We start from the raw sequence: 72,089 nt of genomic DNA, 5'->3' as shown, positions 1-72,089 counted from the left end.
TGTTTTATAGGCTACCCCCAGGGTTGTAAAGACATCCTATGAAAGCTTGAATTTCAAAAGTGTGAGGGGTCTCTGCTTAGAAAGAGGTTTAGGGATTGGGAAGAACCACAACAAGGAATTTCTCTTAAATCTCCTCCTGCAGGATGACAAGAGACATACTACTGGTCAGGTACCATCAGAGGGGGAGGTAGAGGGAGATTCCACCCAGGTAGATTCAGGAGACCTTTCTGCAGATCCAGGGGAGGGTTCTTCCACAGATCTTTCTATGAACAAACCTCCCAGTGTAGCTGGTAGTGGGAAGGGGTCACACACAAGTGGGGCACCCTTCACACCTAGAGGCCAGGTAACTAGAGTTACTCAAGTTTGGGAAAGATCTTCCTCTGCCAATTCCTATGTCACTTCTAACTCAGAGGTGTCACACACATCCAACCCTGAGGACCATTCCCTATACAGGGAACTCAGAAATCTGAGGTTGGAAGAGGGTAGACTGAGGCTACAGATGCAACAGTGGCCTTAAACAGGGAATCCCTGGCTATGTAAAGGAAAAGGCAGGGGTTGGGGTTAGTTCCCAATGGTGGCAGCAGCAGTAGTTTCAGGAACCCCAGTGTTAGAGAACATAAATTTGATTCCAGAAACCTGCACAAGGTTGTCCCGCCATACAAGGATGGAGATGACATTTATAAGTGGTATGCTGCACTTGAGAGGGCCTGTAAAGTTCAGAGGGTCCCTCAAGCACACTGGGCTGCTATCCTGGGGTTATCTTTCACTGGCAAGGGAAAGACAGACTCCTTATTGTCAGGGATTATGACTCAGTCAACTACCATGTTCTGAAAAGTGCACTTTTGGATGGTTAGGCTTAACCACTGAACAATATAGAATCAAGTTCAGAGAGACCAGAAAAGAGTCTTCACAGGATTAGATAGACTTTGTAGGCTGTTCAGTGAAGGCCTTAGAAGGTTGGTTAAATGGCAGTAAGGTGACTGACTATGAAAGCCTGTATAATCTAATTTTGAGAGAGAATATATTTAACAACTGTGTGACTGTTTTGTTGCACCAATATCTTGTGGACTCAGATCTGACCTCTCCCCAAGAATTGGGAAAGAAGGCAGACAAATGGGTCAGGACAAAGGTGATCTGGAAAGCTCATACAGGGGGTGACAAAGACAGCAAGAAGAAGGATGGTAAGTCTCATGACAAAGGTGGGGACAGAGATAAAAAATCTTCAGAGTCTTCATCGGGCCCTCAGACATCCTCTGGGGGTGGTGGGTCCAAATCCTCTTCAAATCAGCAGAAAAAGCCTTGGTGTTATTTGTGTAAGCATAAAAGCAGTTGGGCAAGTGACCACACTTGTCCCATCAGAAACACCAAGCATCCCACCAGCACAACCCCCACTGCTTCCACTAGTGCCCCTAGTAATAGCAGTGGTGGTGGGAAAAACTCTACTAATAGCCAAACAAAGGGTATAGCTGGACTCACTTTTGTTAATGTAGTGGGGGTTGGTCTAGTTAGGGAGACCACAGAGGCTGTCTTAGTCTCTGATGGTGGTATTGACCTTCTGCTTGTCCCCTTAATATGGATAAGTACAAGCAACTACCCCGAAGAAATGGTGTTGAGGTGCAAGCCTACAGGGACACAGGTGCCAGTATCAATTTGGTGACTGAAAACTTGGTGTCACCTGCACAACACCTCCTTGGACAGAAGTACCTGGTTACTGATGTCAACAACAACACTCAGTCGCTCCCTTCAGCTGTAGTACAACTTAGTTGGGGTGGAGTTACTGGCCCAAAGCCGGTGGTAGTATCACCTAGCTTACCTGTAGACTGTCTCTAAGGTAATGACCTAGAGGCCTCAGGTTGGGCCACGGAAGAGTTTAGGACCCATGCATCCATGCTGGGTATCCCTGAGGAATTGCTTCCTCTCATTTCAGGTGAAATGAAAAAGCAAATGAGAGAAAAAGGCCTGAAATCTCAGGATCCCTCTCCACCAACAGGTAAGAAGGATATCAAAGTATCCATTCCCCACCCTACCACTAAGGATACAATTCGTGTGGTGGGAGAAACCTCTCCTGGGGTAGAACCTGTACCAAAGGAGCCCTCAGCTACCACAGATGGCCTCCCACACTGGCAGACTTATGTTAGACGCTTGACATATTTCTCTTGTGATGCTTCAAATACCATTATGTCATCACTGTAATTAACAGCATGCATGACAGACTGAATTATTCGACATATAACATCCTGAAATATTTCAGCATCTGAGGACACTCCAAAACTCAACATTTTGTATCTGAATAAACCAACATGAGTCAAAAAAGTTGTAATGTACCTGCAGTTCTGGTCCAACTCGATGGTATCCCTTATTTGGATGAAGACGGGAGTAGACTTTGGCTCTGTTATGTTACATCATCATGTCCGCTATGTGTGGACCAGGATTTCTTTCTCTCTCAATTGCCTTGTAGGCCTGGCACATATCAACACAAATGTGCACTGCACCTCCACTATCCTTTTTTGGCACCATGACTATGGGTGAAACCCATGGTGTAGGATTGGTGAAGCGCTCAAAAATGCCTTGCCACAACAACGTTTCTAGTTCTTTCTCAACAGCTTCTTGCAAGTGAAAAGTGAATTGGCGGTGCTGCTGGGCAACAAGGCGAATGTCTTCATTAATATGAAGTCACACTTTCTTGAGCTTTTCTTGATCCTTCCAAGACCATAAAACAATGACGGAGACTGACTCACAATGTCAGATTGAGTGTGATGGTTGTAATTGAGAGATATCAGTCCGATGTCAGCAGCAGTGGCAAAACTGAGCAGGAACAGCACTGGATGAAGTTCCTTGAAGAAAGTTAATTGGTGCTTGCACAGATACTGCTTTATGGCGCACTGTCTTTTGAATGATCCTTGGCTCTGCAGTGGTTTAGAGGCAGCCCACATGTATGCATTTGTGTTTGACGGGTTGAGGCTCGACACAGGAGACTGGCTATTAAACTTCTCGACTGGCATTATGGTTATGGATTTGGGTGCATGTGGTACACACAAGCAGTTTGCTGTATTGTTGCGACGTCTCAGGAAGAGCAGAATCTGTTCTTCTGGGCACGTATCACATCCTCATCACCATTTATAGCATCCTCCCCAGCCTTGGATCATGCAAATGACCATGCCACACAGGAGCTATATAACAGACATCTTTATTCCTCAGCATACAATCATACACTGCACTTTGATCGTGTCATAACCATTAATACCTATGCCTTGACACCTCTCAGTAAGTTAGTATTTCCTCTATTGAGTCTGACTAAAACTGTAAGGGTCCTAGCGCACATATAGAGAAGATTATTCCTCTAACAGAGGCCAATGTTATGTTTCTCATAAATGTGTCAGGACCTGCAAACCATATCTAGAATTATGTACTCTCCATATATCTCATCCTTATATAGTAGGCTCAGAATTCAGATTCTCCAGATTGGAAAATTCATCAAGAAAATTGAACGGTCTGTAAAAGTCAAATTAGTCACCAAAGTGTTATTTTGAGCTATTTCACAGGCAGCATGTTCTGCTTATTCTATGTGAATAAGTACATACATTTTGCATAGTGAACTTTTAGTGTATAGACAATTGACTACAGCACGTTTTGTTATAATGTTGAGTCTCTGTGATTCAAGGTGTTTACAGGAAAAGCACTTTATAATTGTACAAATTTTTCATTATTTTGACCATCAGAAAACTTTCAAAGTTCTATGCGCTAGCAAACTCAATATAAAAACGTAAACTACTCTCAGGCTATTTTATTATTATTGTTATAATGTAGGTTTACTGGGTATGTTTTATTGGATCATGCTACTCTGAAAAACTTCTTTTGAGGACTGCATTATCCTCCTGTGAGGCCATTTTTTTCAGTTTAACAGGGTTCATGGAAACACAAGTTTTCGGTTTTCATGAACACTTCTGGTGTGCAGGTCAGCCCTTTCTGCCTCACCTCCAGGCTCCTGATGACAAGAGAAGGATGAGGGGGATGAGGCATGATCCAGATACAGAGTTGCGTTAAAAACACAACACTCTGTAGATGGATGTTTGAATTATACATGTTTGAGGGGGATAGTTACACTTTTTTTAGCAGATATTCTGCACATGCCTCAGACAGCACAGTATATCTGCTAAAATGTACATCAGTGTATTGCTAGAGCCAGTGAAAAGCCACAGAGAGTAGCAGGGGCAGAACACACAGCGCTATCCCATCTTCTTATAGGGCTGTGCTTTTACTTCTCTCAAAAAGTTGGAGTAGAGATTGAGGTGGGTCTTCCCTTTTTAAGCCCAGCTCCATATTTACAAGAAGTTTAATGCCACTTTTTTTGCCGTTACGTCTCCTTGTAAATATGGGCCCCTCCGACAAAGTTTTCTGCATCAGAGGGGCGTGCTTTGGGTGTTGTTGTGGGCGTTCCACTGCAACACCCATTGCTTTTGATGCTGACTCAGATTTGCGAGTTTCATAAACCTGAGGCAGCTCCAAAAACTAACGCCAGCCCAGGGGTGGTGTTAGAGTGGCAAAACTAGGAGAAATGCTTTTATTCCTCCTTGTTTTTTGCTTTTTCTATGTGTTCTTCAGCACACATAGAAGAAGCAAAATGCCATGGATGATTGTTTATGTGCAGGAAGGCGTCCCTTCTTGCACATGAACAATCATGCAAAATGTTGCTTTGGTACTTCTATGTGTGTTGCATTTTGCAGCACACATAGAAGTGCCAAATCACCATTGTAGATTGTTTATTGGCAGGAAGGGACACCTTCCTAAACATAAACAATCTATCCCCTCAAGGCAGATACCCTTGCACTATGGTGCACGGATGCCTGCACTGGTGCTAGGCGATTTAATTCAGCACCAGTGCAGGGAGAAATGCAGGGGTGCACCGTATTCCTCTAAATATGACACACCTCGGCGTTTCTAAAGTGGTGGGCTGTTTAAAATAAATCTGGGCCAAATTATTTTATTTCTCTATGCTTATGTGTGTTTTTGAGTGTGTTTGTGAGTGACTGAGAGTTATTGGGACTAAGTGAGTGTTGGTGTGTTTGTGAGGGTCAATAAGAGTGAAAGCAAATGAGAATTCGGTTTTAGAGGTGTATGAATAACTAAAGTTAGTGAGAGGGAATGAGTGAAAGAGTGCGAGTGTGTTAGAATAAGTGATTGATTGGAGGTGGGTCAGAGGTGTAGCTATAAATGGTACAGCAGATACAGTTGTACGAGGCCTGAAGTCAGCAAGTGTGTGTAGGTGTGTTAGTAAGTGAGAATGAGAACTGCTGAATATGAGTATGCTTGTTTCTGAGTAACAGTGAGTGGTAGTAAACATGAGTAACAATGAGTGAGATAACGTGAGGCAGATTGAGGGGGAGAGAGTAAATGTGAGAGGGAGTGACAATAAATGAGGCAAGTTTTGAAAAAATGGGATGAACAATTAGCTAGTATTGCTCTTCACCACTTTCAGAGATCACCACCCGCCTCTACCATTATAATTTTCAGATGGTGAAATTACGTTAATATCTGCAGATACTGGGGGTCATTACAACATTGGTGGTAAAAGCCGCTTACCGCCGTGCAGAAGACCACCAACACACCGCCACGGCCTCGGAATTCCGCCACGGTCATTATGACCCCCAGCTCGGAATCCGCCAAAATCCAGACACCCACACAAGTCCGCCACACCAAAGGTCAGTGATAAACTGGCGATAACAAAACGTCCACTGTCACGCCAACAGGAATACGCCCACACTATCACGACCAACGAAACCACGCGGCGGTCTTTCAACCACGGTATTCCATTGGCGGTACTCACCGCCGCGCTCAAACTACACACACATTTAAAAAACACAACCAAATTGGACATTTCAAAATACACACACCTGATACACATACACACACCACTCCCTCACACCCAATACAATATAAAACACACACCCATATCACCCACAAACCCTTAAGTCAACAATTGCGACTGAGGGCCAGAGAGAGACACCACCATCTACAAACTAGCATCCACAGGCACTCCACACCATCACTCACACAACATCCACGCACCTCACACAACACACCTCTAAATATCACCCCACACATCACAACACACACCACCCCACACATCACCCACACCACCCCATGACACTGCAAAGACACCCCAGGTTCTCTGAGGAGGAGCTCAGGCTCATGGTGGAGGATATCATCTGGGTAGAACCACAGCTATTTGGATCACAGGTGCAGCATACCACCGTAGCTAGGAAGATGGAGCTATGGCGAAGAATCGTGGACCGGGTCAACGCAGCGGGACAGCACCCAAGAACTAGGGATGACATCAGGAAGAGGTGGAACGACCTACGGGGGAAGGTGCGTTCCGTGGTCTCAAGAGACCACATCGCGGTTCAGAGGACTGGCGGTGGACCCCCACCTCCTCCCCCACAACTAACAACATGGGAGGAGCAGGTCTTGGCTATACTGCATCCTGAGGGCCTCGCAGGAGTAGCTGGAGGAATGTACTCTGGTAAGTCAAATCTTAACTATTACATCCCCCACCCACCTGCATGCTATCACATACCCCCACCCTCGCCCTCACCCCCATCACTCCAACTCCTCACGTATGTCCTAATATCACAACCACACATCCCAAACTCAAGCCCTGCATGTAACACCAAAGCATGGACACCCATCACCAATGCATGGCCACTACATATACCCATACACCCCCCTAAACCATTATCACACAAGGTCCTACACAGGAATGCAAGCACTGGGGTACACGGTCACCCACCCATTGCACACCATGGCACACACACATGCAATAATCATGCCTTTACACCCCTGCAGGACCCCTACCCAACATCACCGGACAGGAGGATCCAGATATGTCCACTCCATCCACAGAAGAGGCCCACAGTGATGACAGCAACTCTGTCCAACTGGATCTAGATGACCAGCCCGGCCCATCTGGGACCTTGGGACAGTTGGTTCCCTTCACACTGGCACAGGCCACTACAGAGCTTTCCCCCTCTGGAAAAACCAGCGCAGCACCCACCCAGCGGGCCCATACCTCTGTCCCCAGGACACGTCAATCAGCAGTGTGTCCACCACTACAGGGAACCCAGGCTAACCCACCACCCCAACAACACCAGGGACCTGGGGGCAGTGGTAGTGGGCACACGGTTCAGTGACAGAGGCACAGGAACACAGGGGAAATGGGAGGGCTGCTGTGCGACAGGGGGAGGACAGGCCCAGGGAACCCACTCTCCACGAGGCCCTCTCCAACTTCATGGGAGCCTACCACCATTCCCAGGAGACGATGGCAACAGTACTGGCCAAGTTTCAGGAGACCCAGCCGCTGCAGGAGGAACAGTATTGGGGCTTCAGGGAGGAACTCAAATCCATTAATTTCACCCTGGGCACCATTGTAGGGGTGCTGAAGGAACTCATCAACACCAGGAGGGACACTGTGGCACAACAAGGGGCCCCTGACACTAGCCTGGACGATGAACTGACCACCACCTCTGCCAGCGCTAGTGGACAGGAGGCACCGCCACAGGACCACCACACCAGCACCCCACCCCCTGCAGATGGAGAACCACCCCGCAAATGGTCCCTGAGATCCAGGACAAAGACAGAGAACAATGCCAAGACCCCCCCAAGAATTGAGACCACCCTGATTGTCATCCTTCTGTCCCACTTTGTCACCCTGTCCATACTTAAACTGCCCCAGCTCCACTTCCTATGCCCCTTTGGACAATGCACCTATGAGACTAATAGACTGGACTCTGCTATGGACATTCCTCCACCATCACCCCTGACCATTTTACAACCCGTTCCACTATTTAGCACTTAAATAAAAACCCTTAAATCAAAAAACAATCTGGAGTCAGTATGTGCTTTCAAAAATGTGTATTTGCAATAACAGTGGCAAAATGCTATATCAAATGTAATGTCAACATACCTATGTCACACAGCTCTAGTCCATGCGGAAACAAAGCAGATGTGACACAGTGGGACCCACATCTGTGAAATCGTAAGGGAAAGTGACAACTCAGTGACCATTCTCTGGGTGAAAATGACAGACAGATGAGAGGTAGTAGAATTAAATCAGATGTAGCAGGCTGTGTTGTCTTCTTACCTGTGTCTCACTGGAAGTATTGCAGGATCACCGTGTTCCTGTTGTCTATGTCCTCTTCTTCTGCTTCCTCATCTTCACTGTCCACAGGCTCCACAGCTGCCACAACACCTCCATCTGGACCATCCTCCTGCAGAAAAGGCACCTGCCGTCGCAAAGCCAAGTTGTGAAGCATACAGCAAGCCACGATGATCTGGCACACCTTCTTTGGTGAGTAGAATAGGGAACCACCTGTCATATGGAGGCACCGGAACCTGGCCTTCAGGAGGCCGAAGGTCCTCTCTATAACCCTCCTAGTTCACCCATGGCCCTCATTGTAGCGTTCCTCTGCCCTTGTCCTGGGATTCCTCACTGGGGTCAGTAGCCATGACAGGTTGAGGTAACCAGAGTCACCTGCAAATGGCAAGGGACAACTGTTAGACACACACTAACTCATAGGGACATCACCAGACTCAGACAACTATTCACACTGTATTGGGTCCATGTCCTCACCTAATAGCCACACACGGTGCCTCTGGAGTTGCCCCATCACATAAGGGATGCTGTTATTTCTCAAAATGTAAGCGTCATGCACTGAGCCAGGGAATTTGGCATTCACATGGGAGATGTACTGGTCTGCCAAACACACCATCTGCACATTCATCGAATGGTAACTCTTCCGGTTTCTGTACACCTGTTCACTCCTGTGGGGGGACCAAGGCCACATGTGTCTCATCAATGGCACCTATGATGTTGGGGATATGTCCCAGGACATAGAAATCACCTTTCACTGTAGGCAAATCCTCCACCTGAGGGAAAACGATGTAGCTCTGCATGTGTTTCAGCAAGGCAGACAACACTCTGGACAACACGTTGGAAAACATAGGCTGGGCCATCCCTGATGCAATGGCCACTGTAGTTTGAAATGACCCACTTGCTAGGAAATGGAGTACTGACAGCACCTGCACTTGAGGGGGGATTTCTGTGGGATGGCGGATAGCTGACATCAGGTCTGGCTCCAACTGGGCACACAGTTCTTGGATTGTGGCACGATCAAGTCTGTAGGTGATGATCACATGTCGCTTCTCCATTGTCGACAGGTCCACCAGCGGTCTGTACACCGGAGGATGTCGCCATCTCCTCACATGCCCCAGTGGACTGCGAGCAGAGAGTCATCCAACTCTGAGGTATGTAAACACAGCTTACTCTGAAATATTAGCAAATCGACATATGACTGTATGAGTGTTTAGGCAAGGCCTAGATATGTGTGACACAGTCTAAAACAATGGCATGTGGGCCCATGAAATGGCGGCTACCTGACCTGTAAAGTGGGACAATGGGATATGAGGTAACTGCGCTGGCGTTGTGCACCGTCGCGGTCGAAGACCGTGGCGCAATCCTGCATTGGTTAACATTGGACCCTATGGGTCCCAGGAGCCAATGACGATGTACGCCGGCGGTGACGGTACGCACCGCATCGGACGTGACCATCATTTTCTCTCTGTTCAATCACTTGATACCTCATCTTCGACAGGAGAGGACCTACACTGCAAGTGCTGCTGTGACCTCAGTCTGGAAGAGACAATGGCTCGTGTGTCTGGGGAAAGGGCCCCTGCCTTCAGCACGGAGGAGTTGGAGAAACTCGTGGATGGGGTCCTCCCCCAGTACATGCTACTCTACGGTCTTCCAGACAAACAGGTAAGTACACTGTGAGCTTGCTGTATGGGCAATGCTGTGTAGAGTGGTGTGGATGAAAGATAGGGGCTGGGTGAGAATGAGGCGTGCATGAAACGACGGTGAGTACATGTGCGTCATGGCAAGGGTAGGGATGCGGGCCAATTACTGCAATGGTGCGGACGGTAATAACTTATCTTTTCCCCCTGTACTTTTCCTATAGGTCAGCGCACACCAGAAGAAGGACATTTGGCGTGCCATCGCCAAGGAAGTCCGGACCCTCGGGGTCTACCACAGACGGAGCACCCACTGCCGGAAAAGATGGGAGGACATTCGCCGCTGGAGCAAGAAGACGGCAGAGGCCCAGCTGGGGATGGCCTCCCAACGTGGGAGGGGTGCCCGTCGCACCATGACCCCCCTGATGTTCAGGATCCTGGCGGTGGCGTATCCGGAGTTGGATGTGCGCTTGAGGGCATCACAGCAGCCACAAGGGGGTGAGTACACTCTCATTCTGCTGATTCAGCACGCATTGTAGGTGTCTGGGTGGGGGAGGTGGGCTGTGGGTTCCCCTAGGCCAGGGCGAGTTTAGTAGGCAAGGACCCTTCTTAAGGCAGGCCCTGTGGCACCCCACCCCACCTGTGTACAGTGGCAACTACACCTAGTCAGGCTCCTGTGACATCCATGTGTGCAGCAATCGGGCATAGCCTTGTAACCCATGTCACTGGGATTAAATAGGGAATTCCAAGTGCGCGGCGTAGTACAGGGGGCTTCTGTGTCTGTAGTGTCCGCCAACGGTAGCGGTATTGCATGCACTCAACATGTCTTTCTTCTGTCTCCCCCCCCCTTTTTGTGGTCTCCCTGTTCTTGTGTGCATTAGCATCATCAGGCGGAGGAGCAGTGGCACCGGAGCAGGAGGATGCTGCATCCCACATGGCCCTGGAGGGCGACACTACGGAGTCTGAATTTACCAGTGGGACAGAGGGCGAGGGGAGCTCCACGGCAGGGACAGGAGCTGACACCAGCGATACGGACTCCTCCTCTGATGGGAGCTCCCTTGCAGTGGCGGGCCCATCTGTGCCCCCTGCATCTAGAAGTACAGCCGCCACCTCCCCTACCAGCACCGCCCTCCCAGCAGCCCCTCAGCGTGTGTCCCGTGCCCGCACACCCAGGAGGGTGGGGATCTCCTTCGCCCCAGGCACCTCGGCCCCTGCCCCTGTCACCCCTGCTGCCCTCTTGAGGAGGCCATTGACCTCCTCAGGTCCCTCACTGTCGGGCAGTCTACCATTTTGAATGCCATCCAGGGTGTAGAGAGGCAGTTGCAACAAACCAATGCATACCTGGAGGGCATTCACTCTGGTCAGGCAGCCCATCAGCGAGCTTTTCAGACTCTGGCCTCAGCACTGATGGCAACCTTTGTCCCTGTCTCTAGCCTCCCCCCTCCAACTTCCTCCACCCAGACCCAAACCCCTGTACCTCAGCCTATCCCAAGCACACCATCAGACCAGCATGCACACACCTCAACACACAAGGGAAGCTCTGGCAAACATAAGCACGACACATCCCACAGGCACTCACACAAGCATCACACACATGCAGACACACCAACATCCACTGCCTCCACTGTGTCCCCCTCCTCCTTGTCTCCCTCCTCCCTCCCTGTCTCGTCTCCACTCACACCTGCATGCACTACATCCTCAGCCACTACGTCCATCACCAGCACACCCACCACCACACCCCGCTCACGTGCAGTCACCACCCCACTACCATTCACACGTCCCCTGTGTCCTCTCCCAGTGTGTCTTTGAGGCCACCTCCCAAGGTACACAAACGCAGCCACACACCCACCCAACAGCCATCCACCTCACGACAGCCTACAGCCCATGCACCTTCACCCAAAGTCACCAAGCGTACACCTCCTACAACCACTATCTCTTCCTCCACTCCCAATCCCCCTCCAGCTACCCGTTGCAGTGTTCCTAAGAAACTTTTCCTGTCCAACCTTGACCTCTTTCCCTCACCTCCCACCCCCCCCTTCAGTCTCCTAGGGCGCGACTCTCCAGGTCCCAACCCAGCACCTCAGCCACAACATCTGCAGGACCAGTGGTGCCAGTAGTAACCGGCTTCTGGAGTGCGGCAGGCAGCAGGGCAGCCAGTGTGGAAAAGAGCCAGAGCACGGACAGTCCCCCACCTGTAAAGCATAAAAAGTTGGCCAGTGCCCGGCGGGAGAGGGGAAAGAAATCAGCCACCAAAGCCGCTCCCAGGGGTACAGTTGGGGGTGTGGAGACAGCTGTGCCACCATCCAAGGTGGGGAAGGGGCACAGTAAAACCGGCAAGTCTGGGAAGATCTGCACGGCGGACAAGACCTCCACCAGCCCAGCTGCCCAGGACACCACCGCCAGCAGCACCGCTGCCCAGGACACTGCCGCCAGCAGCACCACGGGCAGGATGAAGCACTCTGGGCACAAAGCCCCCTCTAGAACCAGTGGAGAACAGCATCCACTACCCCAGTCCTTGGCAGGATGAAGCACTCTGGGCACAAAGCCCCCTCCAGAACCAGTGGAGAACAGCATTCACTACCCCAGTCCTTGGCAGGATTAAGCACTCTGGGCACAAAGCCCCCTCCAGAACCAGTGGAGTATCACATCCACTACCACTGTCCTTGGCAGGATGAAGCACTCTGGGCACAAAGCCCCCTCCAGAACCAGTGGAGTATCACATCCACTACCTCTGTCCTTGGCAGGATGAAGCAATCTGGGCACAAAGCCCCCTCCAGAAACCAGTGGAGAATGTTATCCACTTGAGAGACTGTGGCTTTGCACTCCCCAGGATTGAACATTGGCCAAACCACCCACTGTAGAGACTTGAGAGACTGTGGATTTGCACTCCCCAGGATTGAACAGTGGGCGAACCACCCACTGTAGAGAATTGAGAGACTGTGGCTTTGCACTCCCCAGGATATAGCAGTGGGCAAAGAACCCACTGTAGAGGCTTGAAAGACTGTGGCTTTGCACTCCCTAGGATATAGCAGTGGGCAAACCACCCACTGTAGAGACTTGAGAGACTGTGGCTTTGCACTCCCCAGGATATGGCAGTGGGCAAACCACCCACTGTAGAGACTTGAGAGACTGTGGCTTTGCACTCCCCAGGATTGAACAGTGGGCATGGAGCCCCCTCGTGGATCTGACGTTGTGCACTCATCCGGCTGAGGTGCCCCCCTTCCCTTCCCCCTGGGGTGCCTGTTTTATTTCTATCTGATGCCCAGCAGTGTTCTATCCGTCTTGTTCGGGTATTGAGTGTGGGCCTCGCCCATGCCTTTTGGGCCCAGTGGTCCAAGGACTATGATAGTGGAATACCTTGGACTTAGATTCTTGGTGTATATATTTGTTTATAGTGGGAATATCTTAATATATGTATATATTTTTGATTACTGTCTTCGTATATATTACAATCATTCGACTAATTTCCTTTTGTCCTTGCATTGTTCCGGGGGGGTGGGGGAGGTGTAACTGTGATGTATCATGATGTATTAGTGTGTGTGTTGTCGTGGGTGAGGGTGGGGGTGGGAGTGTTGCGTGTTGCGTGTGTGTGTCAATGTTTTTTCCCTCCCCCTCCCCTGTGTCGTAGGTGCAGTACTCACCGGGGTCTTCGCCGCCGGCGTTCGTGCTCCTGGTAGAGGAGCAGGAAGATAAAGGCTGGAAGAATCTGAAGTTCCGGTTCCATGGCGTCCTGGTTCCTCGTGGGATGTGTAGAGGTGAGCGTTTTCCTTCCAAGTCCTGTTTCTGACGTGTTTTAGTTCACGGTGTATCCGCCCCGGAAAAGGTGGCGGATTGGTGGCTTGTAATAATGTGGGCGGTACATTGTCTTCTGCCTGTCTGTTGGCGGTTACTGGCGTGGTGTTTGTTTGTACCGCCTTGGCGGTCGGAGTGTTAAAGTGGCTGTCTATGTTGGCGGTTTCGCCACGGTCGTAATTCCATTTTTTTTCTGCCGGCCTGTTGGCGGTTTTACCGCCAGGGTTGTAATGACCACCACTGTCTGCTAAAATATGTACCATTTATGATTTGGTATGCTGCTTAATAGTCGCTCTCTTTTCTTTTTGCCAAAACATTTATTACACCTAATTGAATTCTTCTAGGGTTTTTGAGAATCTTATATGGTCTCTTTTTTTTTTTTCAACAGTGAAATTCTTTTCATATATGCTTTTGCACAATTTGTGAAGTAATGTGTGACTTCTACTCAAAAATACCTAATGGTCAATTAGTCTGAAAAAAATCCTCAGTTCAATCAACATACTCCTGTTCAAAACATACTATATTCCCATATGTTAGGTCATGAGATAGTAGTTTATAGAGGGCTGGATGCACGAAAGGTGTTTGCATTCATATATGGTCTGAATGGACATTTGCAAATGCAAAAGCCCCTTTTGGAATGTACGAAAGCCAATGTGTCTGCTCCAATTTGCAATTCCTACCATTTGGAAATTTCTATTTTTGTGATTCTAAAAAAGGAATCCCAATGGAGGGTTCAAATTGTGATTCACAATTTGTATGTATGAAGCATTACCTAATTGTGACTAGTCTCAAAATGCAGTTTTAGGAAATGCAATAATCACCAACTTCAATCAAGTGTATAAGACCCTTTCACAATGGCAGCATTGTATGTTGTTTTGCGAGGAGGATCTGGATTTTGGCTGGTATGCAGAGAAGGAGAGGATTTTTAAGGTTAAGGTAACCCCGTTCAATCAAAGTGAAGGGGAGAGATTTGAGAAAAACAAACTCAGTAGTTTAGTCATTTTAGAATTTTTTGCTGATTAACATCTTCACCTACAGATTTCCACAGACAGAAGCAATGCCATTCTACCACATGTGCAGGTACTGTGTTTCCTCCAACCTTTAGCATCTGGAAGTTACCAGGGAGTAATACCAGTAGCAGAGGGAGAGCCCCAAATTGCACTGTCACATTTTTCCATAGGTTTCTTGATGGTACGTTGTCCAAAATTAATGAGTACATTTATTTTCCAGAATCTCAACAGGACTTACAGGATGCAGAAATACCAATTTATCGCCTGGCTCATTTTCCCAATGTCATAGTGTGTATTGATGGCTCACATATTGTCATCTGTTCACCATCTGCTAATGAGTCCATTTTTAGTAACTGTAAAAATAGTCACTCCCTCAAAATACAGGTTGTGTGTGATACATCCTGTATAATAAGAGACCTTTTTTGGTTTACATTTTTATTGGCATTTTCCATAAACTGCAGTGGAATGCTTCATAGGAATAGTCCATAAAAACTTCAACTCCTACTAAAACAGTAATCCTCCTCCCCCACTCCTTTCTGATTCTAGTGGATAGTACTTTAATATCCAGGCACTGTATACTCAATTATGTATATTCTGATGGGTCAAAACAAATGGAAATACCCCTGAACTTTCACCACCCATACCACCAACCTCTTCTCAATTCATCCATGCAGCCTTGAAGCCAACGGTTCATAACTGCATACATATCTATGGAGGTAGTGCATCTAGGGCTCCGAGAGCTCAGAGAGCATCCCTGCCCATCCCTGCAAGTGATCTATGAGCTTATTGCCCCTGCAACTTTTACTCATGTGACTCTCCTCCACGTTTGCCTTTTCAGCCATGTCTCTCATCCAGTTATTTGTGTCAGGTGCAGCTGGGGACAAATGAGATATAGTAATTCTACGTTTGGCCAAGACCAGGCCCAGCAGAAGGAAATTCCTACTGAGTTTCTTCTTTTTATTGACTGGGATCATCCCTAACAGGCATTGCCTCACACCCTAAGGATACCCCACCCAGTGGCCGTGTTCAAGGATTTAAGGATCATCTCCCAATAGTCCAAAAGCTTTGGACACCCACAAAACATATGTATAAAATCCACCCTGTGTCCTGAAGAGCAGAGGCAGGAAAGGGGCCGCACTGGGTATATTGCATGAAGTGTGCTAAGAGTAAGATAAACCTGGTGCACTACATTATACTGAAGTAGTTTAAAGTGTTCATTAGTAGAAGTGGTTTTCACTCCCACATGGATCTCGCCCCAGTCCTTAGTCAAAAGGGACTCCTCCAGCACATCCTGCCACATTGCCTGCACCAGCAGCACCCGCATTTGCACATCCTCCCTCAGTGCGTTATAGATGTGTGAAATCAGTCTTCGGCCACCAGCCATATTTAACAATGTTCCCAGGGTGTGGGACCACCTGGGACACTTTGAGGAAAGTCAGCCATATCTCACCGACTGATGCTGCAAATTTCACAAACTGCAAAAATAGCCTTGTTCCCAGCTGAAATTTTTCTACCGCATCAGTCAATGTGAGAACCTGTCATTTGGGCAATGGTCTCACAGGAACTCACATCTAACATCCCACCACTTTTCTATTGCCATAGATTGAGTTGAAATGGGCGCAGCATCCAAAGGTGCATATCCGGCGCATAGGGGGCCCATTTCCATACAATCCTGACCATCCTCTCCCACACTCCATACACCTGTCTAACCATGAAAGAGATAGGAGACATCTGCCACATAGGGGGTCATTCTAAGTCTGGCGGGCGGCGGAGGCCGCCCGCCAGACTTCCCCCACCAAAATACCGCTCCGCGGTCGAAAGACCGCTGAGGGTATTTTGGGATTTGCCCTGGGCTGGCGGGCGACCGCCAAAAGGCCGCCCGCCAGCCCAGGGCAAATCATCCTTCCCACGAGGACGCTGGCTCAGAATTGAGCCGGTGGAGTGGGAAGGTGCGACGGGTGCAGTGGCACCCGTCGCGTATTTCAGTGTCTGCATAGCAGACACTGAAATACAAAGTGGGGCCCTCTTACGGGGGCCCTTGCAGTGCCCATGCCGTTGGCATGGGCACTGCAGGGGCCCCCAGGGGCCCCGCGGCACCCCCTACCGCCATCCTGTTCCTGGCGGGAGACCCGCCAGGAACAGGATGGCGGTAGGGGGTGTCAGAATCCCCATGGCGGCGGAGCGCGCTCCGCCGCCATGGAGGATTCACAAGGGCAGCGGAAAACCGGCGTGAGACCGCCGGTTTTCCGCATCTGACCGCGGCCGAACCGTCGCGGTCAGAATGCCCTGCGGGGCACCGCCGGCCTGTCGGCGGTGCTCCCGCCGACCCTGGCCCCGGCGGTCTCTGACCGCCGGGGTCAGAATCACCCCCATAGTGTACCATTGCACTGGACAGTAAACAATAATCTATGTGACTGTGAGTCCCTGTGGTGGGCACATAGCATGAATACGCTCTATTTTGGGGGAATCACACTCTCCATATATCTTGTAACCCCAGCCCCAACATAGTATCCCTAAGGGTGCTTTTCTATGCAGGCTTGGTTTCCCATCATGGTGGCAGCTGGTTCAGACCACTGTTCAGCACACAGTTAAAGTCTCCAAGTAAAATTACCCCAGCCCCCACATGGTCTGCATCCGCACTCAGCAGAGACCCAAACATCCAGCATCATCTATATTAAAGGCATACACATTTATCAAACACACATCTCTGGAGACCATTGCCCTTTAGACTATTACACAGTGACCCTCAGGGTCAATTTTAACACCTTTAGCTGGAAACAGGACACTAGGCACAACCCAGAAAAGGGTCCTCTTAGCATAGCTGGAATATGAGATATCAAAAATGTGTCCCCACCATCTGCATCATAGTTGCTTAACACATGCTCCCCTAGTGTGTGTCTCTTGCAGAAAGGCTACAGAAACCCCATAGCTTCTGAGGGAAGAGTATACACTGTGTCTCCTACTGGGCTGTCTGAGGCCGAAACATTATACAAGACTAACTTCCATGCAATAGCCATAGCATCAGGAATTTCAGCACATCTCTGCCCCACTTTACTCCACAGTCTTGCCTTTCCCACCCCTCAGACATGCAGTGCAATACAATGATTGAACAAGTATCACAGAACCAGATCCCCACAGTCATCCACTCTTTTGCCTGACAAAAAAAGTTCAAAAATCCCCCCACCCAAGGGCAGTGAGTTCAAACAACAGCAGTCACAACCAATAGGGCCAACCCCAAGGTCCCACAGTCCCATTCCCCAGTTAGAGGCTGCAGTCTCAACAGAACCAGGTGCATCAAGCTGAGGGCCTAGCATCCCCCAGGACAGCAAAGCCACTAACTCTCAACCCTCCTGAGAGGACTGTTGCCCACCAGAGCCACCCCAAGCATCAGTTGGTGTTTTCCTGAAACTGTCAAGAGGATACTGTAACCTAATGTAAACAACCTTGAGAAGTTGCTACCCCCTCAACATCATACCCCACATTCATTTCAAAGGTGCAATTCTCCGTCCGATGACAATCATACCAGCCATCAGCTCTGCAATGTAAGTGGTAAACTGAGTGGGGGAAATTAGAAAAAAGGGGTCATTCAAATACATGCATGACAAATTTAGGAAGTGTCACAGAGTCAGTCTGCAAGTGGGTCACTCCAGCTCTTGATCTGTGCCATCACTAAAATAGTCACTAGTTCCTCCATGCGCCTGGAATGATTCCCTGGTATCTGGCATAAATTTAGAGTCTTCCAAAGTTCTGTCCGGGAAAACCTGGATTTTGCCAGTCTGGCAGGCAGGTGCTGGATCAGTGTGCCAAATCTGCTGAATTGCGTAGAGATCAGGTTATCCTTTGGCTGGCATTACTCCCCAGAGTTTTGCATTCCGAAGGTCCCTGTTGCAGAGCCCCACACAGTGTATCCAGCTAATCATTAGCCTCTCCAGCGATTATTAAGAAGTACACCTTCCCTTTGTACTATGCAGGAAACATGAGGCTATAACAAAGGTTTCACTCCAAGAACCGTTTTTTACTGCCATAGAGTCTTTACCTAGGTCTGTCACCTTACAGGTGTAGTCCGGAAATATAATTATATTTGCCTTCAAACTGAGGGGTGCCCTGAATTACATTTTGTTGGATAACATCCCTATTTCTTTAGTTAAATAGTTTGGCAGTAATGGCATGTGGCACCATCCCTGGTTTGGGCACTGTGCCTGCACCCGGTAGACCTGTGTGATAGTAAAGAAGTTGGAGAGACATTTTGGTTTCAGGGACTTTGTGATCCGGTCCTCCAGGAAGAGCTTCATAGATGGCCCCTCTATTGTCTCAGAGAAGCCCACAAAGGGAAGAGTATTCTTTCTGGGGCGCCCTCCACATCTTCAACTCTCTTCTCAATGCTATGTGACTACGGCTCTAGGACAACCACCATCTTCTTGAGGGAACCCACCTCCTCCAGGAGTGACATAACCTGTTCCTTGCCCTACGAGACCCTCTTGGTTATTTTGTGGAAATCTGCATGGAGCAACCCCACCTCCAGGGCCACTGTGGCTATCATTACTAGCCTGCCCTCCCTGGAGCCCCTACTCTCAACCAGTATGTCAGCCATCATAGCTGCCCCCGGTTCCACCTGAGGGGCATGTTTCAAGTGATCACCCGTTGTACCATCTGGGGGCACGGAGTAAGTGTAGTGTCAATTTTGTAGGTCTGGTCTTCCTTGGTGGGTTTAACATTTCAAGAACATCACAATTGGTTCCAAAGTTCCTTTCCATATGCATTACAAAACTCAAGACTAGGTCAGTAATGACAGTGCAACCTGGCCAGTTCTACGTGGTTTTACACCATATCCCAATAGAGGAGCAATGAATGCAAATGAACTTTATCCCTTATACAATAATCTTGTAAGATATTACAGACGTTTGTCGCAATTTGTGATGTGAAAAATAACAACTGCCTGAACTAAGGAGCATATTTACAAACCCTTAGTGCTAACTTTCACTGTCCTAGCGTTAACATTTTGTTCACTAAGGTGACGTTAATGAGGACTTTCCCCTGTGCTGTATTTGCAAAGTGGTGCAATGCTTCATTGCACCACTTTGTAAACCCTTGTGCCACATTATGCCTGCGCCATGTATGCAAGGCTGGGGTTCCGACATAGGGAGGCCTGAAAAAATGGTGCAGTGAAATTTACAACATTTCACTGTGCCATTTTTTTCAAATATTTTAACGCCTTCTCAGAGCAGGTGTTAAAATGACGCACCCATTTTAATCAATGGGCTCTCTGTGCTTTGCTGCACCAGTGTCAACATTTTTGATGCTAGTGCAGCAAAGCACCACAAAAGTGTCAAAAATGTTGATTCTATTGTCATAACAACCGCCATGGTGCACCATGATTGGGCAGGAATGACAAAAGAAAAGTGAAGCTTCAGGACTGATGTGCCACTTTCTTGTATATATGCCCCTAAGGCTGTTTAAGATGTCTAGCCAAAGTTAACTGTGCCTGCAATTAGTCCTGTAACTACTAATGCAATAATGGATAAGGTTCCCACCAACCGGGAATAGAATTCATTTTGGTTTGTTTAAAAATAAAATCAGCTTGAAACAGTGTGTTCCCATATGTGGCCAAAAGATAAACACAGGATTATTAGCATGCACCTTTCTCTTTGTATGATTCCCCCATTGAAGGTTGTGGTACGTTGAGCAGCGGCTTTGCTGCTGTATATACCATAACCCATACTACACCATCAATTGCTGTTTTGCCAGAGGCTCTAAAACAGATTCCAAATGAATACGGGGCTGCCCCTGTCCTTAACTTGGGGATAAAATTAATTGGAAATGTTGCCACTGTATCCCTACCGATAATAAGTAATGTTAAAGGGGAGTCAGCAGTGCTGACAGTACGTCATTGACTCATCCCATGTTCCTGTACAGGATCAGGAAAGCAAGTTGCTAAAAAGTATTGGGGACACTTATACATCTATGAGTTGAGATAATTTGGGAGCCAGGCATAATAGGCCACAGCTTAAAAGAAAATCTTCTAGAAAGTTCTAAATTGGCACCAGAGTCTTCTAAAATGTGCTGGGGTAAACAAGCAAAAAATAAAGATAGAAGACAAACACAAGGTGGATGTCCACAAGTGGAGCCCACTGAGAAATTGTATAACTTGTTTAACTGTGATACATTAAAACAGCCTGATAGGTATCAGTATAGTTATACATGCCCTTCTCGTTCCTTGCAGGACACACCAGACAAACACTCTGATAGAGGAGGAGGATCCAAAGTAAGGCAAGAAGAGTATATGAAACCAAAAAACTAACTCACAATGCTCATCCCACATCATCATAAAAAAGGAAGCGAAATATCCACAACAAAAACACCAATTTACTATGTGTAGGTGGTAATCTCCACTTTGCCTGCAGAGTTTGTGGTGTCCTGCTAACTCCGTGCTTCACTTGGAGCATGGAGTTCAGCAAATACTCATCCTCTGCTGTATGTCGGAGTTTTAACGCCCACCAGACAAAATGGCCCTGTCTATGTGTATCGAAGCAGGCTTAAGCTTTGTTCAGAAGCCCTTGCAAACTAGAGAAATACTGTCATTAACACTGCATAAAAAGCTGCACAATTCACTGTTCTTGGATGGAGCCCGTGCTAAACCACTGCTCTTATTTTGCACAGTGAATCTTTCAGACACAAATTGTCACCCAGCCTGGCTGTAACAGGCAGGCTGAATGACTGTTGACTTAGGCTAATAACTCACCTACTCATGAGGCATCATATCAGCTTAGTTTAGGGACAGTGCACATTGTCATGTTGATTGTCTAGGAGAACAGGGGGTTCGAGTCCTGGCTACCACCTCGACCCACTGTGCAATCTTGGGAAAACTGTACTACACCTTATGGCTCAATAATAAAAATTGAGTGAAAAATAGAACTCATACTTTTTTCACATTCCATAAGCCTTGCATTAATGAGGTTATAAAACTCACAGTTATGCAGAAGGATGAGGAACGCTGTTTAACTATTACTCTGGAAGCCAGAATCCAATGGAACGGCTTTATTCGATGTGTGAATGTTCTTAACCCACCCAAAGTGTTAAGAATTGTGTATAGTTACACAACAGTGTTAATAATAAGCTCCACTAACCAAGCAATGTCTCTGTGATGGAGCTGGAAGAATGTAACTGAGCTTATTGTGTCTAGAGAGACAAGACTTGTTTGCTAAGCAACCTGTTTAAACAGGAAGTTGGTGCCTACTGCTACTACGTTTCACTGTATAGAGCCAATTCGTACCTGTCTGCAGCAGCAAACAAGGCTGATGACTGATGTGAGACCTCACCAGTTCCAGTCTCTCTTCTGTGTCTGTGGGATTTGTTGAAGCAGTCCTCTCTCTTCCTCCTGCCTCTGGTGTGACCAGCCATTGGCAGCACTGCCTTGGTTGTTACATCACAGTGAAGCCAATTAAGGGGATGCTGAGTTTAGAAAGTGCTGGAGGTCTTTAGCAAGTGCACTGGGAAAAAGTGCGCCCTCAAGGTAGGATGGCTGGTATGGGAAAATGTTGTTAGTTCATTCTGCGAGGCCTTAAAAATGGCAGTCCTACACAAGCTCACAACATACACTTTTTGTCCATGATTGTCCACGCCAATAATAGCGATAGGGGACCACTGTTTAACTCCCTCACGAGCAGGCGTCCCTTCTTCAAAAACACCATAGCAACTTTTCTCATTATATTTCTCAATATGTATTTTGCAGAGCTCTCAAGTTACCCCCACCGCACACAGCATTAGCCTAGGCAGGCCATGTTTAAATGTATATTCCTTATTTTATAAGGTTATCAGCAAGAGCGCGATTGGCTAAACTGCCCTTCGGTGGCCAAGGGAAACTAGAGTTATGCTTTTGGTTCCAGGCCTCTGTACTAAACATGTTGAGATTTAATATTGACGTTCAGTGGCACCATTTCACCGCACATGGAACTCAGTGGAATTTCACAGGGTTTTTGGACAATTCCGCGGAATTCCGCAAAAGTTGTACTCCATGAGTTCTGTTCATACTCACAACTTAATAAGAAGAAAGTGGCAAGTATTTCTGTTAAAAATGCCTTGCATACTGAGAACACTCCTTCTGAACAAGAAGTGGGCATTAACATTGCCAGACAGAGCAGACGAAATCTTCAAGAGTTTTTGGTTTCAAGAGCAACTGCTAAATTTGTACAAGTTGAAACACCAGATCAGTTGGTGAGGCCTACAAGCAGACTATATGAATTGGACATTCAAATTGAGGGCGATATTATATGTACTATTAAAGTGATTTTGAGGGTGAAATTAACATCCAGTTATGCCATTCTTTTGGCTGAAGTAGATTGGTCACCTGAGTTTTTTAGAAATGTCCCACAATAAGATTTTATACTACCTTCCTTCTCAGTTCTTGTTCCGGAAGCAGTTAAATAGGCATATGACGAAGACTGGGCTCTTGCTCAATCCCCTGTGTCATAGTGCAATCATGTAGAATGGGACAAAGGTTCTGCCTACCGTAATACCCATACTTTTCAGCCCAAAGGTGCAACCAAAATACACTATTAAACATGAAGCAAAATCTTCTATGAGGGAAATTCTCTCAGAACTTGAATACCAGGGTGAAATGTAACCCTATGTCTCCCCAATGAATAACCCTCTTTTTGCAGTCATGAAGCCAGATCTTTTCTATCATATAGTTTTAGACTGCAGACATTTAAACAGTCACACATGCATCATTGCAGTTCAAAACTCACACAGTATGTCTCTAATGAACAACATAGCAATAAAAAATACAAAACAACCTTGAACATTTCCAATAGCTTTTTCTGTCAATATATAGAAACTAAAAGAAGAACTCTAAATGTGTTCTCTGCCCTGGGCTCACATTGTCGGTTTCACTGAATCCCCCAGGGGTATAAGAACAATCCTGGATTGTTTGCTACCTGAGTAACACCAGTTTTACATGAAATTGACTTAGCAGCATTGTTCTATGTTTATGACATCTGTCCAATGGATGGTGACTTAAACAGACACTTGGTGTGATTAGATCACATAATGGTCAGTTTAGCCAAACACAGCTACAAATTCAATTTGCAAAAATCAAAAAACAAAGCAAAAGCTGCTTTGGGAAAAGGTGGCACATCTGAAAATGTTTTTCCACAGGTTCATGTAATGAATACATTGAGTCATCAACGTATCAGTGTACATGGTGCAAAGAATTTATTGGTGGATGAAGCCACAGAAAACTGTAGTTCAGACTGTTGTGATAGCTGTGATTACTCTTTCTCACACAAGGGTAGACGATAATATAATGGCTGCTGCCACTGCTTCACGTAATGGCAATCCTTTACCTCACAAATGTGCAGCAAAGTATTCTTATCTATTGAGTGCCCAAAACATTCTGTTTGTCCTCATTCCTGGGAGTGGGTGACCAAGTGATACCCAAGCAGGAGCATAGGCTAGATGTAAAAGTAGCTGCACATGAGGGTCTGGTGTCTGCACACACTGGTGTGGTGGCAACAGTTTCTTGACTTCAGAAACGCTACTGGTAGCATGATCTGTACAAACAGACAAAACAGTACGGCGCATATTTACAATGATATGCAAGGTAGGCATTCCAAAAAATGATGCTAGCCCTCCAGCTCCATATTTACACCCGACGCTAAAACGACGCACAGAAAGGAATCAGTCTAAAAAAATTAAACAAGGCCCGATTTCCATCAAATGTTAATGCCTTGTCAGACCAGGTGTTAAAATGAGGCCCACATACCACTATGCAGGGAAAACACACAGAAGGAGCATTGTCAACCTCCTGGGCAACATGGAACTGTTAATGCACCAGCATGGCATACGCCGCAGATGACATCGACAACAAAAGGTCCCCCCAGCATCACCACGGCAACCCCAAACACCACACAGCAGCCACAAAGGCAGCAGAAAAGGCTATTCCAAAAGCGCACAACCACCCTTGGCCTCAGGGAACAAGATGTCATCAGAACTTACCATCTGAAGCAGGAGTCCATTGTACTCCAGATGTACCACATAGAGCCAAACATCACTGCAAGGGTGGAAACTCCAACAAATATTTTACCCATGACTAAACTCCTGACTGTCCTCCATATGTTGGGGTCAGGATTATTCCAGACAATGGGAGCACAAGTGGCTGGTATCTCCCATCCTGCCTTCTCTGCTTTCCTACCAAAGATTCTGGATGTAATCATCTGCCCCACAATCCAAAACATCTGCTTCCCCAACACCCAGCAACTGCAGCAGGAGACCAAGCAAGGTTTCTACCTAACTGCTGGGTTCCCGTATGTGCTGGGTGCACTGGACTGCACCCATGTCCATCTTGTGCCACCTGCAGCAATGGAACTACTCTACAGGAACCACAAACACACCCCTTTCATAAATGTACAGGCCATTGTGGACCACTGTGGGCTCTTCACAAACATCCTAGCCAAATATTCCGGTAGCATCCATGATGCCTATAAATTCCCGTATTCCACCATCAATGAGCTGTTACAGGATGAGCAATATGGCAATGGGCTACTCGTAGGTAAGCCACCATCCATGCCAACTAGTACACAGACAACACACCAACCTTGTAGGACAAACAAGACATACACCACACTAAACACACATGGGCAGGGGAATACAGATGTACAGACAACAACACATATGCCACATGCCACACTACACCGCATTCATTGCACATCACGCACACATACACCCATATCACATAATAATACATCCACAGCCTGACAGGCACATCACGTGAAGGACAGGTGGTGCTATGTCCCCTTTGCATACAGAAGCTGGGCCCAAACCACTGATGGACAACTAAATACAGATCCCACACACATTACACTAAACAATGAATAGCTCAGCTGTGTGAATGTCATAGGCCATGTCAATGTAAAGAAAGTCACACATCGGCACAGTCCTACATTTGTCATGGTGTTCAAGCCTCTGGCGACATCAATATCGAATGCCACCCAAGTGTTGCCATTACCAACCACATATCACCTACATATACCTGACATACCTGTAGTGTGGACCTTCACCTGTCAGCTACATTGTGCCGCACACATAGGAATACAACATCACCAGCCATGAAAGACCATGGGCACATAAATGAGAAGTGGTGCAGCAACTAGTCCAGTGCCACTTCACATGCGCTCCTTAGCACTCCCTAATGCCACCATGTGTTCACCATATACAAAAAACGGCCCACCATGGGGCAGAGTACGTGCAACACTGCAAAGATAATGGATGACATAGTAGGACTCTGCAGGAGTATTGAGAACATAACTGACCTTTCTTGCACCATACATAGTGACCCATGCAAAAATATGGTGCCTCCCCTCCCAAATCTTGCACTGTGCATGTGTTAGAAGTGTCTGTGAAAAATCATACATAGGAATTTTGAAGAGTCCACTGTATCTATTTTACTACTCTTCCAACTGTGTGAATCACACCCTTGTACACATGATGGTTTGCACAGCTTTCATTTGCCAGAAGGGGTTACTATAGTAACATGGAGGCCTGAGTTTCGCTCCGTAGGGCTAGTATGGTGTTAATAAAAATGGCACCAATGTGGTGCAAGGATGTAGTGGGTTCTACTAACAATAGGAGACAGCCTCAAATTTGAACAACACAACACATGTTTAGCATGGTTGAACTGTCAGTTTGGATTTATTTGACAATCGCCATGTCCCTGAGCCACAACCCATGAATGTCCATCAACACAAACCAATGCAACCATACCACAAAACAGGAACACACACAACACCAGAAGCAAATCAGAGTCACCACTCCACTTTAAACGAACATCTGCCATGGAACATCCGAAACCACAAATATGAATTACCAACACATGTTCTCTCATTCCTTTGCAGCGGACCAAGCTTATGGCATTCAGACATGGTTGATGACTCCTTTTGGCAACACAACAACAGTGGAAGAGCTTGCATACAATGAAGGTTCAGCAGCCTGGCCCTGACAGGAGGATACCTGCTTTATGCACCACCCGTAGATTGATACTCGTATGTGCTATCTCCCATAAGATATGTATAAGGACCAATGTTCCCTAAGATGAACTGGTAAATGTCCCCAATGAGGAGGAGGATGACAATAGTGCAGCACAGCTGGACGGAGAACTACAAAACACTGCTGCTGGAGTTCACAGGAGCTTCTACAAATAGACACTGTAATAATAATATCACTTTGTAATTATCACCAATAAATCAATTTGCACCTTAATGTCTATGGTCTACTCATTCTCCACTAAATATACCATAGGAATGTTGCTCATACCTCAGAGAGCAGGAAAGAAACACAACAGTTACATGGTTGGATCATAGGTTGTGATGTAAGAGGGTCTAGTGCCTCTATGCCACACATCAGTGTCACATAACACATGGCGTGTGGCTCTCAAAGGCCTAGATCCACGCACCACAAAAAATATGCGGCATTAAGTGGGCATTGTGTAAATTCCTACCCCTTTTTCCACATCATCCCCACAGATGGCAAGATGATTGCAAGGGGGGCGTACATACAGTAGTGGCTGTTTCCAAATGGTGCATTAGAAAAATAGGAACTGAACTGTGTCACATCTCAGACAAATAGCTGCTACGCCATCACTGTGCATGTGTGACAAGGGTGGAGACCATTGGTATCAATGGACCTTCACTGACTGTTCAGGGCTAGGAACCGATGTTTGAGCCTAAACCTGCACCAAATATTAATGGTGTTACTTTCTGGCACTGCCATTGGGGCCAACCCTGCCACATGGTGTGCTGTACTTCAAATACCGAACACCCATGTTGGCTGTGGAGTGCACTAAGGGTTGCTAGAAAGGTGAATCAGCAATGGGTGCTGATCTACTCTCCATACATTTGGCTCATAGCCATGATTTAACTATAAAATAGGAGAATGACCACCAAATGAATGTCTGGGTGATATGTAGGCAGAGTCTGTCCCACTCCCTCTGTACATTCTAAAACACTTGTCACACAAATCTGCTGTCTTGACACATGCATGCAGCTAATCCAGAAATACATGTGAAGACTGATGTACAGCTGTATGGCCTAGGTAGGAAAGGGTTTGCAATTACCTACAATTGTTGACACGTGTCAGCAAGGTTACCCAGTATAGTCTGTATGATACCATCACACACCACATATGAAAACACACCTCTCATTGACACACACAAGCCTGACCAAGAGAAAGTTGTCAACAGTGACAAAATACCTTAAAATGTCAAGGTCTCTAACATGCCACTCAAGTGTGAGATGTGCAAGTATGTCAAGCAATGTCCAAAGATGTCACAGACCCATCCTAAAACGTATGGCTGAAGAAGGAGACAGATGTGTTGCATGTTGCAAATAAATAATACAGCATTGAGATGATTTCACTCACTAACAAGATACACTCATGGTGACAGTGATATAGGTTGTGGAACGCAGACTTTCGTGCAAACCCATGTAACCAAAGGATGTGGAAGGACAGCTGAGAGAATCCCAAAGATACTTGGAAATACAACATGGGAGATCACCAGGAGACTACACAAGCTCTGTGGCGGTGTACTGTCATGTGTGTGTGTGTAAGTCATGTAATCTTGCAAAGCCTGGAAATTGGAGGGAAAATATCCCAGTAGCCAGTAGTAGAAGATGTGTACATCTTCAAATTACACAAGTCACACGTTGAATCCTGTCCATGTATGACCAGACAATGTTGCAGTGGAAGATGTGTACATAGTGTAAGCAGTCTAAGTAATGCCATCAATGTAGGACCTAATCTATTTCAAACAAGATGTGCTGTAAATCATGGAGGATGTACACACATAGTCCAATGCTGACTGTGCAACACAACAATTTCATCATGTGATCACCCAACATATGTTCAGGGAGGATGCCTAGGTCAGTAGATAACCCATTCATGTTTGCTACAAGAATAACATTGAACTTGCCCATCACATACTATTCCGACAGAAGGCAGTGACAGATGACATCATCTATCCCCTGGGTCGCACAAAAATTACAAGTTAGACTATAGATACAGGCTCTAACCAAGCTACAAATGAAAATTACTAAGAATGTGTTACCATGTCTGTCATACCATTCCAAATGATGAGGCATGTCCTACATGTACAAGTAGCCAGTCCTCTGTACATGATAGGGCAAGCCTGAAACCAAGTACCCCACAAGAAAATGAAAATCCCAGGCCATTTGATCACAGATGTGCATGCGTCAGTCTGCAGGTGACTGCGCCATGCTCCCCAGAAGAGCTATCATGAGGAGGCTAGATCCCCACTCAACACCTCCTAACCCCAATGCTGAGGCTACATCGACTCTTAACACAGTCAGGGTCCTGATGCATGTGCACAGTGTACTGAGCAGAGTGGAGCACTGTTAACCTGCACCAAAACATGCAATCATGTGTCTGTGTGGGCATAAAAAGTCACAGAGTACAAATGATCACCAGGCTGCCATCATTGCCTGACTGCGACACTGCTGCACAGTTGTATGCCACTGTATGTGACAATCATAATAAACATGTTGTGGACGATTGTAAGTACCTAGTTTGTGGCATGCACACATTTGTCTGCTATCTCTGCACACATGTGCCACTTTAATGACACATGCCCGGTATTGTGTGTTGGAGTCTGCACAAAGGTCAACTTTCCACTAATGAAAATGCATTTGTGTCACATGATCATTTACCAACTTAAATGACCATCTGATGTATTCCAGCATACTGAAGCACAGGTGGGACTGATATGACTACACATCCATTTTAACAAAGTTCAACATGTGTCCATGCAGGAAGGTAGATATGTGAGGTTTCATATCCCAATAACACAGAGCTGTTGTATAATGTTGCACATATGATACTACACATGTCTTTCCACACACACAGCACATATCAACCTTAACTGACACATGTGAGTACACCATTTCCTGCATCATGAAGACTGAACCTAACAACACACCTCAGTGTGGACACACATGCACTCACATTACCAAGTGTAACGTGAAATGAACCCAGCCATTGTCCACTGCATCCTCCGAGTATGATTTGTCATGGGTATCACATGCATTACCATGCATTGGACATAGCTTATCATATCTACTGTATTGTTGTTAAATGTACATTTGGACATCAGACATTACACGATTGTAGACCCACAAATATGTGTTAGATCACATATGTACAATCCTAGTACACATGTCGTAACGTATGTGTACAAACTGTAGCAACCCATGCACTTATGAAAATGGTATCAGTCATTGTATGTATCACACAAACATACAAACATAATCGTAGCATATACTGATGTTACTGTTAAGATATGTATGAACATGCACACTCAGGTAGCCATACCATACTTACTACATACATGTATAGCCCCTGTGACATGGAATGGATATCTGGGTGCACTGTCAGCCTTTCCAACAAAATCCACGCATTCCCATTATGCGTCAAAAATGTTGACACAAACTGCAATATTTTATACTCCGCTATGCCAAAATTATGATGCATGGCCCCTGCCCATCAATCGCCAGTCCACAGGCCTTGTCAGGCTTCATGGGAAGAAATACAATGCATGAGCATCATGCATCCAAATCTTTGCCACAAACGCCAATACTTCTCACTTTGCGAAGCAAAGAAACAACGCATGGCCCCTGCGTGTGAATCCCAAGTCTTGAGGCCTTGCCATTATCAATGGGGAAAAAAACAAAAAACAATGCATACTAGAAAATGTGATGCACAGGCCCAGGAAGTGATGAAACAGGACTTCCTGGCTCCATACATGGTACTGTGCATTCACTTTCACTTCACAGTCTTTTTGTCTGTGACTGTGTGAGGAGGTGCAGAACTGGTGCTGGTGGAGGATTGGTTTTGTTGGAGAGTTTTGTGCTGTGTCCTGTTGCTGTTGTGTGCTTTTTATCTTTTTCCTCAGTCTTTTGTAGTGTTTTAGTCCTGCATTTGTCATTGTATTGTGGGATGGTTGTCATAGTTTGTTGGAGTAATTGGGGGTAGGTGGAGTAATTAGTTAAGTTTAATTTTTTGGGCTATTACATTTACAGTTTGCACATACTGCATAATGTCTGGCAAAGGGAGGGCAATCAAGATGGCAGCAGATGAACCGAGAGGGTTCATTTGGCCGGAGCAGCATTATGTTCCAATGATGCTAGTTTTGGGTGGCCACGTAATAAAGGGCTACCCCACAGAGGCACAGAAGCTGCGATGGGCCAAGGTGCTCCACCAGCTACACAGAATATTTGGAGCACTGTGTACCGACCACCAGTTGAAACACTGTTGGGCTGACCTGATAGCAAGGGAGTAGGATCTACTGGATCACCTGGGGATACAGATTGGTGGACCAGTTGGTACGTACCCCATTTGCAGTGCAACATCCTTACTTGCATGTGCATGACAGGCAGACATAAGGTTTAGTGCAGCATGTTTTGTCAATGGTCAGGACAGGTTGTTGTGAGCCAGATTTAAGTGTCCCTAGCGCCATTTTAGCACTGCCATTGTGAAATTCATAAATGACTCTAAGGCGGGGCTGAATTGCCATGATCTCTGCACCATATTTACAAAGTGGTGCAATGCATGCATAGCACCACTTTGTTAAGCCTTGCACAACATGATGTCTGTGTCAGGCATCATGTATGGGAGGGGGTCCTACCTATGTAAGGGAGCAATATGAATGAGGCAGGGAATAACTTTATATATCCTAGCACCATTATTCCCACACTTTGAACACCTGCTCGGAGCAGGCATTGAAAGGGGGGGCATACCTTTAAATATGATGGTCCCCTATGTACTCTGCAGAAGTAGTGCAAAAATTTCAGTGCCACTCCTGCTGAGTATATAATTTGGGCCATATTTATACTTTTTGACGCAAAACTGCGCTAACGCAGTTTTGCGTCAAAAAAATTAGCGCCGGCTAACGCCATTCTAAAGCGCCATGCGGGCGCCGTATTTATTGAATGACGTTAGCTGGCGTTAGCCTCCGGCGCTGCCTGGTGTGCGTGAAAAAAAACGACGTACACCAGACAGCGCCGGCGTAGGGGGATATGGAGCTTGGGCGCCAAAAAATGGGGCAAGTCAGGCTGAGGCAAATTTTTCACCTCAACCCGATTTGCGCCATTTTTTCCGACTCCCAACCCCCATAGAAATGACTCCTATCTTAGCAAAGACAGGAGTCATGCCCCCTTGCCCAATGGCCATGCCCAGGGGACTTCTGTCCCCTGGGCATGGTCATTGGGCATAGTGGCATGTAGGGGGGCACAAATCAGGCCCCCCTATGCCACAAAAAAAAAAAAAAAAAAAAACACTTGCCTGAACTTACCTTAATGTCCCTGGGATGGGTCCCTCCATCCTTAGGCGTCCTCCTGGGGTGGGCAAGGGTGACAGGGGGGTCCCTGGGGGCATGGGAGGGCACCTCTGGGCTCATTCCGAGCCCACAGGTCCCTTAACGCCTGCCCTGACCAGGCGCTAAAAAACGGCGCAAAAGCGGCCGTACGTCACTTTTTTTGACCCGCCCACTCCCGGGCGCAAATTTTGCCCGGGAGTGTAAATACGGCGCACATGCCTCGGAGTCAATTTTTTAGACGGGAACGCCTACCTTGCATCTCATTAACGCAAAGTAGGTGTCCACGCAAAAAAATGACGCAAACTCCATGGACTTTGGCGCTAGACGGGTCTAACGCCAAAGTATAAATATGGAGTTAGTTTTGCGTCGGAATTGCGTAAAAAAAAACGACGCAATTCCGGCGCAAACAGAGTATAAATATGCCCCTTTGTGTTTATATGAGATGACACAAATGCCCCATACACAGAGGCATGGTGCGCTATATATTTCATACAGCGCACACATGGTGGGGAAAAGTGGGGCACTAAGCGGTGGAAGGATGTTTGCGAGGCACTAGGTGCAGCACCACTTTCCTTAAATCTGCTCTTTTGTTTAATTGGCCAACATAATTTAAGGGAGCTTAGCTAGTCACTGGGTCCAGACTACTTGCACATTTCTCCTTGTGTACATTGTGTATCACATACACCCCATAATGATTCTAATGTCTGATACACATGTTCTGAATTTATACCACAGGCCTGTTCCACTTTACAGGCAGTATGGGCCAGGCCTGCATCTGCTGCAGCACTAGCACATTACTCAGTAGCCTGCACCAACACAGGGATACTTGGACCACAGTGCAAGTGTGTCTGTGTTGAGGGGAGTGTATATGCGCAGGTTGTTTTCCCTTCCTGGACATAAATGGTCCACTAAGGTGACAATGGCTGCCCACACAGAAGTGGCAAGACCTCCATCCATAATGTAATTCAGTTAATGTGCAGGAAGGGACAACTACGTGAACATGAGGAAACTGCCATGGCATTTTATATCTAGTGTGTGTGCCTTGAAATGGCCCACACATATTAGTGACAAGAAACAAGGATGTATCAATGTATTCCTCAACATTTTGCTATGCTCACACCACCCCTGGGCAGTTGTTAGTCTTTTTGCATTGATAATGGGCAAGATATCTTCAACATCTGTGGCAGGGTCAAAAGCAATGGGTGTTACAATTGGACGGCCACTGGAACAACCATTGCATGCCCCTCTGATGCAGAATAGTATGCCATGCTGCCCCATATATACATGCAGGTGTAACGCAACAAAACAGCTGCATGACAAATCCATGTACATATGGTGCAGTGAAATGCACCACAGGAGCATCAGGGAAAGTGATGCTTTGGTGGTGCCAGGGTTTCCTTAATCCGGCCCTTCACCTCACAGACAGATTATAAATGTTTGGTAGTTGTTCTGACCTACCACTAAGCTGACTTTTTTACTCAGCTTAACAAGTTAAATGTGAAACTGTTGTCCATGCACAGAAATGTCAGAAAATCACTAAGCTATGTTTTCCTGTCATATATTTCAGGTGAGCCTTTACCATACACCAATGAAGAAGTGTCCTGATTGAAGACCCCAATGCAACCAGTAAGTGTCACCTTGTGTGTCATGTGTGTCATTCCAGGGTTTGGTGTGAGAGGGTCTGATGTGTGCAATACAATGGTGAAATGTGATGTGTGACCAATGAGATGATGTCGCCTGAATTAGGATATAGACATCATGTCTGATGCTATATTTAGAATGGAGTATGAGCTGATTTTTGTACAAGTGTCAAAGTGTGCCACTAAGGAATAGTGAGTGTTAGGAAAAGAAAAGCATGCCCAAATTTACACGGATGTCAATCATGATATGTGTCTGAGCTGCTGTTTATCTGATTAGTATGCCTGTTGCCAATATATATGTCACAACACTTCTGACAGCACTGTGTGCCAGACATAGCTTTCAGTTACTCAGGAAACAGTACAGGTGATTTACATGTTTTGAGGTCTCTAGAGGGCTTATGTATGGGACACTTGCACCACGGTGTCTCACTACTCTTCAGATTTTGAGTGAGGCAGTGGTTGTGCAAGGAGCCTTATTGTACTGGCCAACAGTCAGTTGAGTACACAATGAGAATACAACTCTGCTCCAGTAGGCTGTGACACATGTTTATGGTATGTAACAAGCTAGATAGGTGCAGATTTACCAACATGGTCTACCCTTCATGATGTTTGTGAGTGATCATGGTCACATCGCATGTGCATAGAATGTGAATGCTGAGTGTGTACCTGGTACTTTGGAGATGTCTGACATGCATGTGCACATGTTGTTCAATAAATAGGATACTGTAGCTGCACCAAGTGCAGTGTCAAAATTACTGGCCCCCTTTGGGCACCCATACAGCCACCATGTGTGTGCCACATTACCCAATTCGCATAACATACCACAGGGTAGGTGGCAATAGGAACCAAATCTGTATACAACATAGATGTACTGTTCATGCTTTGGCCAAACTGTATGTGCAGTAAGCCTGAATTGTATATCTGGGCCCATTGTGAGCAATTATGTGCCCCCTTGTAGCACGGGCTCTGAGAAGGTGTTAACCCAAGGACACATGAATGATGCTTTACCAAACTTCAGAATTGACAGTTGGAAGATTCCTGTCCCCCTATCAGGTGACTCCCACCTTGCATCCATGATGCCTGGCCAAGGCCTGATGTAGCACCAGGGGTGTCAAAGTGGTGGACTACATACATTGCACCTCATGTTGAAATGGCACACAGATTATGGACTTGTAGAGCTACTTGATCCTCACTAGTCTGATGACACAGATGCTGAGCAAGGACGCAGTAGTCCATTTACCTCTGGGCCCAGTGACATGTACATGATACCATAGATGGCTGGAAGGGTGATAGTATAGATTTGGAGTTTGTAAGTGTTGTAGAATATGTGGTGGACAGCATGTGTCATTTGAGGATGCTGTGTGCATTGCAAGTCTGTTCTACCTCCATCCGATGCTGTATTTAGGGCCATGCTTGCCTCATGTTTCAGCTGCCAATATGACCCCAGCCAAGAAACACACTTTTGAGAAGGGTATATACTCCAGGGAGGGTCCAAACACTCTCTTTCTAGATGCCCTAGTTTGAGGAATATGGGTTACCAATGAAGTGTGGAACCCCTATAATGACCTTTTGAGAAGGGGACTGACAGGTAAAGGGACATAGCGGTACAGGTCGGGTACCAAAGGATGGAGAAGAAATACAGGAGGGAGAAATCCACTGGGGCTTGGCGTTCATTTTCTAATGGGGAACCTCTACTACAGCCCACAACTGTGCAGGCCACATCAGGGAAGAAATCTGGGGCCAGGGGCGCTTCTGCTGATCCTACCCCCTCCACATCTACTGTACCAATCCATAGCCAGGCATCCCAAGAGCCACCTGCTCCAGCCACAACCTTAACCTTTGAAGCCGACATGAGACGAGACATGGCAGTCATGATGGCTTGGCTGGAAAAGTTGGAAAGAGACAATGCCAAAAATCACAAATTATTTAAGAACTGCAAGAATAAACTAAAGAAGTTGTAAATTATTTGTGCCACAGCCTTCCAGTTCCTTCCCTTTCCCTTTTACAAATGTAAGCTGTTTTAGTGGGTTTTGTGTTAGGATAGTAAAATAGTGTAGTTTAGGTGTAGGTTAGTGTAAGTACAGTTGGGTGTGGATTTAAGTACATTTTTTATTTTGGGGGCTGGGTGAGGGGTTATATTGGGGTTTCTATGTTGATAATAAAAATAATTAAAATGTTTTAACTTTTTGTTTAGGAAATAGGTTAGGTTAGTATATGTGTAGCCTTAGTTTATGTTGTCCTACTCGTGTCTTATCTCTTAAGGGGCATGGGGATACAATATTTAGAGTGTGCTGTTACATGTGTAAGAGAGATTTAGAATAGGATAGATAGGTGTAGATGTAAGTTAAGATAAGTTAGTAAAGGTTAGTTTAGCGTAGCATAGTGTATTCTTTTTGATATGATGTCTTTAACCCCTTCACTATCAGGCCTTTTACCCCCTCAGATGTCAGGCCTTTTTTTGGCTATTTGGGGGAGTTTGTGCTTAGGCCCTCATAACTTTTTGTCCACATAAGCTACCCAAGCTCAATTTGTGTCCTTTTTTTCAACATCCTAGGGATCCTATAGGTACCCAGAGTTTGTGGGTTCCCCTGAAGGAGACAAGAAATTAGCCAAAATGAAGGAAAAATGGCATCAACAAAGGGTTTGCAGTGCTAAAATAACCATCTTCCCAGCTTTAAAACACAGGTAGTCTTGAATCACAAAACCACATTTTTCAACACAATTTTGGAATTTAACTGGGACATACCCATTTTTACTAATTTTTGTACTTTTATTCATCTTCCAGTTAGTGAAGGAAATGGGTGTAAAACCAATTCCGAATCCTGGACAGCTAAACATGCTAAACATTTCTGAAAAGTAGACACAATTCTGAACTCAGCAAGGGGTCATTTGTGGAGCTCCTACAAGGTTTCCCTACAGAAAATAATAGCTGAAATATGAGGTAACAAAAACAGCTATTTTTCTCCACGTTTTACTCTGTAAGTTTTTCCTGAGATGTCAGATTTTCAAAAAAAATATACTGTTACATATGCTGGACTCCTATGGTTGAGGGGATATATAGGGCTTATAGGTTCATCAAGAACTCTAGGTACCCAGAGCCAATAAAGGAGCTGCACCTTGCAATTGTTTTCATTGTATACTGGGTACACAGCAATTCATTTGGTAAAAGAAGATGAATGAAAAATAGGTATCAAATAAACTTTTGCATTTCCAAAATGGGCACAAGATAAGGTGCTGAGAAGCAGTGGTTATTTGCACATCCCTGAATGCCGGAGTCCCCATACTAGCATGTAAATTACAGGTCATTTCTCAAATAGATGTCTTTTTTAAACTCTGTCTTACATTTGAAAGACAAAATGCAGAGAATGACAAGGGACAATAACACTTGTTCTGCTATTCTGTGTTCCCCCAAGTCACCCGATAAAAATGGTACCACACTTGTGTGGCCAGACCTAATGCCCGCGACAGGAAACACAGCATAGACACATTTTTACATTGAAATATGACATGATTTTTGGAAAGTGCCTAGCAGTGGATTTTGGCTTCTAGCTCAGCCAGCACCTAGGGAAATCTACCAAACCTTTGCAGTTCTGAAAGCTAAACACCTAGGGAAATCCAGGATGGGGTGACTTGTGGGGCTCGCACCAGGTTCTATTACCCAGAATCCTTTGCAAACCTCAAAATCTGGCAAACTTGGGCAACGTGGGCACATCACATTTTCCCAAAGAAAACTGACCTGTTTTGCAAATTGCCTAGCTGTGGAATTTGGCCTCTAGTTCAGCCAGCACCCAGGGAAACCTAGCAAACCTATACATTTCTAAAAACTAGACACCTAGGGGTATTCATAATGTGGTGACTTGTGGGGCTCTCACCAGGTTCTGTTACCCATAAACCTTAGCAAACCTCAAAATGTAGCAAAAAAACCTCTTTTTCCTCACATTTCAGTGACAGAAAGTTCTGGAATCTGAGAGGAGCCATAAATTTCCTTCCATCCAGCATCCCCCCTCCACAAGTCTCCCTATGAAAATGGCACCTCACTTGTGTGGATAGGCCTAGTATGCACAACAGGAAATGCCCCAAAATACAATGTGGACACATCACATTTTGTCCCCCAAAAAACTGACCTGTTTTTTGCAAAATGCCTCGCTGTAGATTTTGGCCTCTAGCTCGGCCGGCACATAGGGAAACCTAGCAAACCAATACATTTTTAAACACTAGACACCGAGGGGAATTGAGAATGGGGTGACTTGTGGGGCTCTCACCAGGGTTTGTTACCCAGAATCCTTAGCAAACCTCAAAATTTGGCAAAAAGTACTCTTTTTCCTCACATTTCGGTGACGGAAAGTTCTGGAATCTGAGAGGAGCCACAAACTTCTTTCCACCCAGCATCCCCCCAACTCTCCCAATTAAAATGGTACCTCACTTGTGTGGGTAGGTCTAGTGCCAGCGACAGGAAATGCCCCAAATCACAACATGGGCACATCACATTTTCCCAAAGAAAACGGACCTGTTTTTTGCAAAGTGCCTAGCTGTGGATTTTGGCCTCTAGCTCAGCTGGCAGCTAGGGAAACATAGCAAACCTATACATTTTTAAACACAAGACACCGAGGGGAATTGAGAATGGGGTGACTTGTGGGGCTCTCACCAGGGTTTGTTACCCAGAATCCACAGCAAACCTCAAAATTTGGCAAAAAGTACTCTTTTTCCTCACATTTCGGTGATGGAAAGTTCTGGAATCTGAGAGGAGCCACAAACTTCTTTCCACCCAGAATCCCCCCAACTCTCCCAATTAAAATGGTACCTCACTTGTGTGGGTAGGTCTAGTGCCCGCGACAGGAAATGCCCCAAAACACAACATGGACACATCACATTTTCCCAAAGAAAACTGACCTGTTTTTTGCAAAGTGCCTATCTGTGGATTTTGGCCTCTAGCTCAGCCGGCACTTAGGAAAACCTACCAAACCTGGATATTTATTAAAGCTAGACACCCAGGGGAACTTATGATGGTGTAACTTGTGGTGCTCTCACCAGGTTCAGTTACCTAGAATCCTTAGCAAACCTCAAATATGGCAAAAAAATACCTTTTCCTCACATTTTGGTGCTGCAAAGTTCTGGAATCCGAAGGGGGGCACAAATTTCATTCTACCCAGCATTCCCCCAGTTCCCAGATAAAAATGGTACCACAGTTGTGTGGGTAGAACTAGTGCCCGCAAAAGGAAATGCCCGAAAACAATATGTGGCCACATCAGAATTATCAAATACAAAACAACATGTTTTTGCAGGGGCACCTGTGTTTTTGGTCCTGGGATCAGAAACCATCTAGGGAAACCTACCAAACACAAACAATTCTGAAAACTAGAACACCTGAAGGAGTCCAGGGAGGTGTGACTTGCATGGATCCCCCAGTGTTTTCTTACCCAGAATCCTCAGCAAACCTCAAATTTAGCTACAAAATCACATTTTTCTCACATTTCTGTGTGGTATCACCACACCAGCACAAATTTCCTACCACCCAACGTTCCCCTCAGTCTCTCGGTAAAAATGATACCTCACTTGTGTAGGTGGGCCAAGTGCCTGTGACAGGGAAGAGACAAAAACATGTAAAAAAATGAGGGGAACCAAAGCGGGTCCAAAAAGGGCAGCGTGAAATAAAATAAATTTAGGCTGACAAGTGGGGCAGAATTTTTATCGGTATAGATGCGACAATTATGGGTGATGGGAATTTTGTGGATTCCTGCAGATTCTGGAAGGTTCCATCACAAAAATGTCGGAAAAAAATGTGTGATTTTAAGCAAAGTTGGAGGTTTGCAGGGCATTGTGGGTAAGCAAATGCTGCAGGATGCTTGTGAAGCACACCACCCTGGACTCACACAGATGTTTAGTTTTCAGATGTGTCTAGGTCTCATACATTTTTCTACATGGCTGCGTCCCAAAGTCCAAAAAGTGCAGCCCTCACCATTCCAAGTGGGACGATTTTGAGAGTTAGACAAGCTCTCATGGCCCAAATGTAAACCCAAAACCCAAAATAATCAAATGTCCTCTTGCTTGCTGTGGGATAAGATGTTTTAGTGTGTGGGGGGAGAGCTGAAAGACTGTTATCCCCTTCAGTTGGGGGGGGCATAACCATGCCCATACTGGTTGGGAGCCACCACCCCACTATTTTTTTTTAATTCGCTGGCATCTAGTAGGCTCTCTGCCCCCCTGGGGAGTGGATTGGGGGTAAGTGTCCCATCTGCTCACCGGTGGGCAGAACGACTTTGTCCACATTTATTTGGGGTGGTAGTATGCCATACTGTCACCCTCTTGTTTTGAAAAAAAATATTCCCTAGTCTCTGTCCCCCTTGGGGCAGATGGTCCTTACAAAAATAGGCCAATCTGCCCCAAAGGGGAGCAGAAATGGCCAACATTAATGAGCCCCCATGGGGAGAGACCTTTCCCCAAGGGGCTGCCCCCTCAAACAAAACACACATACACACACCAATCCCTGAAGCCTAGTGGTTTCTGTCCCACTTGGGGGCAGATCAGCCTAATAGAAATAGGCCAATCTGCCCCCAAGAGGGGCAGAAATGGCATAAAATAAATTTGCCCCCAAGGGAGAGACCCTTGCCTGAAGGGTAGCCCCCCATCTGTAAAAGATAATTTTAAAAAATCCTTGGTGCCTAGTGGTTTCTGCCCCGGCTGGGGGCAGTTTGGCCTAAGAGAAATAGGCCAATCTGCCCCCAGGGGGGCAAAAATGGCCTAAAAACTATTTGTCCCCAGGGGAGAAACCCTTACCTAAGGGGTCGCTCCCCACATGAAAAAAACAAACAAAAATAGATCCCTGGTATCTAGTGGGTTCTGCACCCCTGGGGGCAGATTGACCTAATTAAAATAGGCTGATCTGCCCCAGGGGGGCAGGAAAGGCCTAATAATTAATTGTCCTCCTCCGAAGTGGCCCTTGCCAAAGGGGCCGCTCCCCCTAAGCATAAACCCACATAAACAAAAAAAACAATTATCCCTCCATGTTAATTGAGTGTCTGGGTGTTCTCATGTGTACGCTGGCCAAGTAGGAGGAATATTTTTAGAGTATGCTTTCTGTCTTTATTTCCATGGATAACCATGTGCATCCCCAATGAACAAGGAGCTGTCAAATTTGCTGCTAAATGACATCAGGTACTAAAAAGAATTGTCATCCACAGTTCCAGCCATTCGCATTGTGTATGTATACGGAATCTTGGACAGGTAAATATGGATATTCAATGTTATTGCTGGGGTCTGGCAGTATTATTGGTGGAAAATGTGGCACATATGCCATCAGCCATTTTATGGTCTGTAGCCCGCCACACTGATAGCTGCCCTTAACTGATGAGATTTGCCTCTTCTGAATCACACATATTAGTTGTAATGGTGCTCTCATCTGGGTAAATTACCATATACTTGGTTTTGACCCAATTGGTCAACTTCCATGGATATCTGATCAATACATGTATTTAAAACTCTGTAAGTTGATTGTAGCCCACAACACCATAATTCACCTTTTTCATGTTAGGATCTAAAATTTTCCTCAGGATGATAGGGAGAAGAGTAATGCACAGCAACACTCATGGTCCCCAAGGAATCCCTGTAAGCCTTACAGGCAAATGTAGGACTCTGGTCTGAGTGGAATGCCAGTATTGCATATGTCACCAAAAAGACTTGCAAATATTTAATAATAGTTTGATCATCAGTTGATCCCTGTGGTCACACCCATAGAAATTTAGAACATGAATCTACAGCTAGTAAACTACATTGAAACGCCCCACCAGAATTTAAGGAATCACAATGGTCCAAATATACACAGTGGAGAGGTTTATTGGAAACAACGGCCCTCATTACAACCCTGGCGGTAAATCCCGCTTACCGCCGTGCTGAAGGCCGCCAACATACTGTGGCAGAAATCCGCTACAGGTATTACGACCCACATTTCGGAATCCGCCACAATACAGACACCCACACAAGTCCGCCACACCAAAGGTCAGTGATAAACTGGCGATACCAAAACCTACACCATAACGCCAACAAGAATACACCCACACTATCAAGACCTATGAATCAACGCAGTGATCTTTCAACCGCGGTAATCCATTGGTGGTACACACCGTAGCGCTCAAAATACACACACACTTACAAAACACATCTACATTGGACGATTCGAAATACACACACCTGATACACATACACACACCATACCCACACACTCACACCACTATATAACACACACCCACATTACCCACAAACCCTTACAACAACATTTTTTTGAAATAGCAGAGAGAGAGAGAATAGCAAACACAACACCAGCATCCACAGGCACACAACACCATCACTCATACAACATCCACGCACCTCAAACAACACACCCCAACACAACACACACATCACACAGCACTACAAACAACACCTCACACATCATCCACACCACATTATGGCACCTCAAAGACACCCCAGGTTTTCTGAGGAAGAGCTCAGGATCATGGTGGAGGAAATCATCCAGGTAGAACCACAGCTATTCAGATCACAGGTGCAGCACACCTCCATTACTAGGAAGATGGAGCTATGGTGGAGAATCGTCGACAGGGTCAACGCAGTGGGACAGCATCCAAGAATACGGGATGACATCAGGAAGAGGTGGAACGACCTACGGGGAAGGTGCGTTCAGTGGTATCCAGACATCAGATAGCTGTACAGAGGACTTGCGGTGGACCCCCACCTCTTCCTCCAAAACTAACAACATGGGAGGAGCAAGTCTTGGCAATACTGCATCCAGAGGGCCTCGCAGGAGTAGCAGGAGGACTGGACTCTGGTAAGTCATATCTTTACTATTATATCTCCCAACCCACCTGCATGCCATCACATACCCCCACCCTCACCCCATCACTCCAACACCTCACACATGCCCCACTATCACAACCCAGCCATCCCAATACCAAGGCCCTGCATGCAACACCTATGCATGGACCCCCATCACCAAAACATGTCCAGTAGAGATACCCACCCATACCCCAAAACAACAATCACACCCATACGTAAAAGGACCCATACCCAACATCACCGGACAGGAGGTGCCAGACATATCCAGTCCCCCCACAGAGGAGGCCCACAGTGTTGACAGCAGCTCTGCGCGCCTGGATCAAGATGACCAGCCTGGCCCATCAGGGACCTCTGGACGGTCGGTCCTGAGTTGGATGTGCACTTGAGGGCATCACAAAAGCCACAAGGGGGTGAATACACTCTCATTCAGCTGACTCTGTGCACGTGATGAGGTGTCTGGGTGGGGGAGGTGGACTGTGGGTTCCCCTAGGCCAGGGCAGACGCGCAAAGGTAGATCCATTGATTTGCAGGCTCATACCCACTCCAACCACAAAGGTGGTATTTGCCCCCTACACCTAGGGTTCCAGCTGTGCATGAAATGGGTCTAGACAGAGTCCCCCTTGGGCACGTGCTTTTCCCCTGCACTGTTAGTGCATGGCTTAGTGCATAGGGCTGCTCCCTGTGTGTTGTGTCCGCCAACGGTAGTGTTGTTGCAGGCATTGACCATGTGTCTCCTCTGTCTTTCCCCCACTTTTTGTTTTGTCACCCTGACCTTATGTGCATTAGCATCATCTGGCGGAGGAGCATTGGCACCGGAGCAGGAGGGAACTGCAACCCACATGACCCTGGAGGGTGAAGTAACAGAGTCAGAAGGCACCAGTGGGACAGAGGGCAAGGAGAGCTCCATGACGGGGACAGGAGGGGACACCAGCGACAGCGTCTCCTCCTCTGATGGGATCTCCCTTGCGGTGGCGGGCACCTCTGTGCCCACCGCAACAACAGATACAGCCGCCATCCCCCGTACCAGCACCGCCCTCCCAGAAGCCCCTCATCGAGTTTTCCATGCCCGCTCACCCAGGAGGATGGGCATCTTCTTCGCCCCAGGCACCTCATGCCCTGCCCCAGTCATCCCTGCTGCCCTCAGTGAGAAGGCTATTGACCTCCTGAGATCCCTCACTGTTGGGCAATCAGCCATTTTGAGTGCCATTCAGGGTGTTGAGAGGCATTTGCAGCAAACAAATGCATACCTGGAGGGCATTCATTCTGGCGTGGCGGCCCAACAGAGAGCATTTTAGGCTCTGGCCTCAGCACTGATGGCAGCCATTGTCCCTGTGTCCAGCCTCCCCCTCCAACTTCCTCTACCCAGACCCAGTCCCCTGCACCTCAGCCTATCCAAAGCACACCATCAAACCAGCATGCACACTTATCAACACACAAGAGTGGACATGGCAAACATAAGCACCACACATCCCACAGGCACTCACACAAGCACCATACCCATGCAGACACACCAACATCCACTGCTTCCACTATGTCCCCCTCCTCCACATCCTCGTCCTCCCTCCCTGTCTCGTCTCCACTCACACCTGCATGCACTACATCTTCATCCACTACCTCCATCACCAGCACGCCCATCACCACACACCGCTCACGTGCAATCACCACCCCACTACCATTCACACATCCCCTGCATCCTCTCCCAGTGTGTCTGTGAGCCTTCTTCCCAAAGTACACAAACACAGGCACACACTAACCCAACAGCCATCCACCTCACAACAGCCTCCGGCCCATGCACCTTCACTCAAATTCAGCAGACATACACCTCCTACAACCACTACCTCTTCCTACACTCCCACACCTCCTCCATCTTCCCATCCCAGTGTGTCTAAGAAACTCTTCCTGGCTGACATTGACCTCTTCCCTACACCTCCCCCCCGTCCTTCCCCTAGTGCCAGGCAGTCCAGGTCCCAGCCCAGCACCTCAGCCACCAAATCCTCCAGCACTGTGGTCTCAGCAAGTCCGGTCACATCGTGGCCAGCACCCATCAGGGCTGCCAGTGTGCCACCTAGCGAGGCCAAGGATCAGTCCATTCCGCCACCTGCCAAGGTGAAGAAGGTGCCCACATACCAAAGGAAGAAGCTGCACCAACCACCCAGCAAGGGCTCCTACAAGCCAAAAGGGGACAGTGCCAAGGGACCAGCAGTGATATCAAAGGTGGGGAAGGGACACAAGGTGAAGGGCAAGTCAGGACAGAGCATGGAGCCTCCGTCTGAGGGACCAGGGTCACCCCTTCTGGCAACCAGAACAGCAACCTGTACGGCGGTGGACACCGCCACCTGCACCGCCAGCTGCACCGCCACCTGCACCGCCACCTGCCCCGCCACCTGCATGTCTGCTGCCTCAGCAACAGTCCCCAGCATCATCCCCAGTGGGCAGCCATCCGAGGCTGCAGGAGACATCCTGCTGTGTCCCTCCACAGGTGCTGACACATTCACCACAGCCAGCATCTCCGCCACAGACATCGCCGCAACAACTGCCACAAGCCCCGCGACATGCTCAGACAGAGCCACCACAGCTGACATGGCTATCATCCACCGTGGGCAGCCGTCCGAGGCTGCAGGAGACGTCCTGGACCCTGCACAGTGTACATGATGCACAACACCCAGCACTGTTTGTAACAGCAGGTGGCAGGCGAAGTTGCAGCAGAGTGGAGTGTGTCTCTGCCTCCGTGGAGTATCATGCTACCTGTTCCCAGGCAATCTCGTGGCACACACACACCCAGGTGAGGGAATGGGACCTGCCACACTGCATGTGAAGCACTCTGGGCACAAAGCCTCCTCCAAAACCAGTGGAGAATCACATCCACTACCCCAGTCCTTGGCAGGATGAAGCACTCTGGGCACAAAGCCCCATCCAGAACCAGTGGAGAAAGGCATCCACTACCCCAGTCCGTGGCAGGATGAAGCACTCTGGGCACAAGGCCCCCTCCAGAACCAGTGGAGAAAGGCATCCACTACCCCAGTCCTTGGCAGGATGAAGTACTCTGGGCACAAGGCCCCCTCCAGAACCAGTGGATAAAAGCATCCACTTGAGAGACTGCGGCTTTGCACTCCCCAGGATACAGCAGTGGGCAAACCACCCACTGGAGAGACTTGAGAGACTGTGGCTTTGCACTCCCCAGGATACAGCAGTGGGCAAACCACCCACTGGAGATATTTGAGAGACTGTGGCTTTGCACTCCCCAGGATAATGCAGTGGGCAAACCACCCACTGGAGAGACTTGAGAGACTGTGACTTTGCACTCCCCAAGGTAATGCAGTGGGAAAACCACCCACTGGAAGGACTTGAGAGACTGTGGCTTTGCACTCCCCAGGATAATGAGAGACTGTAGCTTTGCACTGCCCAGGATAATGCAGTGGGCAAACCACCCACTGGAGAGACTTGAGAGACTGTGGCTTTGCACTCCCCAGGACCAAACTGTGGGCATGGAGACCCGTCGTGGAGCAGTGGCTGAGGTGCCCCTCCCCGAGGTGCCTGTTTATTTTCGATCTGATGCCCCAGCAGTGTTCTCTCCGTTTCGAGTCAGGTACCATGTGTGGGCTTTGCCGATGCATTTTGAGACCACTGGTCCACGGACAATGATTTCATTACTATCCGGACTTGTGTAGTTGGTGTACATATTTGTATATACCGATATTTTAAATTGGCCTATCTGATTTTTCAATGGTTACACTTGTTACCATAATTTCCTTTTGTCCTTGCATTCTTCCAGGGGGTGACGGGGTGTATATATAATGTTGCTGCATGTATTTGTGTGTATGGTGTTGTGGGTGAGGGTGGGGGTGTTTCGTGTTGCGTGTGTGTGTCACTCTCTTTTCCCTCCTCCCCTCCCCTGTGTGCTAGGTGCAGTACTCACCGTGGTCGTCGCTGGCGTCTTTGCGGCTCCTGATACAAGAGGAGGTAAACCAGCATGGGCAGGACCTGTAACTCGGGCTCCCTGGCGTCCTGGTTTCTTGTTGGGTGTTGAAAGGTGAGTGGTTTCCGTTCCACAGATTGTTTCCGTCGTGCTTTTGATGGCGTTAGTACTGCCCCAGAAAAGGTGGCAGATAGGCCTCTTGTAATACAGTGGGTGGAACCTTGTCTTCCGCCTGTCTGTTGGCGGTTACCGCTGCGGTGTTTGTTTCTACCGCTGTGGCGGTCGGAGTTTTAATGTGGCTGTCTATGTTGGCTGGTTCCGCCATGGTTGTGATCTCATTTTTTTACTGCCGGCCTGTTAGTGGTATAACCGCCTCTTTAACACTGACCGCGAGGGTTGTAATAAGGGCCTAAGTGGTATGTCTGTGGTGGGTGTGTAGCGGTGGAACTTTTAATTTGTTGGCAAATGTCACAGCTAAAGACATAGGCCCATTTACTTATACAAAATGACGCACACCTGCGCAAGGGCAGTTGTGCGTCCAAAATTTTAACGCAAACTAACATCATACCCTAGTGCCATCAGTGCGCCATATTTAAAAAAATGACGTACGATAGTGCTAAGGAATGGTTAGCACCAAAAGAAATCACGTTAACCATTGCAACATGCCGTAAGAAAAATTATGCTAATACTGCAAAAGTGGTGCTTGACCGTCTTGCTGCACTTTTTTTTTTGCAAAATGAGTTAGCACCATATTTAACCGCATTAGCGTAAAAAAAACGAGCACGCATGAAAAAAACATTTGGGAAGACTAGATGGAGAATGCAGGTCAGGAGAGACCCCAGAGAAATCCCACTAAGCCAAGAACCAGCCAGGAAGGTCCAGAAAAGTCCTAGGAGAAGGAGAAGTGGAAGTGTTGCTTTAGTGAGGACGAGCATGACATCTTGGTCACGGAGGTGACGGAGCACCATCGTCAGCACTTCGGCATCTCCAAAATGCCAATAGCTAGAAGAGAGGCCAGATGGCAGGCAAAAGTAGACAAAGTCAACAGCGTGGCAGAGTTGAGGAGGACTGTCACTGATTGCAAGAAACGCTGGCGCAATTGCAAGTGCAGAACTAAGGGTAAACTGGCCAGGAACTGAAAGGCAGAACTGCAGACTGGAGGTGGGAGTCCTGCACCAGAGGAGGACCTGGAGGAGATGGTCGCAGGGGTCATCCTGGAGGAGCTGGTCACTGGAATCACAGGACAGGACAGGGCAGACTACCAGGAACTACCACAAATGTAGGATAAGATGCAGGGGGGGACTATTTGGAATATTGCAAATGGCAGAAGGGGGAGACACATAGGACACTCTCAATGCATGCTAAAAGGGTTGCACCCGTACACATAGGCCCTTAATCAAAATGCCCCATTGCCACCCAAGCTACACTTGTAGTGATGCTCTGGTTGGGAAATGCACTCTGACATATAAACAACGTGGACATAAGCCACTTACACCACCATGTAAATATGCTCGGAAAGAGCATGCTATTAGTGTGGCTGTGCCACAACAATACCCATTGCATATTGTCATTGCCACAGATCCAACTCAACATGTTCATCAGAGACTGGGACTGAAGTCAATACCACTCCAGAGGTGGTGTCAGGATGGCACAACAAGCCAAAATGCTTTCCTTCCTTCATATGTCATTTACCTTCTCATGTGTGCTGCATTCTGCAGCACACATTGAAATGTCACCTTGCTGTAATTGCTTGTACTTGTGCAGGAAGGGACACCTTCCTGCATATAAACAATCTATCCCCTCGATGCAGGCACCCCCTCATCAGGGTGCAACACTGCCTGCGTTGGTGAAGGGAGGACAAATCTGCCCAGGTGCAGGAGGAATCACAGGGGTGCGCTGTCTTCCGGTAAACATGGCACATCCCTGTTTTTGAAAAATGGCACAACACCATGCTACTTATATTGCTGCTGCACTGAGCTGTGCCACTTGAGAAAAATTCAGGCCCTAAGTTTGCAACATGTGGAACGCAAACTGCACAGGGTAGACCAACAACTCTCACACACCTCCATGCACCATTTGCGAATGGGCACAAAAGTGAACTCATACAACACATGGGGCATGTCTGTGACCATCATTTGTGCAGCTCTACAAATAGCTGCAATCTCATCATCTAACAAGATTGAGTGTGTTGTGTGAATGGTTGGTGTACTGCTTAATGGGACATTCAACATGAGTAAGAACTGGCACAAGTGGAATCAAAGTTGCACTACCGGCCCAATGTCATTAGCCCGTAATGTAACTGTACAATCATACAAATAGTTACCCATGAGGATCCAAGCTGCACATTCCCCTTGCACCACATCAACAAAGACTCAAAATCCTAGCTCAACATATGCATGTGGCAGATATGTTGTATGCAAGGAAATGTCCCAAAAGTTGGGAGGGACAAACTAACGGGGCAGACAATCCATTCATCGTTGGACTATCCCTTCCAATTAGCACATGTGTGGGGCCTGCTAGAGGCAGATGAGAATGTAACACAAGCACTGTACACAATGGATCTACCTGTGCTGTGCCGCACTGGTGCCATCATTCATGGTGCTAATGTATTATGGTACCAAAAGAGTGACTGCACACATTACACTACTGTGGGAATGTCCACAATGATGAATAGGAAGGCAAATTATGTGCCACCATGGTGTCAGTGTCCGAGCTAGGTGCCTGCATGGACATTGCTGGTATGGGGTCAAAGCATAAAATTCCTTGTGAGGTTAACCCAGTTGTGATGCACAATGCTATACATAAAATACAACTACAACCTGGGGTCTGTAACATGTCACTGAGCCTCCAGTAGCAAGCAAATGATGTGCCATGTTAACAGCCACCACAGTCAAAGATTGACATTTCACTATCTCATTGCAGAGGAGGATGCCTTACCCCCTGCCTACCTGTCTGTCCTGGATTTTACAGATGACATGAATGACCAGCTGCTGACCACCAATGAAGAGACTCTACAAAATGTCCTAGGTTCCCTCCAGACACCACCTCCAGTGGCAGGAAAGATACACAGCATTGCGGGGTCTCCACATGAACCACCCAGCTACTGACACCTGCACCAGCCAGTACTGACACAGCCCGGGAATATGAGGACCCAGACATCACCTTTTAGAAGACAATGGCTTGAGTTCAGTGGGAGCTGGCCAAGCAGCTGCGGGTGGGGATGGAGACAATAGCAGGCAGCCTAGAGGAAGTGCAGAGGTGCCTATGTCCAATTAAGGACAACTCAGCTGCCATCAGAGGCACCCACTCCCTGCTACATGGACTTCAGCAGTCTCTGGCCGACATAGCTGCTGTTGTGAGGCAGAGCCTTCAACAACTGTTCTTTCAAAGTGTCAGCATCATGATAGACAACAGGCTGGGAGCTATACAGAATACCCTGGAGTCCATACAGTGTGAAGTGCCCTCCCTCAAGGAAAACATGGCTGCCTATCACTGTGATATTGCTGCACTGTTGAGAAATCAGTAGTTCCCCTTTGCTGCAGGGATACATTATGTGTTCCCACAAAAGGCAGCTGTTGGGACCTTTGACTCCACATCTCTATCCCCTTATGTGTGTGTGGCCCCCTCAACATCACCAACAGCACCACCCATGGCACAAAAGGCACCACACATCAGAGGATGAAGCTATGGAAAGAACAACATTCACAAGGAAAGCCATCCGGTAGCACCAGTCAGTGCCACATGGACAGTATCTCCTTAGTTCTGTGCTTAAGATCATGCCAATGTTGTGACAGCTGGCAATGTGCCTTCTTCACTCAACCACTGTTGACTTGTCTGCTATGTACTGTATTTTGTCTCAAATCTTACCTATTGACAATTTGGACACCTCCTCACTAACGCACACTTCTCCTAACCATGTCTCATGGCATGTCCCTCACCCCTAGAATCTGATCGTACAACAAATGGCTCAGGATCTCTCATGGGGTCTGTGAATTGGACATAGTATAGCATTGGAAAATACACTTGCACCTTTAAATAAATCACCTTGTTCGCCTGTAACATTTCAACGTTTACTGTGTTCCATCAACTCAGCTAAATATATGCATTTTGTGAAGCTATGTTGATGATAACAAAACCTAATTACATGTGTGCATTACTGTCAGACACAAAGCCACACACTAGGATCCTAATTTCCCCTGGACACTGTATTTCACAGCCCATCAGAATGAAGGCACTTACATCTTCATTTCTCCTACCCAGCAAAAACAGGAAGTTTCCTGTCAGGCAGGAGCTGAAACATTTGTCCCTGCTCATGCACTGGCAGGCAGAGAGCAGAAGATTGTTTCTGTCCAGAGGAACCACACAGAAAAGTTGTTCCGGCCAGGTAGGGGTAGAGAAGACAAGTCTACTCCCTCTGGCACCCGAGATTGGGTGCTGTCCTTGGAGCTTCAGTGTCATGAAGCCCATGGGCCTCCCCCTATGGACCCAACCAACAAATATTTGTTAGGTGCCCTGAGTGGGACTAGGGCACCCACAAAAAAGCCAGTAACATGAATATGAAATGAGCAGATTAGATGTTCATTCCATTTTTAGAGCTTCTGCTGTGGGAGAGTCCTTTAGTGCACTGTGAGGGCTTTCGATACATATATTTAATTTCTTATGGTGCCAAAGGCCATGCGCAGCAGTATTTGGATCAACTTATTGTATGGAAAATTACTATATGTGAAAAAAACCACAGAAATTTGCTAAAAAAAACAAAGATTATAGGGACGTTATAGTTAGGAAACAGAATTAAATAAACCATAGCAATTCACTTTAAAAACAAAGTTACAGGGGCATTATAGTTAGGTTCTCACTTTAAACGTACAAAACCATAGAAATTCACCTGTTATAGTTAGAGGTATCTCAAGTGACTGTAACTCAATCCCAAAGGTAACTATAACCCGCGCCCTCAACATGCACTGCTGATTACCCCGCAAATTACAGCACTCATGACGTCTTTGATAACATCATTGATAATTTTTGCAGTACAATTTGTGACGAGAAATCTGTTCATGACGGGGGCACGAGTTACTGTTATCTTAAGGCACAAGTTATAGTTACTTGAGAAAACTATAACTATAACAGATGAATTTCCATGTTTTGTACATTTAAAATGTGATCCTAACATGTAACCTTACTTCCCTGGTTATTCATGCCTCTGACAATTCTTCGAGCACCATAAGGAAACCATATATATATATAAAATATGTATATGTATTCAGTTAAAAAAACTAAGATGACAGGAACATTATAGTTAGGATCACATTATCTCAAGTAACTATAACTCTTGCCTTAAGGTAAGGTAACTATAATTTGCACACCTGCCATCCACAGGTTTTTCATCAAAAATAGATTTGTGGTAAAGGTAATCACCTAGAACATTTTTTACAGGCAAAGCTAAAAGCAGGAATATATTGATATTTTTATTTTCTAAATCAATTCACCTATATTACTACTATCAAGTCAACCTATTCCTAATTTCCTAAACCTTACCTTAGCTCTATTCCAATTTTCTAAATTACATTTGGAACTACTAATGCATTGCAATGAATGATCTTTACTTCGCAACCCCCTTTGATGGGCTAACTCAATCAAGTTCCTTTTCCATGCGTCAATCCACACTATGGATCACTGGGAGTTTGCTTGGGACAGCATTAGCTACATAAAACAAAATACACAGAGAACACTAACTCACTGATATTACTATGACAACAGTACCCCGTCTTAATGGCAGGACAGAGGAGTTTGCATAACTTCTTTAATAATCAGCCCAAACAAGTGGATACAGCAGCAAGTAAAACAGGGTAGCAGTGAGCACCTGGCTTGCTCAAATTTGATCAAATCATATTTATAAATTTACATGAACTTAACTTACCTCTAAATGTGAGCAGATGTCAGCCCAGCCATGTGTCAAACGCTGCTGGGTGCGCCAAACTCCAGTTCACATTTGCACACACCGGCACACCCTTATCCACAGCAGTCGATGCTCCTCAGGCCATGCCCACTTCTGGGCCTGCTGTCAGCATTGCCCAAAAAAATTAGCACAGCCTTCTCCTCAGAGAAAATGGCTTGGAGCTGCAGCCCTTTGTGGCACTGGTGACCACAAGGTGTGCGATTAGCACCTGCACTTGAGCCACCTCACCAATGCTCTTCCATGGCTCATGGTGGGGAAAAAAAGAAATAGGAAGAAGGAAGGAATGGATGGGAAGAAATGAGGATGTAAAGGAAAAACAAAAAAGGACAAGTCACAGAAAAAAGACAAAACTATAAAACAAACAAACACTAATATACACACTAATGCAATAAAGGTAAAACAGGGGTGGATAAGTATGTAAGGGGAAGGATTACAGAGATTAAGGGTAGATTAAAAGATATGCCAAGCATCATTCACAGAACAAGTAAAACAAAATGGCTTTGTGCGTATGCGACTGCATGGTGCTGTTCACGCTCACTTTGTAACATGGAATTTGCTACTCACACCTACCCGTGCGAACGGGTGGCTGAGCAGAACTCTGCCTGTTCACAGAGTGAGGTGGAGTTCTTGCAGAGTTTTTCAGCAACTCCACGGAATTCCACATACCAGACCTCCGTGAGTTCCACCCAGCCCTAGTTCTGAGCCTGATAGTTCTTATGATCCTTTGAGGGATATTCACTATCAAGGTACCACAAAGATGGCTCAAGTCATCTTAGGGAAGTTAAATCTGCACTAAAATGCAGTCCTCGTCATAAGGCCTCTGGCCCGGGTGGTGTACCAACCAATTATTTTAATGGTAAAGTGGATCTTTGGGCTCCTCAATTGTTAATGTGTTAAGGAGAGCAGTGATGATAGGTCCTCTTTAATCCTGGTCCAACTCAATCATAGACCTAATCTTCAAGAAAAGTGACAGAGCTGACCCCTAGTTCTATCAACCAATTTTCCTAATCGATTCTACAGGTAAAATACTTGGCAGAACACTTCTGGACCAGTTGGAGATGTGGGTCACTGAAAAATGCAGTTTTTCTGAGGTCCAGTATGGCTTTCAGACTTGGGCCTGTTGAGCAGTGCCTGAATTTACATATATTGATTAGCAAATATAAGCTGGCTTAGACAGGTCATCTGTACTTAGCATTCATGGACCTGGGTTCAGATTTAAACTGTGTCAATAGAGGGCAGCTATAGGGGAAAATGATAAATATGGGGGTGAAGGCACCTCTGTTACAGTTGTTAACTGAATTGGATGAAGATGAAACAGAATGCATCAGGCATGGGCCTAATGAGGAACGCACTTAGTCAATTAGGATTGAACGAGAAGTGAGACAACGGTGTGCACTTGTCCTTTTTCTTTTATGCTTGAACATAAAATATCTGGATGTAATCTACTCACTTGTGCAGGCAGATGTGCCAAGGGTGGGGTCTAAAAGTATTTCTGCACTCCTATGTGTTGCCTATTGTGTCCTAATTTCAAGAACAGCAGTGGATCTACAAAGGCTGCTGAGCACGTTTGCATCTTTTATGAGTGATCTTGGCCTTTCAACTAACACTGCCAAGTCACACATTATGATTTGTGGGACGTCCCAAGAAATGTGAAATCCCAATTTATCAGTGATACTAAAATCATATCTGTTCCGTCCTTTTTGAACTTGGGTGTTCCCTTTTACGCCAAATGTACTTGGTCACACTTTATAGAGATCAGGAAATCCCAGTTCGATAAAACAATAAAATAAATGTTCAGGTGTGTGAGGAAGCTAGGTTCCAAGCCCTTGGGAGCTGTGATTAATGTCTTTAAGGCCCAGTGCGGCTCTGTTTGTACCCACACAGCAAGAATTTGGGGTTATGCTAACACCTTGCCTTTGCAGACCTGCAAGAATGTGCTTCTGAGGAGAATACTATCTGTTCATACCTGTGTACCCAATTATACCTGTCAAGCTGAATTGGGTCTCTTATACCTAGAGGATCGCATCAAGCTAGTACCATTGTTGTTGTGACACTCCGTTTGAGCCAAACGGGGAACCTATTTGAAGGAGGACATAATCACTGACTGTTTATGGCAAGATTGAGTTCACTGTGTACCGTGGGAGAGGTACATTAAGCAATAATATACCCTGCTTTGGAAACGAAAATGTTATCATAGCCCTCAGGAGCTGTTTTCCTCAAACTCTCTTGCCCATGGAGCAATTGTGACAATGTGTGACTGATAAACATAAGTTGCCGATCTACATTTTTGATATTTTTAGTTCACAGCCACTGCACAGAATACAGATGCCTCTAACCCTCCAGACAATTAAGATGTCTCAGAAGCACTTCCCACAGCAAGGAGACCAGTGTGACAAAATGCTGTGGCATGATGACGCCTTTGCTAAAACCTGTGACAAATCTGTCTGTCTCTCTAAGATGTTGTACTACTTTCCTTGGTTGGAGTTGGTTCATTTCCTATGTCTGGGTCATTACAGAATGGAGTGACTGTCACTCTTCTGCTTGATATGTGCTCTGCCTGTGTGGCAAGTATGTCTGTGGATTGCTGAACTTCACACAGACTTTCATCAGTGTCATCTTGCTCTGTGTCATGCTCTTTCTGTTGTGATACATCTGGGAATAATGTATAGGTGTACTATAGTATACTGTTTTTTAACACAACCTGATCTCTCAATTTTGGCTATGTTTAGTGACAACGTGTTTGTGCGCAAACTGTTTTACATGTGCTTCTCTGCATTAGATTAATTTATGTTTATTGTCACTATAACTCCCATAATGCATTATAAAGTTTGAACAACCCCTAGAATGGAGTGTCATTTCTGATATGTATTGCTGAAATGTCTGTGTTTCTACTACTATCATGATATTATGAAACGTTTTATGTAATTTTACCTTCCAATGTAGATGGTGGATCAGAGGTATCTATTTCGGACACCCCAACAACATTCTCAGGCTGAATTGTTGACTCAATCATGATTACCATGGTTGTTGATGGTGGCGGCTAAGATGGTCCTCCACCTGTCTAATGTGCCTATTCTGCGTGACTTGCTACCTTCTTTTTAGTACCTTGAGTCGTACCATTGTTTTCTGATTCATTGAATGGTACTTTGCGTCAATCCAAGAGAATTGATTTTTTTCCAGGATGTCATTCTAGATTTTATTTTTTGTGCTTCTGGAACAGTGAATGAGCTCTTCCAAAATGTCTTCTTATTATAGCCAACACTCTTCTTGGTCAGAAACTCCAGTCCCTTCTCTAAAATCTTAAGGCTTGCACTTTCTGGTTGCAAGGTCTTTGTCTTCCTCTTTCCTGGACATTTTAGGATGTGTTTCTAGCCAAAGTTTCACATAAGGGTTTGCAGATGTACTCCTGCAACAGCAATCACTTCCTCTATGTTGCAAAGCACTAGGAGGATTATGCATTTGAACACTTCCTTATTGTGATATCATCATTCTGTTCCCAAAATGTGACTTTTGCTATTTGTGATTTCCTAATACTGACTTGCAAAATTAGCTTTTCCCTAGTAGGAAATCGCAAAATAGCAAAGGCGAGTCTCACCGAATCGCTATTTGCAGAACGTGTACTTTCATACATTTAGAGATTTCCTAAAAGCAATTCAGATGGAATTGCAAATTGGAAATTGCTAATTGAATTGAGATTACACCAGACCCATAGCTCTATAATCCTTAAATCATCAGTATATTCACTAAGTAAGCCATTCCTCATATTTAACTGAGTAGTATTTAATTATTTACCTAACATTTCCAGGTGTATGTCAGGCCACACACAACTAGGTGTTTTAGGTGTTTTAAATAACATTGTCACATTTTATTAATCTTTACATTGAAACTGAGATTATTTCTGAGTAGTCACACTATTTTTCCTCAGTCATCTAGAAAAGCATGCTGGAATACCATCTATGATCACAACATTCAATTTACATTGGAATTGGAATATAACAACTATAGAAAATGTGTTTATTCTGCAGGGTCACCCCTGATTTTTTTCCCCTTTTGCTGGACCCTTTATCCCTGCTAACCAGAGGTGAAACGCCTATGCTTTCCCTTTCAACATGGTGAAATTGACATGGCCGTGATTGACATACTTAATTTACCTGTAAGTCACTAGTACATGTTACAAAGTGTACCCAGGGCTCAGAAGCTAAATATCACTAGTGAATTGCACTAGTGAACTGCAGCAACCATTATGCCATCAACTACAGTGACAGTGTAAACATCACTGCAGGTCTAGCATTTGAAGTCTAGATGTGCAGTTTTAAACTACAAACTTGACCAGTCATAATACCCCCTTGTGGGAAATCAAAACCCTCTTTTTAAATATTAATAAGCTGCTCCTAAGTAAACCTTATTGTGTGTAAGGCCCCGCTGCATGGTATTTAAAAGTAGGACATGTAAAAGTTTAATGTTACAGATGTCCTTACAGGGAAAAACCACCAACAGTTAATTTCACTATAGAAAGGTTGACTGTTCCATAGGAAAGCACATGGTTACATTTTTTACATTAAATAATGATAAATTGGGCGAGGAAATAGCTAGGCAAGTAAGTAAAATAATTTTTAAATAGTTATTTGAAATTCAATTTAATGGTAAAATCAAAGTTGTAGTAACTATTAAGGAAGAGGTACTTTAAGAAAGCTACCTTTTTCTTGACTAAAGCTTGTAGAAGTGCATTTGCATGAGCTTCAACTATAACCTAGCAGCTGAATATGCCAATTGATGAGGTGTGAACTTACTCTCAGAGCAGGAACTAAAGGCTTTGGTTGTCGAGAGGTGATGTTCTCTTTACCGAATGACCTGTGGTCTAGGCCCAGGAACTTGATTAATTAAGGGGCCTACCTGTCACAGGCTAACACCTGGGGCTGTCCCTTTCCTTTGTCCCCCAGACAGGTAGTGCGAGGGGTAGTGCTTCCAGAACTGGTGTAGAGTGACCATAGAGGAGGGACTGTTCATTTCCATGGCCACACCTCTAGGATGGACACAGGAGGCGGGAACTTTACAGAACGGAAAAATGGTTTTAAATAGAGAGGGGGACTGTGGGATTGTTTACAGTAAGGAACACAGTACAAACTACTTACTGTACAAACTACAACAGTGGCGAGGGTTACCCATGGGAGCTTTTACCCTACTGCTTACAGAGTAGCCAGGAGTTTCCCCCACCCACAGGATGGTGCCAGGCATCAGTGAGCCATCTTCAGTGCAATGCTCAGAAGACTTTCTGGAACTGTAGAAGACTAGAAGAGGATTGGACCTGCTGTTTTAACCTGGGAAGAGCTTAGATGACAGAACAAGAGGCATTTTCTGCCACTTCCCATTTGAGAAGTTCCAACTGGATCTGCACTGAACCCTGCTGATCCCTTCTGCTGGAGTGAGTCCTGACCTCAAAGTGCTGCCTCCAAGATTTTGGACCTTTGGCTGGTGTCTTATCATCTCCTGAAACCTGTGACACAGAATTTTTTTGGCTTCATGACCCTCAGGAGCACAAGCGGTATGCCCAGTGCTGCTGACTTTGGAACTGTCGAACCAGGTTTGAGTCTCAGAGTTGACTCAACATCATGTGATTCTGGCCAAATGACTTAATCTCCCTGTGCCTAAAAAAATGTGACTTGTAATGTAATACATAGATGGTATATATCAGTCTACATCATTATATATAGTCAGTGCCTACTAACAAGGTCTCAATGAGTAAGAAAAATGGCCATGTCAGGCCAGGACGTTCCCCCCCGCCGCGCAGCGCACCCTGCAGGTGCCCTGTTCCCTGATTGCCGCTGCTGCCCCTGTTCGAGGCCCTCCTCCACCCTCAGGCCCTCGCCTACGCCTCATCCCTGGTGGCCCAGTGGTGGGCAGTAAGGTTTGCTTCTGTCGTGTGTCTGTTTTTCTCCTCGTTTGTCTCCTCGTTGCTGTCTCTGTTGTGTTGCTGTTGTTACTGTCCCTGTTGTGCCCACTGTGTCCATTAGTTCTTGTACTCTGTATCTGTATCTGTAATTTGTATCTCTGTTACTCTATTACTCTATTGTTTACTGTTTTTGTTTTATCTGTGCGCTTGACCCTGCGCGTCTCTCTGCTCCTCTGGCCCCCCGACCCCAATCCATCACCATCCGCACGCTTCCCTGTTTTTTTACTCTTCTGTACTCCCCCTGCCCTCCCACCTCCCCCTTCCCCCTTCCCTCTAGTTCCCCAGCGTTATTTTCCAACCCCCCTCCACCCGCGCCGCTCCCTCGCCCATTTTTCCCGCCGCTTCGGCCCCGCCCCCCTCCTGCCCCCAGCTCCTCCTCCCTCCCTCCACCCCCTCTTAATGCAGGTCGCTGCGCTCCGAGGGTGCGTTCTCTGACCTCATTGTCAGGCCAGGACGCTCCCCCCGCCGCGCAGCGCACCCTGCAGGTGCCCTGTTCCTTGATTGCCGCTGCTGCCCCTGTTCGAGGCCCTCCTCCACCCGCATGCCCTCGCCTGCGCCTCATCCCTGGTGGCCCAGTGGTGGGCAGTAAGGTTTGCTTCTGTCGTGTGTCTGTTTTTCTCCTCGTTTGTCTCCTAGTTGCTGTCTCTGTTGTGTTGCTGTTGTTACTGTCCCTGTTGTGCCCACTGTGTCCATTAGTTCTTGTACTCTGTATCTGTATCTGTAATTTGTATCTCTGTTACTCTATTACTCTATTGTTTACTGTTTTTGTTTTCTCTGTGCGCTTGACCCCACGCGTCTCTCTCCTCCTCTGACCCCCCCACCCCCAATCCATCGCCATCCGCCCGCTTCCCTGTTTTTTTACTCTTCTGTACTCCCTCTGCCCTCCCACCTCACCCTCCCCTCTAGTTCCCCAGCGTTATTTTCCAACCCCCCCTCCACCCTCGCCGCTCTCTCGCCCGTTTTTCCTGCCGCTTCGGCCCCGCTCCCCTCCCGCCCCCAGCTCCTCCTCCCTCCCTCCACCCCCTCTTAATGCAGGTCGCTGCGCATCCGCACAGCGGGCGCGCCAAAGGCGCACCAGAGGCAAGCCCGTCTGCGCCCGTCCGCGCCCGGACCGCGTCCAGCGCCAGAACCCCTGGTCCTCCCCCGCCGCTCCTCACCCCGCCCAGGCTCAGCTACGACGCTACATCCCTCAACGCAGTCAACAACGGCCGAAACCAAAACCAACACTGCTACCAAGCCGCACCGATGTACACCCACTTCTCCTGCAACCGAACCTCCAAACCAACAACCACCAGACCGAACCTACTCCGCTGCATAATCCTCAACACCCGCTCCGCACACAAACACGCCGTAGAACTCTGGGACCTGCTCAACAGCACCGCCCCGGACGTAGCCTTCCTGACCGAGACATGGTGGAACGAATCATCCGCGCCAGACATCGCCATCCCAGACGGATACAAGATCTCCCGCAGGGACCGCACCAACGGCTACGGAGGAGGACTCGCCATCATCCACAAATCCTCCCTCAAGGTCACCACCCACACCGACGACCATTTCAACACCGCAGAGCTTCTACACTTCCGGATCCACACCGACCCCAGCACCACCCTCAGAGGTACGCTCGTCTACCGGCCCCCCGGACCACGAGCCCAGTTTTGTGACTCCATCGCCGCCCTCGCAAGCACCCATGCACTCGCCTCCACAGACTACATACTCCTCGGGGACCTCAACTTTCACCTCGAGAACAAAAACGACCACAACTCCACCACGCTGATCAACAACCTCGCAAACCCCGGACTCAGACAACTTGTCACGTCAACAACCCACGCCGCCGGACACACTCCTGACGCCATCTTTTCCACCAGCGACCACGTTACCTTCAAAGACACCACCGAACCCTACTGGACCGACCACCACTGCATCCATTTCACCTACAACAAAAACACCGCACACCTCCACAGCCACCAACTCCCCCGCCGCAACTGGGGCAAAGTCACCAAAGAACAACTCCTCAGCACCCTCTCCCAGAACCCACCGAACGAGCCCACCGACCCAGACACCGCGGCCTACAACTTCAGACAGTGGATCAACGACTGCGCCAACATCCTCGCCCCACTGAAGAAACCCCCCAACAACCCCACCAGCAAGAAAGCCTCCTGGTTCACAGACGAACTCCTGGCCTCCAAACGCGCCTGCAGGAAACTAGAAAAGAAATGGCTCCAAGAACGCACACCGGTCAACCAGGATGCCCTCAAAGACGCAACTCGCCGACACCACCACCTCATCAGGACCACCAAGAGGTCCTCCTTCAAAGATCGCCTAGACAACAACGCTCATGACAGCAAAGAGCTCTTCCGCATTGTGAAGGAACTATCCACCCCCAGCACCAACGTCAATGATATCCCGCCCTCCCAGGAACTCTGCAACTCCCTCGCCGCCTTCTTCTACAACAAGATCGCTGACATCCACAGCAGCTTCAACACCCCGACCGCACCCTTCTCAGTCACCACCTCGTACCCTAGCATTGCCAACCCCATCACCACCTGGTCCAACGTCGACGACGACACAACTCGCACAATCATGAACTCCATCCACTCCGGATCACCGACCGACCCCTGCCCCCACCACATCTTCAACAAAGCCGACTCTATCATCGCGCCCCAACTCTGCAAGATTATCAACGCCTCCTTCGAAGCAGGCACCTTCCCAGAAAACTGGAAGCACGCAGACATCAACGCCCTCCTCAAGAAACCAAAAGCTGACCCCAAGGACCTCAAGAACTTCCGCCCCATCTCCCTCCTCCCCTACCCAGCCAAAGTCGCAGAAAAGATCGTCAACCTTCAGCTGACTCGCCACATCGAAGACAACAATGTTCTCGACCCCTCACAAACCGGATTCAGACGCAACCACAGCACCGAGACCGCCCTCATCGCCGCGACAGATGACATCAGACGCCAACTCGACCGCGGCGAGACCTCCACCCTCATTCTCCTAGACCTCTCAGCGGCCTTCGACACAGTCTGCCACCACACCCTACTGTCACGCCTCCAAGAAGCTGGAATCCAGGAAAAAGCCCTAGCCTGGACTCATCCTTCCTCACTGGCAGAACACAGACCGTTCGCCTCCCACCCTTCTGCTCAGAAGCCAACAACATCATCTGCGGCGTCCCCCAGGGCTCCTCCCTGAGCCCAACGCTGTTCAACATTTACATGGCCCCCCTAGCACAAGTGGCCCGCCGTTTCGACCTCAACATCATCACCTACGCCGACGACACCCAGCTAATCCTCTCCCTCACCAACGACCATGCCACCGCCAAAGCCAACCTCCACGAGGGTATGAAGGCAGTCGCCGACTGGATGAGAGATAGCCGCCTGAAGCTCAACACCGACAAGACAGAAATCCTCAACCTCGGGACCTCCCCCTCCGCCTGGAACGACTCATGGTGGCCCACCTCCCTCGGAACCCCCCTGACGCCCACCGACCACGCCCGCAACTTGGGATTCATCCTCGACTCCGCACTCTCCATGGACAGACAAGTCCACGCCGTCACCTCCTCCTGCTACAACACCCTCTGCACCCTCCGCAGGATCTACAAGTGGATCCCGACCGACACCAGGAAGACAGTAACCCACGCCCTCGTCAGCAGCAGACTGGACTACGGCAATGCACTCTATGCAGGAATCCCAGCGAAACACCTACAACGCCTCCTACGTATCCAAAATGCCTCAGCCCGACTCATCACCAACCCACCCTGCCACAGCCACATCACCCCTCACCTCAAAGGACTCCACTGGCTCCCCGTCAACAAAAGGGTCACCTTCAAGCTCCTCACCTACGCACACAAGGCACTTCACAACGCCAGCCCCTCCTACCTCAACGACAGACTCAACTTCTACACTCCGACCCGCCAACTGCGTTCCGCGAGCCTCGCCATCGCCAACGTCCCCCGCATCCAACGAACCTCCTCCGGCGGCAGATGCTTCACCTACTTTGCCGCCAAGACCTGGAACACGCTCCCTACCTACCTCCGACAGACCCAAGACCTACTCGCCTTCAGAAGACTACTCAAGACCTGGCTCTTCGAGCAGTAGCAGTCCTCCCCCCCTCCCCCCCATAGCCTTGGAACCCTAACGGGTATGTAGTGCGCTCTATAAATATCTGTGATTGATTGATTGATTGAAAGACTGAAATCACCTTCACTCCTTAGTCTTCTCGCCAAAACCCTAATGGATGGATATTCCAAGAAGTGGGTTCCAGCACTTATTGGGCTATTGTCTTGAACTGCAGTTCATTTATGATGCCAAGGGAGGGCAAACAATGCTGTGTGAGGCCTAAGTTCCTGAAAATGGTATGCCAGTTCACACTGGAATGCCCATTTTCACCAAGAGTTGATTTACCTATCGCTCCTTCTTATCTGCAATCACTCAGAGAGCAAAAATGATCCAATGCAATATCAGTGTCAGATTAATTTAAAGATTCAATCATTAGTTTATGAGATCTTCAGTGAGTAACCTAGGTATATGGGTTGGCCATATTTGTGCTTATTTGTTCTAATTTACATGGCTCAAGAAGTCCAAAACATGGGTTACATATGTGAAATTCACAAAGGTAAACTTATTATTTTGTGTATATTTACTTCTGTTTTGGTATTCACAAACTATGAGTTAATAGTATGTTCACGACCAGTCATGGTGCAGAACTCTGCACATAAACAGATAAGCCTCTCCCTAACTCAGAACTGTCTGGTAACTTGGACCTGAGGAAATACTGTACCCTTCTTGATCGATATCTTGCCAGGTGGTATTAAGGCACCAAAGTGTGCTGATATTCTTACTGAGGCCCTTAGCATCCATAGAACATGAGTCAGTAAAAAAAAATATTAGTAAAGTCTTTTGGCGGGGTTTCCCTCGACCGTCTGCTTTCCAACCTCCTGTTTTGAATGTGTGCTGAACTCCCTTTTTGCTCGATTTAGGACTCAGTGCACTCTAACACTTGTATCCAGTGCTAGGGTGCATGCGCTCTGTGTCTAAAACATGAAGACATTGGCTTCCCCATGATTGACATATTTGTTTTACTGGTTAGTCCCTAGTAGAATGCACTATGGGTGCCCAGGGCCTGTAAGTCAAATGCTACTAGTGGGCCTGCAGCTCTGGTTTTGTAAATGAAATGTAATGTAGATTTATATTGCGCGGTTTATCACCCAGGAGGGTCTCAAGGCACTGTCTATGGGCACAGGGAGATTAAGGGATTTGCCCGAAATCACAGGACATTGCGCCAACGCAGAGGCTCAAACACAGACCTACAGCTACAGAGGCAGTCGCTCTGACCACTGTGCTACACCCTCTCCCCTTGTGCCGCCCACTGTAGTAGCCTTTCAAAGATGTCTCAGGCCTGCCATTACAGAGCCTGTGTGTTTAGTTTGAACCGACAGTTCGACCTGCCAATTGTATCCCCTTGCCAGGCCTAAACCTTCCTTTCTATTAAATGTAAGTCACCCCTAAGGTAGGCCCTGCTTAGCCCCACGGACAGGGTGCAGTGTATTTAAAAAGTTGGACATGTACTTTTAAGTTTAACATGTCATGGTAGTGAAAAACTCTTAAATTCGTTTTTCACTATTGAAAGGACTCTCTCCAATAGGCCACTAATGGAATTGTCCTATATCATATTTTAAGTGTAATTTCCAATTGGGAGAAAATGGAGTTTGAGGTCTCTTGACATACAATTTGAAAATACACATCCTTTCGTAAAGATGGTTTTGGAATTGCTGGTTTGAAAATGCCACGTTTAGAAAGTTGGAAATGTCTTACTATTCTTGCCTTAGATTACCTCCAATCCATATCTGGTCTGTGTAAGGTTTAGGTCCCAGCTACCTCTGTGCATTACATCCAGACAGCTATAAAACACAGGACACTCCACTGTCCTTGCATTTCTTCTGCATACTGGTATGTCTGCCTGGGCAGGAAGGGTAGAGGGGCTCTCACACTTCAAAGGGTAATGGCTTGACCACGCACAAAGGAATGATAACCATCCCACAGACCTCCTGGCAGATAGGTCTAGGATGAAAGGGAACTGGGACACTTCAAAACCACTCTTTGAAGTCTCGCCCACTGCAAAGGCACATTTGAGAATATATACTGGGCATCTGAATCATATACTGGGAACATTTCTGTACTGAGGACATTCTGCCAGGAACAAGGACTGCTGTGCTGTCGGGAGGGACTGTCACTTTGCTGTTTGCTCTGCTTTATGGTCTCCTACTTCTTGCCTTGGAGTGAGAGGACTGGATCCAACTTTCTACATTCTGCAATCTAAAGTTTCTCCAAGGGCCTGACTGAGCTTGCCTCCTGTTTCTGAAGTCTCAGGGATATCAAAGACTTGACCTGCATCTTGCCACCAGCACCTGGGCTACTCTGCTGTGAGTCCTGCTCTGCCAAGTGGTGCCAAATCCAGTAGTGGGCCTTGGAGGTGAGTGTGGTGCTGCAACACAACAGCTGATGCAACAACACCAGCGCGTCACTTGGAAACAACATATTTCGCTGCAGAAACAGTACTTTGCTGCTGCCTGCATCAAAGCTGCGGACACGTCTCTCCAGCTGCACAATGCCTAGACCTGACTCTTCTCTTCTGGATATTGGACCTTAATGACATTGCACAACCAGGAAACAACGCATCCCCTGCAAACATGATGCTTCCCCTCCTCTGAATCATTACATCACCACCAGCGTCAACACAACAAAGGTACCATCAGCGGGTCTGCATAACTCCTGTATCCCGCCCCCGCTCTATAGCAGGTCGGATTGCACTTTTGGATTTGCCCCGGTCCAGGACAACCAGATAGCCCCGGTAGGAGATATTGTCTTCTAAGAACTGCATTTTGATTTAATCTTTGAAAATGTATAACTTGATTTGTGTTTGTTGGATGTTTGTGATTTTGGTCCTGTTTGACTCAGATAAACATTGGCTATTTTTCTATACTGGCCTTTTGTGGTGTTTTCACTATGTTACTGTGTGTGTGTGTGTGTGCACAAATACTTTACACATTTCCTCTTTAGTTTAGCCTGACTGCTCTGTGCCATGCTACTAGAGGGTGGGCACAGGTAAACTTTTAGGCCCAGATTCACAAAGCTTTAGCATTGGTTTAGCCTTAGTTTTTGAACAATAAACGGACGCTAACCTTTTTTTGGCATTCACAAACCAATGCAAATAGGGATTTGTGCTAGTTTGTGCAGCAAAATAATGCAAAGCAGCATGAAATTTTGCATTAAGAGGGCATTACATGGGTGGTACATGGGCTACAACCCATCCTTTTTTTATGCTAAACCCTATTCTAAAACATAAGATGAAATGGTTTAGAGCCAAAAATGAACTCTTTTAAAAAGTAGGTGCAAAGGAAAAAGTGTTTTTACTCCTCCCTGTTTTTCCAACTTTGCGTGTGTGCTGCACTGTACAGCACACATACAAAATGGGGAAAAGCATTTGCACTTGTCTAGGCATTGTATTTTGTACAGGAAGGATACCCTTCCTGTACAAATCCTATGCTCCACTCATGAACACACTCTAGAACTATTGTGCTAAGGTGTGTGCGTGGTGCACAGTAGCTGAAAACAACGCCGGCACTAGGGAAAGGGGAGGAGAGTGCCATTTCTATCAGAATATGGTGCTCTCCTGCTCTCTCCTTGTCATGCGATGCAGCGCAGTAACTTTGGGTGCTGCACTGCATTGCCTACCACCAACCAAAATCTGGGCCTTAGTCTGTAAATGACTTGCCCTGACAAGAACTGTGGTCCCTACTTGGACAGAGTGTAAACCTCTGCCAACTAGAGGCCCAAATGCTAACAGAAAGGAATATTTAGCTTCAAATAAGCACAGTTTTTCTTTGTAATTCTGTTGTGTTTGCCTTGTATACAAATGCTAACAGAATGTCTCTGAACCTATGATCTTGGGTAGAGCTGCAAGACCTTTGGGAGCAGATTTATGAAAAGTGGTGCTGCCCCACTGTGCAGCGTCACTTTCCTAGCGCCCCCTAGCACTCCCTAATGCCTCCATGTGTGCACCATATTTCATATATGGCGCACCATGGCGGTAGTTAGAAAACTAGTGTGAACATTTTTGATGGGAGTTTGCCGCTTTGCGGCCTATTGCAAACAATGGTGTGCCTCCGTTTAACGCCTGCTATAAGCAGGCATTAAAAGTGTCAAAAGCAATTACGCAAAGAAATCTCTTATATTTCTTTGTGACATTTTTTCTGCCCTGCTAACAGAGGAATGTCCCCTTTGCATACATTATGGTGCAGGCATAATGTAGAGCAAGGGGTAACAAAGTGGTGCAATGCATGCATTGCACCAGTTTGTAAATTTGGTGGAGCCATTTGGCCTCGTTGGGCCACATTAGCATAAAAAAAATGACGAGGAGGAGCTAGGAGCACTTAAATCTGCCTCTTGGTCTGTAGCACTGCTTAGGGAAGCTCAATTCCCAGGCGCGGGAATACCGACCCGATTTTAATTGCCTGAAAAAAATACTGATAAAATCACTTGGGGGCTTGGCTGCAACAGAAGCGAAGCCTCTGTGCCACGTCTTTTCTCCAGTGGGGAACCAACATGCCCCCTCCACAGTCTACACCTTCTTCCCCTTCTCTTCCATGAGGCGGGCATTACATATCGGCTTCTTGAGCAATACTGCATAGATCTCATTTGGTATACGGTGAAGAATGGGTTCTGAAAGCCTCAGCAGCCATTGCAACGTGGTTCGCAACGAGGAGCGATGAAATAGTCACTCATTGTAGCACATTTATAAACCAATGTATCAAAATGGTTTGATGGGCTTGTTGTGATCAGATCAGAGACAGCAACAAGAGGAGCACTTTGACAAATAAAGTCACAATAGTCTGTTCAGTTTTATCCACAAAGAACGAATAATTTTCCATTCAATTCTGTTAGTACAATATAACTGATTATATCCAGGGGCCAATGCCAGACTGGTAGGTATCTATACTGTATTTTCCTCATAATGTGGAGAGAATCAAAAAAGTCTTTGAATGGGGGCTCAATTTGTCCGCCTCTGTTGCTAAGCACCAAGGATGTGAAAAATGACAAAAATAGGCCATTTTTACTTTTCTAGCCAGCATTCTGCAGTTCTGATGTTCCTGGAAGCCTTTATCTCGGGAGCAGCACAATAGTATTGATCTTTTTCAATAGTGCGCCTCTCCTTCAGGTACCTCGGGGTCTGGGAGTGTGACTATTGATCACGTTGCACTGTTACCCTGTGCCACAGCATCAAATTGGAACACGGCTTCCAGTGGTGATGAACTTTCAGACCACATGAGAAATCTTGTTTTAGCAAAGGTCATGCTTATTCTATATTTGCCGTTTCTCTCTGTAATATCTTGGAAAGCTCAAATAAAACCTGGTGCAGTGTGATACGTTTCTACGTTTCTACGTGTTCTTAGAAGAGAAGAACATAAAATATATCAAACAACATCGGGATGGAGAAATCATGCGGCTGAGCAGAAAATAACATGTATAGATGTAGAATTACAGCTGATCATGGGATCATTGGAAACAACGTGTATTGTATTATAATGCAAGAGTTATTAATGCAGTGTAAAGTGCAGCGTTCAATTGGATAAAGTGTCATTACAACGTTTAAAAATTCATAACTTGACTTTTCTTCCCACATAAATTGGTCAACCCTACCTCATAATTTGGTCTTTTACTGACCCATAATTCCAGTGGCCCTGCATATAACTGAAGAACTTCCTTTTGCCTTCTTCTTTATTACTCCCTTCACCTCCCTTAGAATCAAGACTTCTATGGATACAAAGTATTAGTGGTTAATGTGCCCAGAACAAGGGCATTTTGTTGTCTTATTTACTATTTGTTTTGTCCTGCTTGTCATCAAACAAACCAACTATCCAAAGGCGTTTTATATGCATGAAACACAGCACTGTTTGAACGAAAGCGAAATGCACCATACAAACCACCCAGTCAGTATACAATAGAACATGCCAACGAACTCACCTCCAAAAAGCCAAAAGTAGCCATCAGGCACCCAATAGCACCTTCAGCCACTACTCTCCTCAAAATCTCCTGACAAAGACAAACCCTCCCTCAAAAAAAACCAAAACATTTATTATCCAACAGTACTGAAGGACCATGGGGTGCTGTGCATTTGCTCTAGAGTTACTGGCATTTATTGGTCGCCAAAAAAGCATGTCCCCAGTTTTGTGCTTTCGGTTACAAGTCACTGTTAGTAGGTCTTTCAGTGAAATAAAAGCAGCGATGTCTACAACTCCCTAAAAACATTATACTTTCTTACGGATTACCAGAGGTTGAAACATTGACCTGGAGCTATGGAGCCAGATTGAAACAGTTGCACGAGGGAGCAGCACAGACTTCTATCGGCGCAACACCGGGCACTAAAGTAATCACAGAACCTTCATAATTTGAGAGCAAAAGTAATTCACCGCTTAAAATTCCTGACACACTGTAGTGGTATCATGTGAGAAATCAGCAGGGCCTGGTAAACAAATATTAGCGTTTTACATAGGCCACTCGGTCCCACCCTAAATAACGTTGGTTTTTATATTTCACTTCCTAACCAATAAGAATTCTGAAAGTACTAAAGGTGACCTGAAATGCACTGCAACAAATTTTTAACAAGAAATATATGCTCATTTCCTTTACTGGCAGAAGACAATTGAAAATCTGATAAATTTCAGCTAACTTTACAGTTACATTATGCATGTGCATACAAAGCCAGGCCTGGTACCTACTGACCATAGACTGTCGGATCGCAGCGTATTTTGCTAACTTTTGACCTTATACTCCCCAGCTTAGTGTACGTTCGTTCTCCACACCGATGTTGAACAGAAGTTATTGAGTCTCCGCTCGGAGACCAGCAGCTGTGGTCTGTTCCTCGGAGAACCGGGGTCAGGTTTACATCTTGCAGTAGTCATGGCTTCGTTTCCGCGTTTGGCTCTAACAGAGGGTGATCTCATGAAACACAACAGGGTAGTGTCACAAGGGTTCCCTCCCCGTAGTCTAAAAACTCATATTTTGCATTTCCAAGAGGGCAGCATTATAAGTAAGAACAGTGACGATTGCATTTCAGGGTATCTCTCTCGCAAACTAATCGTCACGATTGTGCTGCCCTAATATTCCAAATATGCAGCATTTAGGGACATATTTATACTTTTTGACAGGTGCGTCAAAAATTTCACCGCCATTCCAATGCGCCATGCGGGCGCCTTATTTATGGACTGATGTTAGCCGGCTCTGCGGACTGGTCTGAGTCAATAAAAATGACTCACACCAGGCAGCGCCGGCGGATGAGAAAATGGGGGTTGTGTGTCAAAAAATGATGCAAGGCAGGTCTGAGGCAAAAATCAGGCCTCAAACCGGACCTGCGCCATTTTTTTTTGACGCACAATCCCTATTGACATTACTCCTGTCTTAGAAAAGACAGGAGTCATACCCCCTTGCCCAATGGCCATGCCCAGGGGACTTATTTCCCCTGGGTACGGTCATTGGGCATAGTGGCATGTAGGGGGGCCCAAATCAGGCCCCCCTATGCCACTTAAAAAAAAAGTAAAAAAATACGTACCTGAACTTACCTTTAGTTCCTTGGGATGGGTCCCCCCACCCATGGGTGTCCTCCAGGGGTGGGCGGGGGTTGCAGGGGGTGTCCCTGGGGGCAGGGGAGGGCACCTCTGGACTCCTTCCGAGCCCACAGATCCCCTAACGCCTGCTCTGACCCAGGCGTTAAAAAATGGCGCACATCAGGCTGTGCGCCCTTTTTTATGGCCAACCCCCTCCTGTGCGTCAAAATGACGCTGGGGTATAAATAAGGTGCACAGGCCTTAAAGTAATTTTTTGGGATGGAACGCCTACCTTGCATATCATTAACGCAAGGCAGTTTCCTGCTTCTAAAAAATGACGCACATGTGGAATTTTGACGTCCGCGGGTTTGGGCGTCAAAATTTAAATATGGGGCAGTGTTTGCACCGAATGTGCGTCAAAATTTTTGTCACACATTCAGCGCAAACAGAGTATAAATATGCCCCTTAGTGTCAGCCTAAGCAACCTAAACTAATGAGCTAGTTACTGAGGCACGGAGCAAGCAGGCCGATTCGAAGTGTTGGCATAGCTCACAACGTACTTGTTAATGTGCTCTTGTGGGCACCCATAGGACTTTAAGCGCTGCCGCTAGTGCATCAAGCAGGGACTGAAGTGGAGCCTGTTTTTATTATACATACTGCGCCACAAGGAAGGCGTCTATGTGCACATACCAATTACTTTATGTACTAATTTGGTGTTTGGTGGCTTAGATGCAGGAAATTACCGGGCATTTGGACTGTGGCAGTGTAGCGTTTTAGCTTTCCATGTGCGCTTGACTTGTAAGGGCTTGCATAACATAGTTGAAAAAAAAAAAGGAAAGCATGTTAAGTTATGATGCACTGTTCAGGTGATCTGCATCAACCAATGTTCATAATTGTAACCTGAGTTGCTGCGAGTGACAACTAGGGCAATGCAGTGGTTATGCATTTTGTCCATTTTGACACAGTATTGAGCTTTTCCCAAAGTCAGGGTGGCAGTGGCGGCTGCCGCAAATCTCAAGGGGAGGCCAGGCGTGGATGGTGACTGGAAAAAAATAACATTTTTTTTTTTTTAAAGAAACAGGCACAATCGCGCTGTGCAAAACCCAGCATGATCGTGCTGTGTAGGAAATAAAAGGAAAAAGTAGTCCAGAAAACATTGTGAAAACAGTAGCCTCGTATGCTTTCAGTAGTTGGCCGGCTCGCTTTAGGAGGGCTAAACACGAGAAAAGGCATGACCAGGCGCGGCCCGTCATTTAGGGTGGAGGGCCTCCCCCACCTTTTGCCCCTCATTAAGAGTGCCTATCAGGCTGAGCAAAGGTCAGCCTGACAGTCACTCTTAATTTTCAGCTCAGGTAGCCAGGAGCGAGACATGCGCGATTTGCTCAGACTCCTGGCTGCCTGTGCTGAACTTTGCTGGGCTGAAGAGGTTACAGCTCCTATGGGCATGACCTCCTCAGCTCAGCAAAGGTGCCTTGAGGCCCTTCCCCTCAGTGAAGAGGGGAAGTGTCACCCGTTGACTCCGACCTGGGCGCTTCAGGTTTAAGCCCTGAAGTGCCGAGGGTGACTGTCAATCAGTGACAACTCGTCACAGAGTGGGTTGGGGTCAGCAGTCTTACTGACCCCATCCCACACTGTGACGAAGTTGGGAGTGCTGTCTTCCCTCATTGGCTGACCTAAGGTCAGCCAGTGAGGGAAGGCAGCAGTCCCAACCCTCCTGGGACCTCTGAGCTAAAGGTAAGTGTGTGTGTGTTTTGTTTTTTAAATGAATGCTTGGTGCGTGCATGTATGTTTGAATGTTGATGAGTGTTGTGAGTGGATGTGCGTGCATGTGTGAATGAATGAGTGTGAGTGTGCTTCCCACCCGCCCCCTCCCTCCTAAAATTGCTGCTGTCACTGGGCATGATGTATGTATGCCTTTCACAAATGAAATCAAGCAATTTTTAACCCCTCGGTGCCTGAGATGAGCTGCTCTCATCAAGGCACATGGTGCTCGTGTGCCCTGGACGAGACCATGGGCCTCCACCCTACACCCCCAAGTGTAGGATGGAAGGGGAATCCCTTCCCCTTCCACCCCCAACCCTCCCTCAGCAATCTGATGACTTCAGCGCGCTCACAGCACATCAACGTCATCAGAAGCTGCTGAGGACGCGCTGGAAGTCATTTGCTTCCAGCGTGAGGGGAGAGTGGGCGCCCTTTTAGTTAAGTCCTTCTCCTAGGGGGTTTTGAGGGGGAAAACAGGCACG

This window comes from Pleurodeles waltl, chromosome 1_1, assembly GCF_031143425.1.
Source record: "Pleurodeles waltl isolate 20211129_DDA chromosome 1_1, aPleWal1.hap1.20221129, whole genome shotgun sequence".
NCBI lineage: Eukaryota > Metazoa > Chordata > Amphibia > Caudata > Salamandridae > Pleurodeles > Pleurodeles waltl.
The sequence above is the reverse complement of the archived record's forward strand: the minus strand, read 5'-3'. Positions refer to the sequence as shown.